This window comes from Cervus elaphus, chromosome X (genome assembly GCF_910594005.1).
Source record: "Cervus elaphus chromosome X, mCerEla1.1, whole genome shotgun sequence".
Lineage (NCBI taxonomy): Eukaryota > Metazoa > Chordata > Mammalia > Artiodactyla > Cervidae > Cervus > Cervus elaphus.
The window spans coordinates 140485286-140557374 of NC_057848.1; the positions used below are offsets into that span (position 1 = coordinate 140485286).

General features: G+C 38.0%; 1 protein-coding gene and 1 non-coding gene across 2 annotated transcripts; both read left to right on the top strand.

Moving 5' to 3' along the window:
- Positions 1-11489: 11489 nt before the first annotated feature.
- TRNAV-UAC lies at positions 11490-11562 on the top strand. Its single transcript has one exon. It is a non-coding gene; the product is annotated as a tRNA-Val (tRNA).
- Positions 11563-30325: 18763 nt separating this feature from the next.
- TMEM47 (transmembrane protein 47) lies at positions 30326-59668 on the top strand. Its single transcript, XM_043895460.1, has 3 exons — positions 30326-31092; positions 46194-46334; positions 56323-59668. Exons 1-3 carry the CDS (start codon positions 30867-30869, stop codon positions 56499-56501), a joined length of 546 nt encoding a protein of 181 aa, XP_043751395.1. The 5' UTR covers positions 30326-30866; the 3' UTR covers positions 56502-59668.
- The last annotated feature ends 12421 nt before the right edge of the window (positions 59669-72089 follow it).

Below are 72089 nucleotides of genomic sequence, written 5' to 3' on the forward strand. Positions count from 1 at the left end.
TTGTTGTGATCCATACAGTCAAAGGCTTTCGTGAAGTCAATGAAGAAGTAGATGTTTTTCTGGAATTTCTTTGCTTTCTCTATGATTCAACAAATGATGGCAATTTGATCTCTGGTTCCTCTGCCTTTTCTAAATCCAGCTTGTACATCCAGAAGTTCTCAGTTCACGTACTGCTGAAGCCTAGTTTGAAGGATTTTGAGCATAACCTTGATAACACTGAAATGAGTACAACCGGAAAGTAGTTTTAACATTTTTTGGCACTGCCCTTCTGTGGGACTGGAATGAAAAGTGACCTTTTTCAGTCCTGTGGTCACTGTTGAGTTTTCCAAATTTGCTGATATACTGAGTGCAGCACTTTAATAGTGTCATCTTCTAGGATTTGAAATAGCTCAGCAGGAATTTCATCACCTCCACTAGCTTTGTTTGTAGTAATGTTTCCTAAGGCCCACTTGACTTCACACTACAGGATGTCTCGCTCTAGGTGAGTGACCATATCACTATGGTTATCCTGTTCATTAGGACCTTATTGTATAGTTTTTCTGTGCATTCTTAATCTCTTCTACTTCTATTAGGTCCTGACTGTTTCTGTCCTTTATCATGCCCATTCTTGCATGAAATGGTCCCTTGATAACTCCAATTTTCTTGAAGAGATCTCTGGTCCTTCTCATTCTATTGTTTTCTTCTATTTCTTTGCACTGTTCATTTAAGACGGCCTTTTTATCTCCCCTTGCTATTCTCTGAAACTCTGCATTCAGTTGGGTATATCTTTCCATTTCTCCCTTGCCTTTCACTTCTCTTCTTTCCTCAGCTACTTGTAAAGCCTCCTCAGACAACCACTTTGCCTGCTTGCATTTCTTTTTCTCTGGGATGATTTACTGCCTCCTCTATGTTACAAACCTCTGTCTGCAGTTCTTCAGGCACTCTGTCTATCAGATCTAATCCCTTGAATCTATTTGTCACCTTCACTGTATAATCATATGGGATTTGATTTAGGTCATGCCTGAACCACCTAGTGGTTTTCCCTTCTTTCTTCAGTTTAGCCCTGAATTTTGCAGTAAGGAGCTCATAATCAGCTCCAGGTCTTGTTTTGTCTGACTGTATAGAATAGAGCTTGTCCATCTTTGGATGCAAAGGTGCCTATATAAATGACCAAGTATGAAAAGATGATAAACATCACTAATCATTCAGGAAATAGAAATTAAAACCACAAAGAGATCACTCCACACTTCTTTACTATCAAAAAGGTAGAAATAACATGTGTTGGAGAGGATGTGGAGAAAATGGAACCCTTGTGGATTGCTGTGGGATTGCAAAATGGTGGAATTACCGTAAAAAACAGAATGGAGGTTTCTCAAAATATTAAAAATATAACTACCATATGATCCAGAAATCTCACTTCTGGATATATAGCCAAAAGACTTGATAGCAGGGTATTAAAAAGATATTTGCACCCAAATATTCATTGCAACATGATTTACAGGAGCCCAGAGATGGAAGAAACCTAATGTTTGTTGAAAAATACATAGATAAATAAAATGTAGTATATACATACACTGGAATATTATTGAGTCTTAGAAAGAAGGAAATTCTGTCACATGCTACAACATGGATAAACTTTGAGGATACAATGCTAAGTGAATTAATCCAGTCACAAAAACATAAGTACTGTATATTTAACTTAAATGAAACATCTAAGTAGTCAAATTCATAGAAACAGAAAATAACAGTGGTTGCCAGGGGCCAGGGGAAAGCAGGAAAGGGGAGCTGCTGTTTAATGGGCATAGAGTTTGAGATTTGCAAGATGAAAAAGTTCTGGAGATCTGTTTCAAAATAAAGTGAATATACTTCATGCTAGTGAACTGTGTCTTAAAAATGGCTAGGATGGTAAATTTATGTTATGTGTTTTTTTATCACAATTAAAATAATTATAGCTAGATTAGTTCAACAAGAATATTGTCAATTTTATTTGTCCTCTTGAAAGAGAATATACAGTTGACTCAAACAACATGGGAGTGAGGGGTTCTGAGCCTTGCAGTCCAAAGTCCATGTAAACCTTTACAGTTGGCCCTCTATATTCATGGTTCTGTATCCTTGGATTCAACCAACCATGGATTATGTAGTGCTTTAGTGTGCACTTAGTGAAAAAATTCCATGTATAAGTGGAACTTGACTGTTCAAATTTGTGTAGTTCAAGGGTTAACTGTAGTTCCTACTAACATTTAACAAGTTTCTCCTACAGCACTCACCTAGCCTGTGAAATATATATTTTAGAGCACTGATCTGAGGAAGTGTACTTTCAAACGAAGACTGAATGGTTATGACCTTCAGTCTACACAGCAGAATCACAACAATACTCACAGTGATTATTTGGCTGTCAGTACCACCAAAAGTAATATTTAAGATCAAATTCCATATAATTTCAGCCATCTTAGAGAAAGAATATTGAAGTGTGGCACATCTTTGTCTTTATGAAATATACTGAAAATTTTAAAGCTGTGGAGAATGATCATTACAAATAAGGTTACTAATCTTATTCGTGTTAGGTTTGCTTTTCACATCATGACAAAAAATAAACCCCTCCTGCATACAGGACCATTTTCCTAGGTCAGAAGACTCTACCTGCCAAACTGCCAGTAAACAAAATACTATTCTCTCTGTTATTGAACTATTTCATATTTTAGCTCTTTGGCTCCAAATTAGTGTACCAGTTTCTTGGAAGAAATTAGTGTAGTTCAGGGATTCATTTCTTTTATTACAACCATAGGGATAAAATAAACTCCAGAAGCGTTTTGTTTCTGTTGTTAAATGTCTCTTAGCAACATTTTATGCAATGAAGAGTTTTCTCTTTTAAAAATACTGCTTATAAATGTGCATCTAACCTTTTACCTATGGTAGAAATGTTACAGTCATCCTTCACATTTTCCTTTTCCTTAGAAAAAAATCACCATGATTTGTTTATTTTATCAGATAATGTAAACAAATCTATTCTTTTTTTTTTTTTTTTATCAACAGCCAGTGTGGAGCTTATTAAGAATGTAAACTCTGGAACAACATAATCCTGGGTTTATGCCCAAGCTCTTCTAACTCTTACCTCTGATCTTCAACAAAGTACTTAAGCTTTCTCCATTGTACTTTCCTAAAAATGCACATAATAATAATTTCCATTCATATTTTTGTATTAAATGACTTATTACACTAAAAATTATATATTTGGCACATTTGTTATTGTTGTTTAGTTGCTAAAGTGTGTCCGACTCTTTTGCCACCCTACGGACCTGTCAGGCAAGAATACTGGGGTTGGCTGCTATTTCCTCCTCCAGGAGATCTTCCCAATGCAGGAATCGAACTTACATCTCCTGCTTGGCAGGCAGATTCTTTACCACTGCACCACCAGGCTGACAGCTAAATAATGTTAACTTTTATCAGTATTATCTCTTACCATTGTCATAGTTTCAACTCCTGTGGTCTCATCACTAGAGAGCTATAACAATCAGTGAATTGGTCCACTTCAATTCCATTCTCCAAATACCATCTAGAGTGACCAGTCTATAGTAAAAATCTGACCACATCACTTCTACACTTACAATCCATCCACAGTTTTCTACCACTGACAAGACTGAAAGACAAAAAGTCCTCATATGGCAAAGAAGAGCCTCCATGATTGGATGCCATGTTATCTCTTCAGCTTTATATGATGCCTAAAGCCTCTCACATTACACTTCCTAGGATATGTCATGTTATATTGTGCCTTCATACAAGTGAAACCATGCTGTGCCCACCTGCATTTCCTTGACTGAGAGCTTTCTCTGACCATCAAAGCCCATTTTCTCACCTGTATGTCAGGCAGAAAGTGTTGGGAAATCAACACCTCCCAGGAGAAAACTTTAATCAATGACTAATAGAAGCTGGTGCATAAAAACTCACACTCCCATCATCTCCTAGTAATCACTTAAGAATAACTCTGAAATGCAGAGTCCATACTGCCCTTCAGAATTCTCCAGCAGGATGAAACTCAGGTTACCCATAGCAACTGCTGCTGCTGCTGCTAAGTCGCTTCAGTCGTGTCCGACTCTGTGCGACCCCATAGACGGCAGCCCACCAGGCAGGCTCCCCCGTCCCTGGGATTCTCCAGGCAAGAACACTGGAGTGGGTTGCTGTTTCCTTCTCCAATGCATTAAAGTGAAAAGTGAACGTGAAGTCACTCAGTCGTGTCCAACTCTTCACGACCCCATGGACTGCAGCCCCCCAGGCTCCTCCATCCATGGGATTCTCCAGGCAAGAGTACTGGAGTGGGGTGCCATTGCCTTCTCCACCCATACCAACTACTTGAGAGCAAACTTTTTATTAAGATCTTGTCCTCACCATCTTGGGGCTTCCCTTGTAGCTCAGTCAGTAAAGAATCTGCCTGCAATGCAGAAGACCCAGGTTCGATCCCTGGGTCGGGAAGATCCCCTGGAGAAGGAAATGGCAACCTGCTCCGGCATTCTTGCTTGGAGAATCCCATGGACAGAGAATCCTGGTGGGCTTCAGTCCATGGGGTTGCCAGAGTTGGACATGACTGAGTGACTAAACCACCACCACCACCACCTCACCATCTTACTTCCTCACTGGTGTGTCCTGGTGTCACCTGCCAAATAAACCACTCATTCTCAAATCCCACTGTTGGGATCTGATTTGGTGGATCCCAAACTATGACCTTGGTAATTCACATTACCTGCAGCTAGAGCCAGATATCTTATAACTAAACACATTTTTCTTTTCACTTTTGTGGAGTCTAATGAAGACTGGTCAGCTCTTCTCCATATTGTTGCCACACCATCTGGACCATACAGGCTAGGTCAGCAGGGAAAGCAGGATGAAAGAGGCACGCCCACTCTTGACTGCCTTAGCTAAGTAGAGACTTACACTACTTTCACACATTGTCCATTTACCAGAACCTGTCATATAGCCTAACTTAATTACAAAGCAGATTATAAATTATAGATGGGCTAATCGGTGAGCTCTCACCATTTCCCCCCTACTCAATTTCCCATTGTTCTACAAAGTACATCATGGTTCAACACTTCAGTCCTCTGATATTAGACCAGAGATGTTTCCCATGTGATATCTTAATGCTTTTTATAAAAGTCTATTCATTATACCAATATAATTTATGTTTATGTTGGTTAGGCTGAACTACCACCCAGTGAGATCCTTGAATATAGAGATAATACTTTGCTTTTCTTTTATTCCAACCTCTTAATAGAAAATAAGCTTCTCTTCGTCAAGGAGCTTATCGTCAGTATTTTAAAAGTTTCCAATTTTTGATAATCAAATTCCATAAACTTTTAAGTATAAAAAGTTCCATAAGCTTTTAAGTATTCCATAGTTGTTGAAATGGAAATGAATGGCTAGGGAGAAATCAGAAAGTTCAGGATAGTGTATTCTCCATGTCTCTGTCACATTACTTGTCAATTTCCTGGTATATTCAGAGAAAGTGAGAAGAAATGTAACATTAAAACAGAATAAACTGAGTGGTTTTAACCTCTAGTTTTCAGACTACCAATTTGAAAAATGGTTGTCCACATTTTATACTAATAACTATGTTAATATTTTGCTGATTTCTAGTAGACACAGGTGAAAGCATAATTGGATATTTTCCTGTGACATACTAAAATATTGTTTATCTCTAATTTTTACTAAGAACTATCAGGTTAAACTTATTACTACAGTTACATCTTTCTTTGTAGGATATGATCTTTTGGCAGGGGATCAAAATGAAACTATATATTTCATATTTACATATGAAATACATAAAAGAGAAAAACAATATACATATAGGGAAGGAGAAAATGTGTGAAGTGACTTTTATTTGAAGCAGTATGGCAGACTCGAGACCTGGAACATTCCTTCTAAGGAAAATAAGAAAAAATAACATAGGATATAAACATCTTTTTTAAATGTGACCACTGATCTAGCAAGAAATAAAGAATAGACAAAAGACAAAAATATAAAATGAAAATAGAAATCCCAAGATGTAAGAGAAATAAAGGTAAGCTTTATCCTCAGGGCATCTGTAAACCTTGGTGACCTTGAACAGAGCATTCTCTGCTGCTATGAAAGTCACAGGGACAGAAGCAGAGCCCAAGGCTTGCCCAAGGCGGGAGTCTAACACAACTCTCAGGTTAAAGCTAGGATCCAGGAAGGACAGATGTTCCACATAATGGTAATGAGAAACAAGCCTGGCACACCAAAGGGACAACAAGTAAAGTTGCCTGTCTTGACATTCACCTTGTATGGAGGGGGGATACAATCTGCCCCGAGAATATTTAGCAAAAGCAGTCCTCACATATGTCTATAGCCCAAATTCACATAACCAGAAACTTCAAGAGAAGCCTTTAAGATAAGCTCTGGACCTCTAGATGACTGGCAGAATCAAAAAAATCCTTCTTGGGAGAAACAACTATAACCCAGTCTTCAAATATTACCCAAAACAACAATCTAAGGGACATGAGATCACAGAAAAAAAAATACAAAAGCCCCAGAAACTAGTTACCATAATTAAGAGGCAGAACCCAATGTGTGAAGAATTCCAATATTGGAATTCTTACAACCAGAATGTAAAATAACTATGGTTATATATTTCAAAATTGGGCTTCCCTGTGGCTCAGATGGTAAAGAATCTGCCTCCAATGCAAGAGACCTGAGTTAGATCCCTGGGTCAGGAAGATCCCCTAGAGAAGGGAATGGCAACCCACTCCAGTATTCTTGCCTGGAGAATTCCATGGACAGAGGAGCCTGGGAGGCTACAGTCCATATAGCAAAGAATTGGACACGACTGAGTGACTAACACTTTCATACATTTCAAAACATGAAATAGAGGTTTAAAAATTTAAATAAGAAATAAAAAAAAATTAGAATGCAGGCCTAAAATAGAATCAAGAAATTTGTAGAAATGAAAACTAAAATAATTAAAATCAAAATTTTGATGGTGAGTTAAACAACAAATTAAACAGCTTAAGAGAAAAGAAGAAATGCAAGATGGGTCCATAAGAACTCTCCTGAAAGCAGCTCAGAGAGACAAAGAGTTGGAAAATGTGAAAGAGACTAAAGTATGCATGTATAAGTAGCTAGAATAAATACCAAAAGAAATAGGGTTTTATTACTAAAATAGTGAGTGAAATTTGCTCAGTCCTGTCCGACTCTTTGCGACCCCATGGATTATACAGTCCACAGAATTCTCCAGGCCAATAATAGAGTGGGTAGCCTTTCCATTCTCCAGGGGATCTTCCCAACTCAGGGATCAAACCCAGGTCTCCCGCATTGCAAGCAGATTCTTTACCAGCTGAGCCACAGGGGAAGCCCAAGAATACTGGAGTGGGAGCCTATCCCTTCTCCAGGGGATGTTCCTGACCCAGGAATCGAACCGGGGTCTCCTGCATTGCAGGTGGATTGATATTTTAGATATTAGATATTTGTTATATCAAAATAACTTAATGGAAAATTATAATAAAAACAAGAAAAATTAACAATGGCAGTGAAACGGATAAACAGTACAAAATGAATATCTGAAGATATCAGAAATTAATTTGAATATATCATTAATCCTATAACAATGTATAACTGACTCCAAATTGGGAAAGGAGTATGTCAAGGCTGTGTATTGTCATCCTGCTTATTTAACTTATATACAGAGCACATCATGAGAAATGCCGGGCTGGATGAAGCACAGGCTGGAATCAAGATTGCCGGGAGAAATATCAATAACCTCAGATATGCAAATGACACCACCCTTATGGCAGAAAGTGAAGAGGAACTGAAGAGCCTCTTGATGAATGTGAAAGAGGAGAGTGAAAAAGCTAGCTTAAAACTCAACATTCAAAAAACAAAGATCACTGCATCCAGTCCATCACTTCACGGCAAATAGATGGGTAAACAATGGAAACAGTGACAGAATTTATTTTCTTGGGCTCCAAAATCACTGAAGATAGTGACTGCAGCCATGAAATTAAAAGACACTTGGTCCTTGGAAGAAAAGCTATGACCAATCTAGACAGCATATTAAAAAGCAGAGACATTACTTTGCCAAAAAAAGTCCACGTAATCAAAGGTATGGTTTTTCCAGTAGTCATGTATGAATGTGAGAGTTGGACTTATAAAGAAAGCTGAGTGCCAAAGAACTGATGCTTTTGAACTTTGGTGTTGGAGAAGACTCTTGAGAGTCCTCCAACCAGTCCATCCTAAAGGAAATCAGTCCTGAATATTCATTGGAAGGACTGATGCTGAAGCTGAATCTCCAATCCTTTGGCCACCTGATTTGAAATACTGAGTCGTTAGAAAAGACCCTGGTGCTGGGAAAGATTGAAGGCAGGAGGAGCAGGGGACAACAGAGGATGAGATGGCTGGATGGCATCACAGACTCAAAGGACATGACTTTGAGCAAACTCTGGAGGTGGTGATGGGCAGGGAAGCCTGGCATGCTGCAGTCCATGGGGTACGACCAAAAGGTCGGACACAACTGAGCGACTGAACTGAACTGATAACAATATAAACAGAGTAAACTCTATGTTTGAAAGACAAATTTGAGTTTCCAGACTGTATACAAAATAAAGTAAAATCTAGTCTTACATTGTTTGCATGAAGCCTACTAAATTATCAAAATTCAGAAAGATTGAATGTCAAATGATAGAAAAGACACACCAGGCAAACACTAATCAAAACAAAGGTTGTCTCAATATATTTGAAAGCAAACCAAGTAGATTTTAAAACCAATGCATTATTGAAGATAAAGAGAGCCCTACATACTGATCAAAAGTTTCAATTTTCTGGGCATACACACTGAGGAAACCAAATCTGAAAGAGACACATGCACCCCAATGTTCATCGCAGCACTGTTTATAATAGCCAGGACATGGAAGCAACCTAGATGCCCATCAGCAGATGAATGGATAAGGAAGCTGTGGTACATATACACCATGGAATATTACTCAGCCGTTAAAAAGAATTCATTTGAATCAGTCCTAATGAGATAGATGAAACTGGAGCCCCTTATACAGAGTGAAGTAAGCCAGAAAGATAAAGAACATTACAGCATACTAACACATATACATGGAATTTAGAAAGATGGTAACAATAACCCTATACGCAAAACAGAAAAAGAGACACAGAAGTACAGAACAGACTTTTGAACTCTGTGGGAGAAGGTGAGGGTGGGATGTTTCAAAAGAACAGCATGTATACTATCTATGGTGAAACAGATCACCAGCCCAGGTGGGATGCATGAGACAAGTGCTCGGGCCTGGTGCACTGGGAAGACCCAGAGGAATCGGGTGGAGAGGGAGGTGGGAGGGGGGATCGGGATGGGGAATACGTGCAAATCTATGGCTGATTCATATCAATGTATGACAAAACCCACTGAAATGTTGTGAAGTAATTAGCCTCCAACTAATAAAAAAAAGTTTCAATTTGCCAGAAGATAATGATTCTTAACTCATGGGCTTGATACTGTATAAACTGTAAGTTTATATATTTAACTATATATTTAAGCCTTAAACTATATAAAGTACAAATTGACAGAATTAAATGGAAAACTACAGAAATTCTATCACACTGGGATACTAACACATCTGTAGTAACTAATGGGTTAAGCAGATAAAAATTTAGTGAGAATACAGAAGACTTGAACATCACGATAAACAAGTTTGATCTAAAGAATGTATATGCAGCATTGTATATACAGTGACTGAAAAATGCATGTTTTCTACAAGAACTTGAGGAACATTATGAAAATTGACCATATTCTAATCTATAAAGTGAATGGCAATCCATTTTTTTTGGTCTTCTTGCTTCCCTTTGGTTTCTATTCAGTCTATTCTCAACTCTACCCCAAAGATCCTGGGAGAACCTAACCTGGATGAGTCATACTTTTGTTCAAATTTCTCCAATGAATTCACATCATGCTATAAGTGAAAGCTGAAATCCATGGTCATTACAGTAGATCACAAGGCCTACATACCTACCCTTCCAAGCTGGCTTTATTTCTCCAATCTCACCTCCTCCCCTCTTCCTCACTCACTGTGTTCCAGGTACACAGGCTGTTCCATTAATATAGTAAGACTAATTTAATCTCTAAACTGTACACTGGTTGTTTCTTCTGTAAGGTTCCTTCCTGCAGATATTTTAACACTTTCTCCATCTCCCTAAAGTCACCTTACAAATGTTACTTTTTTCACTGAGGCCTTCAACGCCCTATCCATAACTCATTCTTTAACCCTTTTCCCTACTTTATTTTTCTCTAAATCATTTCATGCCATCTAAAGCATTATTTATTTTATAATCTCTCTCATTCACTAGAATGTAAACTCCTAGAGCATGTAACTTTTACTCTGCTTTATTTATTGTCATATGGTTAGTGACTAGGGCAGTTCCTGGTGTTTTGTGACAAATAATGGTTGAATGAGTAAAGAATGAAGGAATCTGGAGATTTAAAAGTATTTTTTAATATAATCTTTAAGTCAGAAAAAAATCATAATAAAATTATAAAATATTTCAACCTATATGACAAAATCACACACATCTAATTTGTAGAATATAGCTGAAGTGGTACTTAGAGGAACTTTATAGCCTTCGGTATGTTTATTCAAAAAGATGAATCATTTAAAAATAATTAACCAGGCATCCAACCTAAGAATAAAAAAAGAATGACATAATAAACCTCCCCAAAACAGTGAGGAATACATAATAAAGATTATAAATAAATAAAATAGGAAAAGAGAGGCCAACAAATCCCCACAAAACAATTATTTGAAAAGACTAATTACTTGTACAGATCTCTGATCATATTAATAAATAAAACAAAATAGAGGAAGCAATATTAGGAGTGAAAGAGATGACACAATTAGAGATATGACAGTGATTAAAAAGATAAAACCATGTTCTGAATAATTCTGTTAACAAATTTAAAATATTAGGTGAAATGGGAAATAAATTTTTTAGAAAAATGTAACCTATCTAAACTGGTTCAATTAGACAAACAGAAACCCATGAAATACAAAATCAATAGTTTAAGTTATCCTATCAGAAAACACACTAGAACCAGATGGCTTTGCAGGGAAGTTGCAGAAAATGTGAAATAACAAAGAATTCCAATAATCAAATTTTTCAGTAGAGGAAAAGAAGGAAACCAGATCATTTGGTGATGACATAATAACCTTAATAGCAACTTTTAAATAGTGTATTAAAAAGTTATGAAACTGGGCTCTTTGGAGAAATAGCTGATTCTAGGACTGGGGTTGAAAATGTACACAATAAACCATTTAATGCCAGAAAGAAAGTGTTTGAAAAAAGAATGAAACAAAACAAAATAGTTCAATGGTTTGGGTATGCCAAAGGAACACAGAAGCCAGAATTTGAGTAGCAAAATACATAACATAGTATTGAATTATAACTCAAAATATAAAATAAGTATACACGAGTCCACAGTCATATTAATAAATAAATAATTAGTGAATTCCTTGATGGTCCAGTAGTTAGGACTTGGCACTTACAATGCTGTGGGCCCAGGTTCAATCCCTTGTTGGGGAACTAAGATCCTGCAAGCTGCAGGGCGTGGCCAAAAAAAAGTTAAGGGAGAAGAAAAAAATCTCTTGTACATAAGAATTCCAAATAATTTATGTAAGTCTTCCTCCTTTAAGGAGGGAGAGCATAAGTCTCCACTCCTTAATTGTGGGCTGTGCATAACTTCCTTCCAAAGAGAACTCTATGAAAAGTTATAGGAACAATTCATGAATGAACATGGATGTCCTACTCATCAACAAACTAACAACAATCTAAATATAGTCTTGTTAAAAAAAAAAGTCATCATTACTAAATTGGTATTAACCCAAGAGTTATTTTAATATTACTAAAAATGCTAATAAAATTTACTACATTAAGAGACTATAGGAGAGAAAAATGATCATATAAATTGATCAATAAAACACATTTGATAGACTTCAACATCCTTTCCTAATAAGAATCTTTAGAGAACTAGAAATAAAAGGAAATCTTTAACCTCTTCCCTGGTAGCTCAGTTGGTAAAGAATCTGCCTGCGGTGCAAAAGACACAGGTTCAATCCCTGGGTCAGGAAGATCCCTTGGAGAAGGAAACAGCAACCCAATCCAGCATTCTTGCCTGGAGAATTTCATGGACAGAGGAGCCTGGTGGGCTACAGTCCATGGGATCCCAAGAGTCAGACATGACTTATTAACTATGGAAGGCAGATCAGCAATTGCTAAGGCCTAGGTGACAGGGGTAGGGGTAGGGGTGGGGTTGGGGTGAGGAGGGATTGACTGCAAAAGGAACACAAAGGAACATATTGGAGTGATGGAAGTGTTTTATATCACGATAATGGTAGAGGTTACACAAATATATGCATTAGTCAAAAATCAGATCAGTGTTTTCATGTTCTTTGGATAAATACTCACAAGTGGGATAGTTGGAGATAGGTGCATGCCTATGTTCATTGCAGCATTGTTTACAAGACCCAAGATATGGAAACAACTTAAGTGTCCATCAACAGATGAATGCATAAAGAAGATATGCTGTGTATACACAATGGAATACTTCTCAGCAATAAAAAAACATGAAATATTGCCATTTGCAACAATATGAATGGACCGTGAGGGTATTATGCTATATGAAATGTCAGATGGAGAAAGATAAATAGTGTGATTTTACTCATATGTGAAATATAAAACAACAACAACAACAACAAAAAATGAACAGAGCAAATATATAGCTACAGAGAACACAGGAGTAATTACCAGAGGGGAAGAGGGAGAGTGTAAAATGGGTAAAGTGGGTCAACTTTGGTGAAGAAGGGAAACTAAATTTTTGGTGGTGAGCACACCATAGTTTATATAGAAGTAGAAATATAATGTGGTACACATGAAATATGTAATGTTATAAACCAATGTTACTTCAATAAAAACAAATTTTAAAAATCATTAAATTGCACATTTAAAATTGGTGAATTTTACTTTGTGCATATTTTACTTCAATAAAGCTGACAAACTAGAAAAGGAACTGTGAACTTGATAAATGACATCTACAAGAACAACAACTTACAAAAATTATAAATTTCTTGTGTGTTAACTCTTATTTTATCTACTGCTGCAGCAACCACTTCCATGCTGCTTCTAATGAGTTTGTCCACAGTTACTTTCAGGAGTTACCTCTCCTGGGGCTGCATCCTCTACCTGTCCCTTTCTGGAAGGGGCTGGCCAGGGTTACCTGCATGAGCCCACTTGCACTTATGCATGTGAAACGTAAAAATACAGAGTAACTAACACTAAAGTTTAGAGTTCATCTTGGCCAATAGTGCAAAAAAAAAAAAAAGAAGAAGTATCAATCAGTGCTTTCTTCCTTCTTCCCACAGCTGAACAGTTTTGATGTGTTTTTCCAAGGTTGCCTCAGAAATTTTAAGTGTTCATGAAGAGATGGAGCAGCAGAAAACATATTTCATTTTTAGTTTGCAAACGGGACCTTGTTCACAAAGGGCAAGGAGAGACTGAAGGAGCTGACCAATCCATACTGGTAGGTGGCTGCAAGATGAGCAGATCTCTGCATTCAACCACCAGAATCTTAAAAGTCTATACAGAAGCTTTAACAGGGTTTAGTCACATATACCATCCAAATGATCTCAACAACACATTACTCTCTCAAGGCTGTGGCCTTGAGACAGCTCCTAGCATGGGAACAGTGGGTGTAAGTCCAAGGACACCAGGGGTTGGTGAGGAGTCTTTCATTGAACCGGGTCCAGCTTGCAGGTCAACCAGTGATCATGTCTGGGTTTTAATGCAGATATTAATGCACTGCTGGTAGAAGTATAAATCCAATAAAAGTAAACAAGTGCATACTCAACCCACAATTCCACCCCTTAGCACATTACACTTGCACATAGGACTTAAGCAGTGCTTACAGAATGTTCTGAGCAGCACTATTCTTAAAGGCAAAACATGAATCAGTCCAAATGGTATTCCACAGGAAGAACAAATATTCATTCATTGTATAAATATGCAGTGGAATATTATGCCAGAGAAAAAAATGAAAGAATAGCAGCTGCATGTGTTGGCATTCACGCAGTTCAAAAAAAAGTCACAGAAAAAGACATGTTGTAGAATTTCATTCATATAGCACTAAATGTGATAAAGCTAAATACTAGATTATTTATGTGGTAAAAATATAAAGTAAAAGAAAGAGGATAATATAAATTTTTGGACCATGGTATTTAGGCTGAAGAAAGGAAGGGGAGATCAGTGAGGAGCATACATGGGGCTCTGAGTTGCTACTATTCAATTCTAAATATTTGTTGTTGTTGTTCATTCTCTAAGTCGTGTCCAGCTCTTTGCGACTTGATGGATGGCAGCAGGCCAGGGTTCCCTGTCCTTCACTATCTCCTGGAGTTTGCTCAGATTGATGTCCATTGAGTTGGTGATGCTATCTAACCAAGAAGAAGTCACCTTCTTCTCCTCTTTCCTTCAATCTTTCCCAGCATCAGGGTCTTTTCCAGTGAGTCAGTTCTTCCAATCAGGTGGCCAAAGTACTGGAGCTTCAGCATCAGTCCTTCCAATGAGTATTCAGGGCTGATTTCCTTTAAGATTGACTGGTTTATTTATTTACTCTAAATATGGTGTCAGGTAATTTGCTACTGGTTAAATTGATATACCTCCCTTTTGCAAATATGCTATATTTCATAATAAAAAATTTGACTATGAAGAAAAATAGTTGTACAGTTGGTACTTTGCTCAGAGGTAGACTGTAAGATGTAGACCTGCTTCTCTAGAGTAGAGGAAATAGTTTACAATATTTATGGTCATTTGGACAAAACCACTCCTAGGGACATAGTTAAACTGAGCTCCAATATCTATCCTCACCTCACCCATGCTCAGTAGTGTCTCCACAAAGTTAGAATAATGTACACAAACTCAATGGAAACTGAAAAATACGTTTTTAGCTGAGAAATAATCCATGAACTTTAGGCCATGGGAGAGCCTGTGAAAGCTCCCTCCTAAACAGTGAGTGGCCTTAGTTGGTTATCCATTTTACATATAGCAGTGTGTACATGTCAACCCCACACTCCCTAACTATCCCTTCCCCTTAACCTTCCTCCTCTGGTAACCATAAGTCCATGTTCTCAAAGTCCGTGAGTCTGTTAATGTTTTATAACTAAGTTCATGAGTATCGTTGCTTTTTAGATTCTGCATATAAGTATATAAGCGGTATCATAATATATTTGTCGCTCTCTAACTTACTTCACTCAGTATGACAATCTCTAGGTCCATCCATGTTGCTGAAAATGGCGTTCTTCCTTTCTTTTTAAAGGGAACCCTTCTACACTGTTTGTGGGAATGTAAATTGGTACAGCCACTAAGGAGAACAGTATAGGGGCTTCTTTTAAAAGAATTAAAATAGAGCTACCATATGATTCTGCAATCTCACTCCTGGGCACATATCTGGAGAAAAACATTGTCTGAAAGGATTCATAGACCCCAATATTCATTGCAGCACTGTTTACAATAGTCAACACATAGAAGCAACCCAAGTGTCCATCAATAGAGGAATGGATAAAGAAGATGTGGTACATATGTACAATGGAATTTTCCTTAGCTTAGCTTTTTAATTGCATATCCTCATTATTTTTGTGATGCAAAAAACAAGTAACCTGGATGGAACTGAGCATAAATGTTGGTCCAACTGCAATATCAGAACAATAAAGTTAATATTACAACTATAAAGAATTTTTCTAGGATATGTATCTCTTAAGCGAAATTAGGGTGAGCTGAGGTTACTCTTCACTGTGGCGTGCAGGTTTCTCATTGTGTTGGCTTTCCTTGTGGCAGAGCATGGGCACTAGGGTGGGCAGCCTTCAGTAGTTGCAGCGCATGGGCTCAGTAGTTGCATTGTGGGGTCTAGAGCATGGGCTCAGTTGCTCCATGGCAAGTGGGATCTTCCCCAACCAAATCTGTGTCTCCCACATTGGCAGGTGGATTCCTAACCACTGGACCACCAAGAAGTCTGGAATCTTCATTTTTTACATTTGCAAAAAACCAAATATTAAATAAATGCATTTCTTGTCTTGAAAAGATAGCTAAATCATTTAATACTCAACTTAACAATATCTCCTAAAATGAGGTTTAAAGTTTATGACCTTTTTCAGTGCATTGGAACATAAACAAGGTTATATCTCTTATTTTTCAAAGTGATTGCTTAAAACCTCTCATCTTTTTTACTGGCATTGTGTCCAATTTTCCCTTTTTAGGGCTTTAGCTTGCATTAATCAAGAAAAGGAGAATTTACATGGTCAATTCTTCTCCCAGAATCGACCCACACGAAGAGCTAGAGTCTGGTTCTAATACTATGGTGTTGTCGAATGGAGTCACAGTTGGATTTGGGTTTTCTGAGGTCTGATGTTTCTTCGTCCTTTACTGAGGTGACACCTTTGGTGATTTGGACCCTTTGTGGGACAAAGAAGTATCCTGGTCTAGGGTTCCAACTTTATTGTTTTGTATGTATGTATGTGTGTACACATGTATATGTATTTTCAATGTCACACTCACATTCTCAGCCCTTGTTCTTCCAAGTAAAATGGGATCTTCTCATAAGGGAGCACCTATTTACCAATCTTGTGGTATAGATCCAAGAAATTTCCTTTGAATAAGACTCCTTATTAGAAGTCTAATAACACCTTTCAAAAATATGTGATTATCTAGGTTATATTTTTGGTTTTATTTTAAGGACAAAGAGAGCTTAGACACTTAGGAGTTATCCTGGAGTTGAATTGCAGCTAGAATGTTGTTTAATTATTTTCAATTTTTTACCATTGCTTCTCCCATAGTTAATTTGACAATTACCAAAATGTGGGCAAGCACCATAAACAAGTATCATAACAAACAAATAAGTATTGGTAAACACTCATCTCTACAGCAAGTGGGGCTATAATAGAGTAAGCTAGTAGCTCTGAGTCTTGAGTATGCCCTGGGCATCAGTTGGCCTGCTTGGAGACAGTGGAATGTGTGCCTGTGTGCTCAGTCACCAAGTAGTGTCAGATTATTTTGCAACCTTATGGACTGTAGCCTGCCAGGCTTCTCTGTCCATGGGAGTCTCCAGGCAAGAATACTGGAGTGGGCTGCCATGCCCTCCTCCAGAGGATCTTCCCAACTCAGGAATCAAACCCATGTCTTTTATGTCTCCCGCATTAGCAGGCAGGTTCTTTACCACTAGCACCACCTGGGAAGCCCCAGACAGTAGAGAATGTTAGTTAATTTGATTAGTTGGTTGAATAGAAAAAGGTTTCTTACATGAGATCATTATACATTAAAATGACATACCCTGGTGGTTCAGTGATTAGGACTTGGCATTTTCACTGCCAAAGGCTCAGGTTCCATCCCTGGTCGGGGAACTAAGATCCCACAGCTGCACATGGTGTGGCCCTCCAAAAATGACATATAAAGTACAAAAGATATATGAACTAGGAGTCACTGTGACCCTATATATTATCTTTCACTTAAGATGACATCATTCATCCCTGGTAAACACAGTAATCTTACAAATTTTTGACTTGTATTGGTATTCAGATCATGCTTCGCACAAAGTGAGCTTGGTGTGTGTTTTTTATAAATACTACTTAGTCTGAAAAACTAAATCTCAAATTGGAGAAAAAGGCAACTAGAAATGCCAGAGGAAGAAAAAGGGTGAATGATTGATGGTGTGTAAGGGAGCAGGGGTGTCAGTCCTGAGCTGAAACCTACTAGCAGGAATAGAACCAAAGGCAATTAGCAGTGTTTGTCAACTTTTGTTCCTTCAGTATAATGTAACTTTAGGCCTCCTTCTAAAAAAAAAAACATTAGTTCGGGACAATGAAGTGATCTTGATGTTCTATCAATTTCAGATGATATAAGAGAAAAATTTCAGCTTTACTACTTAACTGCAAGGCCTTAGGTAAGTAACTCAAACTTCATGCAACTCAGTTATTTCAGCTAAAAAGCAGTGCTGTTGCCTTCTACTTTGTGTGATTGTATTCATTTCATAAATTTAAAAAGCATGGGTAAAACACCTAGAAATTGCTAGGAGTTGATAGGTGCTCAAAAATTATAATTAACAATAATATTAATAAAATGAAGTGTAATGAAATCTGATTTGGAGCTACCTGTATTTCTCACTTACTAGGTATTAATACTCATGTGTCACAACTTTTAAGTTTTTGACAGTCCTTGATCAGTCATCTGAGTGATGTCCACAGTACTGTCTCTCTTTCCCAACCTACTAGCCAAACTTGATAGCACATGGTAACACGGTCTTACACTGGAATTCTCCTTCCCTCAAACTTAAATGAGATACCAAATAGAAAACATATCAGCATGCCAGAGTGGGGGTGACAGAGACCCCTTCTTCCAATTACCTATTTACAAAGAATAAAGTAGAACCAAGTCCATCTCTTGAACCCCTCATCCTAATCAGCAACATAAAAATAGACATAGATGAGAAGCAGCACCTCTTTATAAGAGTAGCTTTATGCATCCAACCTGTGTGTGTGTGTGCTAAGTTGCTTTAGTCGTGTCCGACTCTTTACAACTCTATGGACTGTAGCCCGCCAGGTTCCTCTGGCCATGAGACATCCGACCTACAAAGAATTAATGCTAAATGAAGTTTGGAGTTTGATTAATACAGTGCAGCTGGGCTTTCTAATCTGAATCAAGACTCTACTTGCCACCTAAACTGACCATGTGCCGTGCTGCCCTGTGCTTACTCATTCAGTCGTGTCTGACTCTTTGTGACCCCATGGACCACAGCCCACTGGGCTCCTCTGTCCACGGGGATTCTCCAGGCAACAATACTGGAGCGGATTGTCATGCCCTCCTCCAGGGGATCTTCCTAACCCAGGGATCGAACCCAGGTCTCCCACATTGCGGGTGGATTCTTTACCAGCTGAGATACCAGAGAAGCCCCAAATTGACCACAGGACTCTCTATTACATGAAAGTGAACAGACATCCATGAACTCTGTAAGAGTTTTCAATGAAGAGTAGAGGAAGATTACCCCACACTAAAAATGTTTAAAGAGATATTTGAAGAAAAGAAAAGAAGTTGTCTTTTATTTCTTTCAATTTTTCATAGTGGTAAAATACACATAACATAAAGTTTACCATTTGAGCCATTTATATGTGTGTGGTTCAGTGGAATTAAATTCATTCATAATCATGTGCTACCATCAACACTATCAATCTCCAAAACTCTTGTAAAACTGACACTCTAAACCCAGTAAACAGTAATTCTCCATTCCTCCCTTCCTCCCAGCCCCTGCCAACCACTATCCTACTTTTGTTAGTTGTCTTTTGAATATTCTTTTTCCAAACAGACTGAATGGTGGAATCTTTCAAATATTCACTCTTTAATATCACATATCTAGGTTGTTTCTAAACAAGCTTTGTATTTTTCTTTCTATGTAATACTTTTCCAGACTTTTTTTTTCTTATGGAATTGCTGTCAAATTATTCAAAGTATAGTCAACTCTGGGCTTCCCAAGTGGTGCTAGTGGTAAAGAACCCACCTGCCAAGGTAGGAGACATAAGAGACACAGGTTTGATCCGTGGGTCAGGAAGATCCCTTGGAGGAGGGCATGGCAATGCACTCCAGTATTCTTTTTTTTTTTTTTTTGCACTCAGGTATTCTTGCCTGGAGAATCCCATGGACAGAGGAGCCAGGTGGGCTATAGTCCACGGGGTCACAAAAAGTCAGACATGACTGAAGCAACTTAACACACATGCACACATGCATAGTCATCTCTAACTTAATCTAGACAAACTTCTCTATTTCTGATCTCTTTCTATTTAAAGTACCATTAATGATTACCACCCCCTTCATGAATCAAAGCTTTTTTGTGGTGAAGGGGCTTGTGTAACTCAATGAAGCTATGAGCCATGCCATGCAGGACCACGCAAGATGGACGGGTCATAGTGAAGAGTTCTGACAAAACATGGTCTGCTGGAGGAGGGAATGGCAAAACATTCCAGGATTCTTGCTGCAAGAACCTCATGAACAGTATGAAAAGATATGACACCAGAAGATGAGCCACCCCCCTCCCCCCCGCCCCGCCAGGTGCCCAATGTGCTACTGGGGTAGAGTGGAGGGTAATTACTAATAGCTCCAGAAAGAATGAAGCAGATGGGCCAAAGCAGAAATGACACTCAGTTGTGGATGTGTTTGGTGGTGAAAGTAAAGAACAATACTGCATGGGAACCTAGAATATTAGGTCCATGAATCAAGGAAAATTGGATGTGGTCAAGCAGGAGGTGGCAAGAGTGAACACTGACATCTTAGGAATCAGTGAACTAAAATGGACAGGAATGGGTGAATTTAATTCAGATGACCATTATATCTACTACTGTGGGCAAGAATCCCTTAAAAGAAATGGAGTAGCCCTCAGAGTCAACAAGAAGAGTCCAAAATGCAGCACTTGGGTGCAACTTCAGAAACAACAGAATGATCTCGGTTTGTTTCCAACAATATCAACATCACAGTAATCCAAGTCTATGCCTCAACCACTAATACCGAAGAAGCTTAAGTCAAATGGTTCTATGAAGATGTACAAGATCTTCTAGAACTAACACCAAAAAAAGATGTCCTATTCATCATAGGGGATTGGAGTACAAAAGAAAGAAATCAAGAGATACCTGGAGTAACAGGCAAATTTGGTCTTGGAGTACAAAATGAAGTAGGGCAAAGGCTAACAGAGTTCTGCCAAGACAACACACTGGTCACAGCAAATACCCTCTTCCAACAACCCAAGAGACAACTCTACACATGGACATCACCAGATGGTCAATGCCAAAATCAGACTGATTACATTCTTTGAAGATGGAGAAGCTCTATACAGTCAGCAAAAACAAGACCTGGAGCTGTGGTTCAGATCATGAGCTCCATATTGCAAAATTCAGACTTAAATTGAAGAAAGTAGGGAAAACCACTAGGCCACTCAGGTATGACCTAAATAAAACCCCTTATGATTATACTGTGGAGGTGATGAATAAATACAAGGCATTATATCTGTAAGACAGAGTGTCTGAAGAACTATGAACAGAGGTTCATAACTGTACAACAGGTGGTGACGAAAACCATCTCAAAGAAAAAGAAATGCAAAAAGGCACAATGGTTGTCTCAGGAGGCCTTACAAATAGCTGACAAAAGAAGAGACCGGAATGACAAGGGAGAAAAGGAAAGATAAACCAAACTGAATGCAAAGTTCCAGAGAATAGCAAGGAGAGATAAGAAAGCCTTCTTAAGTGATCAATGCAAAGAAGTAGAGGAAAACAATAGGATGAGAAATATTAGAGATCTCTTCAAGAAAACTGTAGATATCAAGGCACCATTTCATGCAAGGAAGGGCACAATAAAGGTCAGAAACGGTAAGGACCTAACAGAAGTAGAAGAGATTAAGAATAGGTGGCAAGACTACACAGAATAACTGTACAAAAAAGGTCTTAATGACCCAGATAACCACGATGGTGTGGTCACGTACCTAGATCCAGGCAAAAATACTGGGGTGGGTTGCTGTGCCCTCTTCCAGGAGATATTCCCAACCCAGGGGTCAAACTTGTGTCTCATGTCTCCTGGATTGGCAGGTGAGTTCTTTACCACTAGCACCACCTGGGAAGCCAGTTTGATTCACCGCTTGCTTATTTAAAAAAAAAAAAAAAAGCAGAATGTGGATCATGTGAGAGACTATGACAACAGCAGAAAAAGAAATAAAAAGAGGTAAAGATTTTTAAAATGGGAAAAGGTAACTCATGTATACATACTTTAGAAATGCCTTTTGATTGCTTTAACCTCTCTCTGGGTCTGTTTTTCCCACTGGATTTAGGGAAAGGGAGTAAATACCACAAACTATGGGAAAACACCATGAATTTAAAAGAATATGAGAGTAGAATCAAATGAGAGTAGAATTAAAATGCATGGAGTAACAGAAGGGATTTTGCTCAAGTCTATCACAAATTAAAACCACATTCTTTAAAATAATTTCTATCTTAGTTTTGCCGACTCCAAAGAACAACTTTAATGTATTTATTTTTTCTTACATTATTCAATCCTACATTCAGAAATTTGAGCAAGGAATGAAAAGTAGATCTGGGTTTTCTCCTAAAAGAAAACCTGTTTCTAAGAAAGAAATGGACTCCAGGAAAGGCATGAGAAACAGCAGCACACACTAATTTAGTCAATGAAAAAATACATTTAAAAAGACTTAAAGACCCAAAGAACACACAACACACAAAAAATATGTGCTCTCCCTCCTGGACACACACCAAGTATTGAAATGTATGGACATAAAGAAGTGTCCAGAGACTGAAGTGAAAGTGACAGTGAATTGGTAAAATGATTCAAAACATGTTGAGAAAAACTGCAAAAGATATTGACTAGAATATATTATAAAAAATGTACTTCTCTGAATGTGTTTAGGAATCTGCTTTATCTGTCTTGTTTTATCAAAATTGGTGGTATTTTGTCAAGAAATAGTAAAGGGTTATCAGAAATCACAGCTTAGTTCACAGTAGGGTGATGATGTCAAAACATAGAATGGTGGCGTCAATCACATTAATTTTACGCCAACTATGAAAAATTGGTTCCAACAAGCATCACTAGCCTGACCTTCAGTTTTGTCAACTCTAATAATCAATATTTTTTATTTATCTTCTATTTTTTCTCCTGACCTGCTAACTATTCATATATAATTGAGCTTTATATCATTTTTAAAGGAAATTTTGTCTTTCACTTTCGTTTTCTCTTCATCATACCGAAAAATCCTGTGTCCATTCACTCTATACATCTCTACATGTCCCCTGGATAAACTTTCCCAAATGCTATCTCTAGCTTACTTTCGACTGCACAGCCAGCTTATGGTCTCAACACTGTTAACTGGTGCGCCACTTTTTGTCTGCCATTTCTTCAATTAAGACCAGTATATGTGAGTTTCCCAGATCTAATAACTGGGTTGGCTAAAGATGAGGAATTTAAAAAGAGTTTGGAGAGCAAATGTCAAAGTGGCCTGAGTTTGAAACTACAACAATCAGCTTCATCCTCTTCCTTTCCCTACAGATACCATTTCCAGGTCTATGACTCTTTGTATTTAATGGTCTTTATCAGTGGGGATTAGCTATTCTTTTCTACTTTGTTCCATGAAGCTCTTTCCGATGACTCGGACAATTGAACTTTTGCCTTTTACTTCTTGATCCCTAATAGCTTATTTATGTGGAGAAGGAAATGGCAACCCACTCCAGTATTCTTGCCTGGAGAATCCTGTGGACAGAGGAGCCTGGTGGGCTGCTGTCCATGGGGTCGCACAGAATCGGACACGACTGAAGTGACTTAGCATGCATGCATGCATTGGAGAAGGAAATGGCAACCCACTCCAGTGTTCTTTCCTGGAGAATCCCAGGGACGGGGGAGCCTGGTGGGCTGCCGTCTATGGGGTCGCACAGAGTCGGACACGACTGAAGCGACTTAGCAGCAGCAGCGGCAGCAGCTTATTTATGTAATGTGAAGTTGCAATAAATGTCTCAGTGAATTCACAAGAAGCCAGGGGTCATTCTTAGTGTACCTCACTCTTACAAGTTGGTTTTTAATGTGCAATTGAAGAAGCATCATCATTTGTATTCATCAGTTAATTAACACGTCCAACTCCTGGAATTGCACTGAGAATGACCGCTCTCAGAGGAGGGTGGAAAACAACCACCAAAAAGGTGACGAAGATCTACTGAATCAGAAATGCACTGATGACCCTTAAGGTACACAACGCTGACTAATCACAGCCAATGGGACCAAAATCAGTGGCAATCAGAGCCTGCCGTGAAGTGCACGTGAATGAAACTCCATTCTCCTGGTCACCGCACAAGGCCTTGAAGAGTAAGGAAGAAAAGGTGCATTTAAAAATAATTCTGTTAGTAGCTGCTTTTACGCAGCTACTTGCAGCAGAGGTTGAGCCCTGAGAGGCCTAGAGTAGATGGAGATCAGGTGCTTCCCAAACTTTAATTTGTACACTAATCACTATGGATCTCACTAAACTACAAATTCGGACTCAGTTGCTTTGTGGGGGGAGGGTGAGGTCAGGACCTGCATTTCCGGCAGACTCTCACGTGACTCCAATACTGCTGGTACCCATGGACCACACTTTGAAGAGTAAGGATTTAGAGCTGTAGGGATGGAACCCACTGAATGAGCAGATGGAGAGAGGAGAAAGGGACGGGACTGAACAGAGAAGAGAGGATAGATGCAGGTTCTGATGAGGTAAGCAAGACATGCAGGCTTTCCTTTTTACAGTGTAGCACCCTTTCCTCATGATGTCTCAAGCAGTCAGAAAACTTTCATAAATGCAAAACTATATAGTGCAATTGGATATGTTTTTCCTGGAAATTTGGTGAGGGCTGATATTTGCATCTAGATTGGTTAGGGGTAGAACTGAGCATTTGACTAGATGCAGAACCAGATACAGAGAAGAACAGAAGCAGTAAGGATTTAGAAAAGGATTTTGGATTTTGAAGGATCATGAAATTATAGAGTCAAACAAAGTTTACCTAAATCTCCTAGGGATCAGAAGGCTTGAAGCTGACATCTGGATTATGCTAATATAATAATTATGATTAGTGCTTACTGTATGCTAGACATTACACATTATATAAATTTCCTCATTAATCCTCACAACAACTCAGTGATGAAGGTATAACCCTATTTTATAAAGGAAGGATCTGAGGTTAATGGCATGCCCAAATCCATATAGTCAGTAGGTTCCAGAGTGATTATCTTAACCTTGGTCTGGCTGAATCAAACCAACACCTATTCTTGTTTACTGAAGACCAGAAAGCTTGAAAGGAAAGACGGGAAAGTGTGAAACATAGGTTAAGGAAAAGTTTAAAAAAATGATTCAGGGAATGACAAAAAGTTCTGATCTTCATATTGTTCTGATATTTCTACCAATATCTGTTTGGCCCTGAATGAACTGACATTTTGAATTTTGACAGACTCCTGATGAATCATGCATGCAGTACTACTCACTAACTTTACAGGCAAAATTTAAAAGGTGAAATCTAGAGGTGAGAGTTACACTGAAATACAATTCCTAAGAGGATCTTCTTTTTTTCCACTAGCCTCAATCCCCTAGCATTGCTGACATTTAAGACCACCTTTTGGAAATTCCAGAGAGAAATAGCTTAGCTGCATTCTTCTGCTTGGAAGTGTGAATATAAATTGCTCCAGGTACCCTTTCTACTTAATCCTTTTTTAATTTCAGCCTTTCCTTCAATTAACTTTGAGCCATCACTATACTTAAGATGTATGAATTGGGGTTCATTTTTTTCCCATCGTGAGTGTGAGTGCTTCAGGCCACAAAAGAGATAAGGGATCCACACTTTCTAATGAAAGAGAACTTTCTTATATAGTACCTATCAGGAGAGCATTTGGAAGAGCTTCCAGTTACAACAATTTTGAGACCATCTATGTTACACAAAATAAACACATGGGAGAGGATACAACAGTGCTAACCATCATGCATTATGAAACTGTTTTTGAGATGAGAAACTGACATTGTTGCAGTCTAATTTGGGAGGGGAGGTTCTAAGCAGGCAGTTCTTAAAATTTTTTCATCAAGTCATGGGTATCTTCATTTAAATGTCCAAGAGTAAAAGATCTCTATGAAAACTCAGCAAGAAGTGCACAAAAACGGCTTTTTTTCCTTAATTTTTCGGTCATGCTTTGTAGCATGTGGGATCTTAGTTCCCTGACCAGGGATCAAACCCACTGGACCACCAGGGAAGACCCACACGAAGATGACTTTAGACTAAAATCTAAAGTCACAGAGAATGCTTAGCTTATGAGCTCCAAAGAGAGCAATGGAAAACGTGAACAATTTCTCAGGGTGATTCCTAATGATGATGATTCCATCTCTACTTTAATTTCCTTGATTTGTGTTTAAGCCAACACCCAAGTCATGATTCAACACTAATCTCCTTCAAGCTTCACAGAGCATAATCTAAACCTGCTCATTCTACCCCAATATTTCTGAGGCTTCCACGGTTCCAATTTCAATTTAGTCCTCAAGTGTGGGGCACACCAGGAGAGAGGTAGAAATGATGTATCCTGATGACGATGGCCAAGGGTAAATGAAATGCCACCAGGATGAGAATACGTTGGTAGGCATCCATTTGCTTCAGGGTAACAAAAAGGTTCAATTTATAGTTGTAGAAACAAAGAAACCAGAAGTTTAATAATGCAGTCATATACACCAATAAAAACATTTTTTTAAAGGCAGTCCCCAAGTGGTGCTAGTGGTAAAGAACCTGCCTGCCAGCACAGGAGACGTAAGAGATGCAGGTTCGATTTCTGGGTCGGGAAGATCCCCTGGAGTAGGAAATGGCAACCCACTCCAGTATTCTCACTTGGGAAATCCTCATGGACAAAGGAGTCTGGTGGACTACAGTCCATAGGATCACAAAGAGTCGGACACAATCGAAGCAACTTCGCACAGCATGCATGAAGTACTTGAAGAGCTTATACTTGGTCATTTTTCCACAAAGCTCTGAGCAAATAGAACTAAAACATAAATAGGCAATAGGATTTGTGCCATAAGTGATTTTAAGAAAACAGAAGTTTGAAAAAGATGGAAGAGACATTTAATATTAATCCCACTAGGAATATTCTAATTTTCCCTGTATTTTTACTTTCCAGGCATCTGACACACTTCTTTCATTACAATAAACGTATCAATATCTGCTTTAAAACTTATCATCCTTCATTTCCAGTGGCTTCTTGTGTTTTCCTTTTCATGATTTATTTCCTTTCTTTGTGGGCAAGTAAATTATTATGGTCATAGGTACTATTATGAAATAAGAAGTAGCTTGAAGTTAAAATATTCACATATTGCTGCCTGTTTTTCTGACTTGACTGTTTCAAGCCTGAGTCTGATCTCTTCCTTTACTTCAGAGTCTGGGAATGACTCCTTCCTGCCTTTCCCTGGCTACATAACTCAGGCAAAGTTACGTGTCAGTTCTGACTCCAATTTTCATGGAACTCCTAGACTGTGGAATAGAATTTGGGCCCTTAGCTTTTGCCCCCCTGAGGTCCAGGAATAGGGGTGACCGTGATGACACGATGCCCAAGCTAGATTCAGATGAAAGAGGGGGTCTCTGGCGTCTGTGTAGCATCATAATGAAGGTCCAACAGAGTCATCACTTCTAACAGTTCTCTTGAAAATTTGCCTAAGCAAGGGACTCTTTCTTCACAGTTCAACGTAGTCCCATTTCATTTCTCACTATGGGTCTTTTCAACTTTTGTTTATACTCCACACACACACACACACACACACACACACACACACACACATCTTTGGTTGTCACCTCCCACCTCACTTCCAGCCAGATATCTTTTTTTTTGGTAGGTTTTCATTCAGTGTTTACTAATTGATAGAATCCCTGCTTCACTATTTCCATTTTTAGAGTAAATGAAGTCCACCAAATACTATAAAACCTTTGGGGCCAGCTGTGTTGAGGAACTCAGCCTTTTTCATATCATTGAATGATACTGTGGCTCATATGCTGTAAATTAGACAATACCCAACAGGGTTTGTGGCTCCATATTTATTCACACTAAGTGGAATAAACCAAAACCATAAATAGCCTCACATCAGCTTGTATTTTTTTTTTAACCAAATGAATTTGCTACAAACTTATGAAAAAAAACCAAAAACCCAACCTTCTGTCTTGAGAGCTTTTTGTATTATGAAAATGAAGATTTAGGATTGTTGAGCTGTATTATGCCCTGTAAACTTGACATAATTAAAAGAGAACGGGGTATTCTAGGAGAATTTGGTTATTTGTTGTTTAAAATGCCTTCTTTTTTGAACTTTTGAGAGTACAAAGACAAATTCATAGGTGGTGTAATGAAGGATGGAGTCACTCAAGTAAGCAGTTGAGACCAAAACAGAAAGAAAACGAAGCAGAAGGAGCATGGGGCTTAGGGGGCTGAGGCGGGTAGAGAAAGAAGAAAGCCCAAATTAGATGGAACAAAGACAAAGAAAAATATTGGCTGACTGGGATAATGAGAAAGTGATAGAACTTGGAGGAAAAAAGGTAACTTTGACGGCATAGTCAAGAAATATTCTTAAATATTATTCTCTTTTTTAAAAAATATTATTTTCAAATGTACACTTTAAACCTGCGAACATATATTCAGGTAATAGAAAAATATCCCAGGTCTGGTCATCCCTATTAGTCGTCATTGTTTTTAATTTTTCAGTGTTGCATTAGGAACTATTTTCAAGGATAAGCATGTAAGATTATTTCTCCTTGGAAAGCTACGAGGCCAAAAAGCCTGTTGGAAGTTAGAAGTTAAGGGGTTCAGAGCGCTCTAGCACTGTTCGTTAAGGGCAGTAAATATCATGATGGAAAGGTAGGGGGAAGTTGCCAGTTCTCTAATTTCCAAATATAAGAAAACCATGGATTTTTATTTCACATTGGATTGGTTCTTATTCTCAAGCCATTCGATACTAACTCAACTGTTTCTTACATTCAAATTGTTGCTTCAGTCAAAATGTAGTCAGCTCTATGGAAAAATGTGATTAAAAGAAAAGAAACTGTCAGGGCTTGCCTGGTTTCCCTGGTGATCCAGCAGTTAAGACTCCCGAGTTTCCATTACAGGGTACATGGGTTTAACCCCTGGTCAGGGAACTAAGAGACCATATGCCTCCCAGTGTGGCCAATAAATAAATCAATAAAACAAAAGCAGCAAACAACAAAAACCCAGTTACCTATAAAAAGTAACTCCTGCAGTGGGAAAGGATGATGTTTCATTAAAAGAGAGAAAGCATTTTTTCCATTTTTCCATTCTTCCTAATTAAAACAAAAATTTATTGATTTTAATTGGAGGCTAATTACTTTACAGTATTGTGGTGGTTTTTGCCATACACTGACATGAATCAGCCACGTGTGTCCTTGTGTCCCTCCATCCTGAAACCCCCCTCACCTCCCTCCCCTCCCCATCCCCCTGGGTTGTCCCAGAGCACTGGCTTTGAGTGCCTTGCTTGAAGCAGGGAACTTGCACTGGTCATCTATTTCACAAATGGTAATATGCATCTTTCAATGCCATTCTCTCAAATCATCCCACCCTTGCCTTCTCCCACATAGTTCAAAAGTCTGTTCTTTACATCTGTGTCTCTTTCGCTCTTTGTCTTTCTAAATTCCATCTATATGCGTTAACATACTGTATTGGCGTTTCTCTGACTTACCTCACTCCGTATATCCAGTCTTCCTTTCTAAACCAGTATTTTTGGGTTTCTCCCCAACTTTCCCAGATAGTGAAAAATCCGGGAACATCCCTACCCCAACGAACTATTCAATAAATTGTTTCTTTTATAGGAAAAAGGGAAAGTAGTTAAAGAGATAAAAAGAGACAGATAACCTACCATTACAAGCTGAACCAATCACAGAATTGCAAATTCAATTTCAAGGTGAGTCTATTCCTCGGGGGGGTGGGGGCGTCTCCTTAAAAACAGAAAGCGTCTCCTTAAAAATCCAGTCGAATCGGATTGAATCCTTAGCCCCAAGCACACAGTAAGCGCGGATAGATTGTTTACTTTAAAATATCCCACTTTTCCTATGCCAGGCCCTGGGCCAGGTCTTCCGGGCACAGGAAAATGTTAATGCCATTTACAGATTCAGATCCGACTTGGCATAATGTAAAGCCCAATGAATAAAGGTTTTAGACAACGCGCGAAGAACACAGCAGCCGGTGAGCAAGTAAGGTTTACATCACATTTTATGGAAGCTCTCCTTCCCATTTTAGCTCCTGCGTTCGTTCCCTGAGCAAGCGCCCTTCCTAGGGGGCGCGAAAATAGGCGAGCTCAGAGAATAGAAGCGCCGGTAAGCTGGCGGGGAAAGTTAGGAAATAGGGACAACTGGGGGATGGGGGGGAGATGACTTACTCCAAGACTAGGTCCATCCTGAGTTTGAAAAGAGAGTACTTTTGTTACTTTTCTCTGTGTTCCAAATCCCCGGGATGAGAAATTGGCGGGGCGGGAGGGGGCGTGTTACATCACTGAGAGAACCTCCCTAGGATCCAGTGGCCACATCCCAGGAAACCCAGGAATCTACAGCTGACGCCTTCTAGAAAAGGACCCACCCCAGCTCCCTAAGAAAAGGAAGCCCACGTGACGGGCGGGGGCGGGGGCGGGAAGCAGGCGACCCCGGAGCCAGCGCGGCCAGGGGCGGGGCCGGGGGCCCCACTGCTTCGAGGAATCGCCCGGCGCAGCGGTTCGGGGGCGGAGGGATCGCGCTGGGCTCTGGGCGCGCAGCGGTCGAGGACGGAGGACTCGCTGAGCGCGCGCCGCGCACGCGGGGCCGAGAGAGAGGGGATCCGCTCCACGCTCACCGGGCACGGGCGGGGCGGACGCGAGCCTCGCGCGGGGAGCCGGAGCCGGAGCCGGAGCCTGACGCCGCCTGGGTGCTGACCGCTGCCCCTCCCCGCTCGGCGCCGCCTCCCGCAGCCGGGGAGGGGCCGGGGCGGAGCGAACGAGCCGGGCAGCGCCGGGGCGGAGCGGACGCGGGCAGAACGCGGCGCGGGGCCGGCTGCGAGGGTCCGCGGCGGGATCGGCATCGCTGCGGCTGCCTACGACCCGCTCCCCGGCCGCCCGCCCCGCAGACCCACCTTCGCGGCGCGGCGGAAAGCGCGCGGAGCTCCGAGGGAGCGAGTCCCCGCGCGCGCGCGCGCGGCGGCTCGGCTGCTTCCCTCCGTGGGAGGTCAGGCTCCCGGCTCTCCGGACCCGCCTGGCGTCCTCGTCTCCCGCGGGGCGGGCCGGCTGCGGCGCCCGGGGCATGGCTTCGGCGGGCAGCGGCATGGAGGAGGTGCGCGTGTCGGTGTTGACCCCGCTGAAGCTGGTCGGGCTGGTGTGCATCTTCCTGGCGCTGTGTCTGGATCTGGGGGCCGTGCTGAGCCCGGCCTGGGTCACGGCCGACCACCAGTACTACCTGTCCCTGTGGGAGTCCTGCCGGAAGCCCGCCAGCTTGGACATCTGGCACTGCGAGTCCACACTCAGCAGCGGTGAGGACCCCTGTCTCCCGCCTCGGACCGCCCCGCGCCCCGCTGCCTGGACGGCTACCTCCTCTCCCTCCCACCCCCCGTTCTGTGTCCCCCGACCCTCGTCCGCCCCCTTCATGCTGGCCCTTCGCGGATCCTCGGGCTCCAGCCACCTCCCCGATCCCCACCCCTCCCCTCTCCCCAGTCCGGGTCGCCGAACCCAGTGCGATGCCCCACGCCCTCTTCTCCGTGGCCATTCCTCGGGCTCTGGAGTAACACGTATGCCATTCTGGGTAGTTGTTAGCATTTAAGGCGAGAACCGTGTGGTTGTGTTGAAAATGCAACGCCTTCCACACCCCCGTTTAAAAAAAAAAAAAAAGCGAAAGCGCCCCAACTCCACCGGGATGCTGTGGGCTCTCTGCCTTCCCCACTTTCCTCTCTCTAGGAGAAATTTGCCTGAGTTTACCTCTTGGTGCCCGCGTTTCTGTCTGTTGTCCTCCACTTTATCTGGCTTGTCCCCGATGAGTTTCGGTTTGGATTTTAGTTCCTTAAATTTTTGAGGGATGTGGAAAGTTGGGAGACGGACAGGCTTTAATTTCCTTTCCTTTTTTGGTGACACGGTCCTTGGTTAAGAGTTGCTCTTCCGTCTTTCCCACTCCAAATGCCTTCTCTGTCCTCCAGATCTTTCTCTTCTGCGTGAGGGACTCACAAGATGCCTGGAAAGTTGTGGATTATTCAGGCATTATTCACTTGTGGAAGCTGCAAAGGGATGGGGTGGAGAAAGGAGAAGGTAGTCCCCGGGGGAGGGGGCGGCTTTGCTGCTTTACTGCCTTGAGCCCCGGTTGCCTTCCTCTGCACTCCAGTTACGCCCTTAGCAGAAATCTGCCAAACTTCGGATTGCCTCCTGCAAACCGCTCTTCCTTGCTAATCTTGATTCTTCAGCTGCTGGTGTCAGTGCAGAGAAAGGGGAATGAAAGAGGACCTGGCTGTGATTTTACACAGCTACACGTGCACCCCTGAGAAACTCATTAAATTCCTTCGTGACAGTTTCATGTCTTCTCGGGGACTCTTTATAAAGCTTTACTGAAAATGTGTCAAGTTCTAGGCAAGTTAAAATAGGGAAAAAAGCCACAAAAATCAGATTTACTTTCGTCTTTCTTTTCTTGTTATAAGGGAAATTAGTTCACTTGCTTTAGTTTCTTCCATGAATTTGATGGTGTTTACAAAAGGCTTTTTTCTTTGATATTACCTCAAAATTTCCATTGAAGGATTTTGTCTTTGTTGCTTAATTCACTGTGGAGGGGACTGGTTGGCAGCGGGAGGTCAACATTTAGGTCTTTTAATTCTTTCAGGGTTGGTTGTTTACAACTAAAGATAAAATAAATCGGTAAAATGCCTTTCTTCAGTAACCAGGAGATCCAAATAAACTTTGGAGAGAATATCTTTTCTTTTTCTACTCCAGTAGAAATGGAAATTTATGTAGGAATGCCAGCTTCAGCACGTCTCCTTAGCAACGTGAATCTTTTGCCCCTTTCTCACTGTCTCCTGAAATAATAGCCCCCTGATTGCATAAAGACTTTTCAGATAGGTTAGAGAAACGAGCTTCAACTCTCATTTTCTTTTCAGGCCCATATCCTTTTCTCTCGACCAGAAATGTGGGGAATGGGGAGAAGACAGCTCGAGTTTGTTGAGCGTCTGCAGTGTTTGCTAATGTCCTTAATTGCTCCATACCCATTTATCTCTGTTTTTTCCTCTCTAAGCTAGGAAATAGGGAGACACAAGCTTAATGCAAATATGGTGATAATAGGACTCTGCAAGGTAAAAATCAGAGACTGGTACAGTTTTTTATATTTTTCCCTCTGAGCCCGTTATTCTATCCTCTTGCAGAAACTCCAGCATTTATTTCTTTTTTCGTTCCTGAAAATAGTTTTCATCCTAGAGAAAAAAGGATACCTCAGAAGCGAACGGGGGTGGTGGAGAGGGTTTGGTTGGAGGCTATCTGGAACAAGTTCTTGACTTGCTTTCTGTAGTAGCAGTTCGGTTTTCCTCCCCATGGTGGTGGGTGGGGAGGGTGCAGGAGGAGAGGAAACACATTCTGGAAAATTGCTCCATCTCCCCACTTGACAAAGTCTGTTTTCTTAGAGTGTTTGGTGGACTTGAAGCTTCTGTTCACCAGTATTCTGAAACAAGGGGGGAAGCTGGAAGTGAAACGAGCAGTTCTTTTCTTGCCCGTTCCAAAGGGCAGGCAGCTTTTCTCAGTCTGTTTGCTGTGTTGAATAGCAGAAAGCAGGGAGGGCACTGTCTTCTCTGAAGATTTTAAGAGATCCACTTCATTGTGTCTCGAAATGAATTACCTCAGGAGGAACCACCAAGGACAGTTTTACTGAAGGCCCTTTAGCAGCATCTTCAGGGCTTAATTAAAAACCTTTGTCTTAATTAGAATTAAAACTGCCGTGAAGAGGCAAGCTTGTAAATACAGAAGGGAAATTTCAGGAATGTTTCTACTGATGACAGTATGTCCTGCTTAGGCCCAGTTTTTACACAAACTTTCCTCTCAGCCCTTATTTTTACAGGTGCGTTTTTAATTTTGGTACCAAATATGCGTCGTTTACTGCTGATAACCTGTTTTATGGTTTTAAGCAAAAGCAGAACCATGCCTTTTTTGTCCTGGTGTATTGAAGGTTGCGTCAGCACTTCTAGTATGAACCAGTGGGTGTCGGTCAACCGTAATGCTTTTCTCTGGTGTCCCAATTCTGTTTATGGGGGCCTGCCCAGGCATTCATCTTTAAGCTATAAATTTCCCAAAAAGACCAATGAGAAAATGGCTAATAGACTGGCATTCACAGTGAAAACACGAAAAGAAAAAAGATAAAGTATGCTTGTTAGGAAGTTTAGAATAGGTAGTCCTCACATGGCTGTCGGCCACAGAATTTCTAACGATGGTTTTCCCCACTTCTGATTTTGGCAATCTTTTAATACATCTTAAATATTTATTTTAAATGATAGTAATGTTTTAGACATTTGCTTAGTCACTTTTAGTTTCGATAACTTTTTTTCTAGAATATAATTTTTAGAGTTTCACAGCCATAGCAATTACAAGAGAAATCCTTAGTGCAAGTAAAATTACTCAGTGTATACAGAATGCTGATACCCTAAACTTCAAACATACTGTATAACCTCTTCGGGTGATTTTATGTTTCTTCTATAAAATTTATAAATACATAGCTATTTCATATAAATTAGATTGCTTTTTTGATGTCTGTGTTACTTATTGACTAAGCAAAATGCAAGTATGTGCAGATGGCCAAATGAACACAATTTACTGAGAGTAATTTTGGAATATAACAAGTGGCAATTATCTATCTTTCTATCCACAAAATACTTGATCAGACAGTTAGTGCCTTTTTCATACAATATTGTTAACATCATCCGTGCACTGTCCTAAAAATAGCTGTATTTGTAACATGAGTCACTGGCAGTTTTGAAATGGCAGTGCACTGTATGCTAATAACAGGTGAATATTATTATTTTCAGTTGACAGGGGTTCTTTTGAGAGTGCTTTGTATGTAGCTCATTTTTTAAAAACTGATATAAAAATCCACTTTAAAAGGCATTATAAGAAAACCTGTCTAAACACCTGCAAATCTTAGAAAACTTGAGGTACAGTGATTCTGAGTTCACATGTGTATCATGTATGCATATTTTAAATCCATACCTTAATTGGGAAACTGAATTTCCTTGGAAAACTTCACAATATGATTTACTCCAGGGAAGGTTCAGCTTGTTGCTTGAAATGAGTTGATATTGACGCATGTTTACAAATAGCTCAGCAAGCCGGGAAGGTCACGATAGTTACACTCTATTCTGGCTTCCTAAAAAAGAACTAGAACAAAAGAATTTTATTTAACCTATACAGCATAGACTGATGGAAAATTGTTCAAAGAGCAGCACTTAGCACTGAAACTTTCTTGTTTAATAATCCAGAGAAAACAAAGTATAACATTTCAAGATCCTCCTGGTGATTTTCTTTTAAGGTCTCCTAAGATTCTGAAGTTCCCCAGACTGACTTTTACAAAGGACATTTTAATTTGTGGGCAGATATAATTCCTCTTTTGCTCACAATCATAGAATGATTGTAATCCCCAGGGGGCCATTTAGATCAATCTTTGTCAGCTAAGGGATTTGATGAGTATGTGAGAAGCCTGGCCTTTCATAAAACATTTCAAAACCAAACCAAAACAAACAAAAGCATATTTCAAGCAATAGATTTTGCCTGCTGTCAGGAAGAAATTTGAAGAATCACTTTCAAGTTTAATAGTGAGTAAGCCAGGGAACCCTGGCGGACTGTAGTCCATGGGGTCACAAAGAGTCGGACACAACTTAGTGATTAAACATCAGCCACAAAAGCAGTCCTTTTCACAGTATGTCTAGCAGTACACCGCCATTTCACCAAGTGGCCTTGGTGGTGGTGTTCAGTTGCTAGGTCATGTCCGACTCTCTGAGACCCTGTGGACTACTGTTCCCAAATAAGTCCCTGGATTACATAACCTGAATATCACAGCAACATTTGTATGAACTATCCTAAATTATAGCATAATCCTGAAAGAGGGCAGAGTAGTTTTGTGAAGAATACATGAGGGAGGCTTTGGATTCAAACTGCCCTGAACTTGGCCACTTCCCAGTCATATGACCTCATAAAACTTAACATCTTCACATGGTTTGCCATGAAGATTAAACATAATAGATACCCGCTCATTAGGATTGCATTTCTTCCTTATCATATATTCAGAGAAGCAAACCCAAAATGATATATTCTTTTTCATTAATTGAGGACTTTTTCTTCCTTAGATGGTAAACTTTTTTTTTCTGCACCGGATGATTAAGTATGTTGTGCATCTCAAATTTAAATTTTGAAAGGTAGTACCCAGCATTTAGTCTTCCTGCAATGGAAGGCTGGCTTCCTGGTGGCTCAGAAGTTAAAGCGTCTGCCTGCAATGCAGGAGACCTGGGTTCAACCCCTGATCGGGAAGATCCCCTGGAGAAGGAAATGGCAACCCACTCCAGTATTCTTGCCTGGAGAATCCCATGGAGGGAGGAGCCTGGTAGGCTACAGTCCATGGGGTCGAAAAGAGTCAGACACGACTGAGCACTTTCACTTCACCCAGCATTTAACAGTGCTCTTGGTTGATCCTAATCACAAAATGATTACCTACTATCTACCTTTTATTCAGTACTATTCCAGGCTAGACATCTCACTTATTCCCAGTGTTGAATAAATTTGAAATGTAGGTAATGCTACCCCATATATTATTGTGAAAGTGAAAAGGCTCAATCGTGTCCGACTCTTTGTGACCCCACAGACTGTAGCCTACCAGGCTCCTCCGTCCATAGAAGTTTCCAGGCATTTTTGTACATTTACCAAGTCCTCAATCAGTGGTAGAGACAGTTTTTTTCCAAGAGTGTTCCAGTTATTAAAGCTGGAAAACAAACCACCTCCAAAGTTGGTGGTGTCAGATAACATTTATTTTATAACGTCCATGACTTTGGTGGGTCAGGAATTAAGATAGGGTGTGATGAGGATGGCTGGTCTCCACTCTTGGATGTCTGGAGCTGGGGGCCAGGGTGATTTGAGTGGCTGGAAACTAGAACATGCAAAACTGCAGGATCCTCTTCCAAATAGTTTCACGACGTTTGACACATTGGTGGGAATGGCTGGGAGGCTGGACTCCGTTGGGACTGGCCTGTCTAGCATGGTGGTCTTGGGATAGTTGACTTCTTACAGGATGAGTCGTTTTCCTGAGAACAAGTGTTGGAAAAGAACCAGTCTCCTGTCAGAACCAGCCTGGGAATTCACAGGAGTCATATGTACAGCCCAGATTCCAGGGAAGAGAACTGGGTTCTATTTCTTGATGGAGCAGTGGCAAGGTCACATTGTAGAAAAGCATGTAGGAGAGGAAATGCTCTTGGGCCACGTTTGCTAGGCTGACACTAGAGTCTAACTACAAATCTGCCTTCTTTGTTTATTGCCTCTGAAGAACAAAGACAACTACATAGCTCCTTTCTTTGAGAACTTTGAATCAATTATATAAATAATGTTTGGCTGGGGTGAAAGCTGCCCTCAACCAACACATGGCTTTAATGATTAGTCACTTGTATGGGATCACTCTGATTTTGGAAGGTAATGAACTCAAGATCCTAACCTGCCTACAAACAGACAATGCTTTTCTCTGTCTATATATAAACACCTTAAGTCACTTTTGGTTTATAGTCTCAAAAGGATCAAACTGATTGAGGATGCATGTGTGCATGGTCAGTTGTGTCCGATTCTTTGTGACACCGTGGACTGTAGCCCACCAGGCTCCTCTGTCCACAGAATTCTCTAGGCAAGAAAACTGGAATGGGTTGCCATTCCCTTCTCCAGTGGATCGTCCCCACCCAGGGATCAAACTCCCGTCTCCTGCATTGCAGGTTAATTCTTTACCACTGAGCCACCTGGGAAGCCCCCATCTGGCTTCTTAATGTGATACTTTATGTTGCATGATAAAATTTTTGCCATTTTAGAAAGTTTTGTATGAGTCTGATGAAATGGTTTGTTCATGAACACTACAATGCTGAAAAGTTAAAAATTCGAGACAGTAGTTAAATTTTATAGTGCTAGAAAGGTATGAGAGTTGCAGAGGCTTTTTGTTTGCTTGTTTTTTTTACTATTTTAGTAACATGATTCTTCTGATAATTGCCCATATGTTGAATCACAGAATCATAGCACATTTGGACTAGAAAAGATCTTTTAAAATAATCTTGCCCAATTGAATTTATTGCATAGATTGGAAAAATGAGGTGAGACAAAATATTAAAGACTGAATAGAGAGATTGTAGTTAGCCGGAGTATTTTTGCAGGATGGGTTTTTAGAATTTCCAGTGATGTTGAGGATAGCTATCTCTAGGTGTGTGAAGGATTGTTGACTACTGTCGTGTATGGAAGGGCTTCCCAGGTGGTGGCAGTGATAAAGAACCCTTCTGCCAACGCAGGAGACATAAGAGATGCGGGTTTGATCCCTGGGTCAGGAAGATCCGCTGGAGGTGGAAATGACAACCCAGTCCAGTATTCTTGCCTGGAGAATCCCATGGACAGAGGAGCCTGGGGGGCTACAGACCATGGGGTCGCAAAGGGTCGAACATGACTGAATCGACTTAGCACACACAGCACATCATGTATGGAGCTTTGGAGGAAGAAGTTAAGGACTACTGTGAAATAGGTATCTACTTTTTAGAAGATTATTTATCATCCAAGATTTCATTTTCCTATAGAATATAAAGAGTTTTCAAATAAACTCATATATGTTAAGTCCGTTAGGTCTTAGATGTTTAGTAACATCAAATTTTACAGTTGCTGTGGCTAGTCCTTAAAAATCAACAAAAAATTCTTTTTCTTTAAATTTCTCCACGATCGTCTACTTTAAAACAACTGCTTAATTTTAAGTTGAAAACCACTTCCAAAAGCCTTTGGAAGCCAGCCATGCAAGTTTCTTAAATTGACTATATGCAAATAAATTTTACTAGATCAACTTATTACTGCATTCTAGTTTTGTTTTTTAAAAGATACACTTATTTATCAAGTGACAGATTTTTCCTTAAGCAGAATTTCATCCTCACGTGTCAAAGGTCATGGACAGTTAAATCTTAACAGTCTTTTCAAAGTATTGGATCATCTCCCTTGAAAATTAGACAAGGACACCTTCTTTACCCTTTTTTTGCTGCTATATTTGTTTGGGATTTTTGAGACATTAGTAGACCATCAATTTTCTGTTCTATTGTAGTGTTGCTTTTGGCACCAAAGACTCTCATTAATAAAACAATAACCCCAACAAAAATGAAGCATCCATGGTTCCCAGAAAACAGGGAAAAAAATCTAGATTATTTTGTCTCTAACAGCTTATTAACCGTTGTGAGATTTAAAATGATAGTTTAATGAGCCATATTTTCAAGATAATGTCACATATCTTGATTCTATCTTTATAAAATATATGTTAGGCAAAACGATGATACAAAATAGAAGTTAGGACCCCAAGTCAAATAGTCTCTATACATGAAAAAGCACACCCACGAAAGAACTCATATTTCCATCGAAGGATTTTTCTGTCATGTTTTATGGTCCTTAAACCAAATGTTCATTGTCATGCATAGCACTTTGTGAATGCAACCTGGAGTCTATTCCTAGCACTAAGAGGTGACTTAAAGAGAGAAATGTCCAGGGAGGGTCTTTCCTATCTCCTCTTATGTATCCAAGGAGTTAACTTCCTTGAAACAGATTCACTGATTTCCTAGCAGGGAGTGGGCTTTGTCCTGGTACAAAGTCAGCCAGTCTTTCTGGTGGTGAGAGCAAGGTGATTAATGAAACAAACGGCTTCTTTTAAACAAGTTAATGAAATAATATAAATGTACGAAGTAGTATAAAGGAGAAAATGTAAATTCACCTTTTTCAGGGGGACAAAGAAGGGCCCTCATCTAAAGAAGCTTGTTAACAGGAAACTGGTGGGAGCACTAGCTTGCCAAACTTGTTCCTCCATATTTACTAGGGGTGTCTTAATACTGATCGTGGGTGACTGGCTGGCTGACTTCCATCTGCTCTTTGATTATTATTAGCTACGCTAAACCCATCACAAAAGCTTTTTAGTTGCTTAGAGGCATGTCACCAACTCCTAGTCTTGGCATGGATTTTCTTGTTTTTCCAAATGACCAAGTTATTCAAATTGTAACTTTCTTAGCTTTTTTCCAAAGAATGGAGAAGAAACGATCTTTGATGTAACAAACACATCACAAGTTTATATGTTATGATTAGTAATTACTGTTGAGAAATACCAGAACCCACTAGTTAATATTAGTTACCATCGAATGCAGATGTAAGCTTTTTGATATAATACTTGGTAAGAAACAGCACTCATTAGCAGTAACGGTGTCTTTCTTTTTTGTCTAAATACTGAAACATACTCTAATAGTAGGGCTTTTGCTAAGCACTGTATACAATGGTTTTATTTGGGGGAAGAAACACCATATGTTCCGGTATTTAGATGATAAATCATATTTCCGCCAAATTCTGTGACGCAGCTGAAGTGCCCCTTTATGAAGAAAAAAGAATGTGTGTTCACCAAGCATCAACACAAAACAACTCAAAAGTCTTGAATGTAACTGTCACAGATTGAAAATTGATAGCCTGTTTGACACTCTTAGACCACCAGAATTACCACCAAAATGTTAGTAAAATTGACCTGTACTTTGGTCATTAGAATTGTTGTATTATATATTTTGATGGTTACTTGGGGTCATTTATGTGTTTAAAATCAGGTTGGTACTGTACTTTTGACCCATTTTTTCTAATCCATAAATGGGCCTAAAGAGTAAGACTTAAATCGTATTGTTGCCAACTTGATTAACATGAGTTTTAAAGTCGGTGCTTCTTTCTGACATTCCACTTAACATTCTGCAACCCTCTGCACACAGTGTCTAAACTCTGTCATTTTATGAAAGACACATAGTTATTGGCCGTAAATATTTGTTTGCACGTGAAGAATGTTAGTTTTGATATTAGTTGCTTGAGAAAAGAGATGGTCATTTTAATTTTTGAAGTTAGAATCCAGACTCTTCTTTTGCTGCCTTTGTTTGTGTCTGTATCTCATGGAACAGTGGAAAATTAATGCAATGCTGACGGATTTAGGTCAGGATACAACTTAGCCAAGAAAACAAAGTTTAAAGTCCCTCAATAGTGGTTCTGGTTTTCCACTTCATCTGCCAAATGCAAACTAAACTTCAGGGAGAACTTCTGGATGACTTGTGAAGCAGTGTCAAGATCATAGGAGAGAATTCTCTTCTAGGCTGAAGACAATGGTTTTTATTGCAGTTGTAGATACCATTTTGGTTAATATTCTTTTGCAGAATTCAAAGATAAATATATAAGTGCCTGTCTGGCAAGTTTGAATATAATTATAAAAGTTATTAAAGTCAGTATTTTACTTTGCGATGAGAATTATAGAAATAGTGAGAATCGTGCATTAAAACATCAGAATACACTTGGGGAAGTACTACCCAGTCCAGCTGTGGGAGTTGAATTTATAAGGGTAAAAATCTGTTTCTTCATTACTTTTTAATTATATCTAATTTGCTAAAGAAGTGACAATTGTGTACTCAGGGATTTACATATGTAGAACTCATCTTAGTGTGTAAACAATACCTACAGAATTAAATGAATTAGCCAGTGTTTGATGAGGTAAGGGTTTTGAAATGAGACAGGTGGAGGAAAGTTTTAGGCACTGGTGTGGTACACTGACCTTGGCTCAAAGAAGTGTGGAAAACATATCCTCATTTAGATTTTGCCTTTCCCGAAAATCGGAAGTAAATTTTGACCATGAATTCCCCAAGGGAATGTGAAGTCTCCAATTTGGCAGCTGTAATGTGGCCCATAGAATTTTCATAATGCAGTAGCAATTTCAGGCCAGTCTCATGTATTAGACTGTTAAGTAAGGCAGCACAATTCTGCAGAATACTAAAGCATTTATAGACATTGGAGGCTCTGGCACCAGCTAATAAAAATACCTTGAAAGAGGATTTGAATTTAATTCCTGAGTTGCATATTAATGTTGGACTTGATGTTATGATATAAGGACCGCCCAATTTTTATTCTCTTACTACAAGGGAAATTACAGCATTGTGTGTGTATATTTATTTATTATTTTTTCCTTTTCCTTTTTTTTTTTTTCCTGTTAGAGAAAGCTCTCCCAGGGAAGTGCATACTTATCTTAAGCCTTGACTTTTGTAGGTTCAGTGCCAATGCCTCCAGAGTGTCAGTTTTGCCAAAACACTCTTAGGTGGAAGTTCAACCTGAAATGGCAGCCTCATTTCAGGTTGTATTTCCATTTCCAAAGCATCCCTTCCAGCCGGTTTGAGATCTACCAGTTTATGGACCAAGGCTGTACATTATTTCCTCAAAACCGATGATCACTTGTTCTCTCAGGTCTTAGAAACCAGACTCCGATTTCAAATCAGCTGGCCTGACATTGAACAGTGACCAGTTTTAATTGTACAGAGCACTGCAGTTTGTGAAACAGTACTATGGCCACTGATGTTCTGCAGAGCTGGTTTATATTCACTGCTCCACTACAGTGTCAGTTTATCATTTATAGAAATGTATAAAACTAATGCAGAGTAATAAATCTCTAAGGACTCTTAACACTTCATCTGATTAAATACTGTGGGGGCTATAAAATTGGGGAACTAAGATTGATACAGAAATTAACCAATTATGAGAACTTAAAATAGATGATTTTTTTTGAAGAAATGGAGCTGAAAATTGAGAATTTTACGATATTTTAGTTTTTTTTTGCAGATACTGAATGTGGGATAGCAAGTATTTGTAGTGTGCAAACCTAATGGAAAAAGCAATTCGCATAGAGATTTTTGGTCATTTATTATGCTATTAATGTAAAATTGCCCAAGTCCTATAACATATAACAAAACATTTTATATGTATATATTCTTATTAAGTCTACATTTGCTAGGTAAGTAAATATATATCTTTGTAAACAGGAATCCCAACCTATTAATCAATGGCCGTTAGTAGTTATCTGTAGAAGTATTTTTGATTTGCTTTATTCCCCATTTCCTAGTTATTGTTCAGTAAGAAAGAGGAAAATGGTATCAGACCAATCTACATAGTCCCTGACTTTATCTATGAGGCAGGTCCTAATTATTTGGACAGTGGATTCTGTTGCTATTTACTGAAAGCGACGCTAGTGCTAGACCTTGAAAACTGCCCTGAGCCTTCTTACCTATGGTGGCCATATCAAACCACTTTTTCAACCTATTGATTGATACTCAGCTGGTCAGTGAGTTAAAGCTTTGGTCCTGGGCAACCTGCCTGAGTGATTCATTCCGAATGGTTATAATGACAACAATCCCCAAACTTGGCACCGTCCACCAGGGATACAGCCTCAATGCTTCAGTCTCAGCCTCAGCTTCTGGCCAGGACAGTGGCAGACATGTGTGGCCCAATTCTAGTCTCTCTCGGAAAATAAAAATGACTTTTCTGCCTGAGCAGGCCTAACTATGGTTGTGGCCCAAAGGGAAGGGTAGCAGTATCACAACAGTGGAGATGCTGGTGAATGGTGCTCTTTTTTCACTATGTCTGAAGTGACTTTCTCATTAGCTACAACCTCAATACTTGGAGTGAATATAGGACATACAGAAGAAAATCAGAACTGGTTGTATTCATCTGCTTTTTAAAACTATTTCCTGTGCTGTAAGAGGTTCTCTTCCTAATTAGGTTCTAGTCCTTTTTAATACTTCTTATTCTCCTTATAGCTTCTATTGCATTTTATTGGCTTTCCATATGAAATAAAGTATTACTGTGTTAAGGAAATTGAACATTATATGAGACTAGGATTTTTTTGCAGGAATCTGTTGCTATGCTGGATAAGCACCACTTCGTACTCCTGTACTAGTCTATTTATCAGATTGACTTCATTTTGAAATTATTATGTTTGAGAGCCCTAGAAGAAAGTTTAGCATTTTAAAATGATACACAGGCATAGACCAGAGGTCAGTAAACTCTAGTCTGAGGGTCAGAACCAGCCTCCCACTTGTTTTTGTAGATAGAGCTTTCTTGGCACAGCCATGCTCATTTATTTACATACAGTCTTGAGCTGTTTTCACACAGCATGGTAGAGTTGAGTAGTTAGAACAGAGGCCATGACCTGCAAAGCCGAAAATATTTAATATCTGGCCCTTTATAGGGGAAAGTTTGCCAGTTTTTTTCCTTAGTCTTGTTTTTTTACAAAATGCAAATAAATAACATATTTTAACTATTTAAGGATATTTAAAGTAGAGAAAAGTGATCAAAATTCCTCTTTTATTTTGGATTGAAAATTAGAAGTAGTCAAATGTATGGCAATTTATGCCTTTGGGGCTATTTGAAAGAGCTTATCAGAAAAAGGCAGTCTGTTGTGCTTATATTGTTAAGATATTTTTAAAGTGAGTAAATATTTAATTGTATCTTGATTTAAACAAAATTGATACTTTCAAAATTCTTATTTATTTAAAATAAATTGGAGACAGTTACTAAAAGCAATAATCATTTTATGAAAATAATATTCCAGCAACAAAATGTTCAGCATTGGCTCTTAAAGTCCCCAGGGATTTGATTGATGTCTGGGTAGATTGATGTTATTATTTTCTTTGTACCTCAAACCCTTGGATAATCATGAAAATTTGATTTATTATTCAGAAATTTCAACTTTCAACTTTTCAGAAGGAATTCTGTTATGTTAAAGTACAATAAAATAATGCTATGAATAAACTTTTTGAAAGAAATTTAGAGACTTCCAAATGTAAGAACTATTATTTTTTTTTTTATTCAAAGCTACATGATGCTTTTATGGAACAACAGCAACAAAAAAAAAACACCGTAGTATGGCTATCCTTTTAAACTTGAATTGAAAGCCAGATAAACTTTTGTTTGAAGTTATATTGCTTTGTTACAAATAGATGGCATAAAAAATGCTCTCCACTTTCTGGTGATTCGTCTTTATATTTTAAGGAGTGTGGATTTGTTCTGTTTTCCCCTTGTTTGTTTGTTTCTTGAACGCTGTGCAAGTTCTAGTTCAGTGCCAGCTATATATCCAGAATTTATTAGGAGGAGAGGATATGGAAGAGGATGCTTGAGGCAGGGTTATGTAAGTGTAAATAAAAGAAGTAAATCTTAGGGCATTGTAGGTTTCTCTACTTGCCCCTTATCCTGCAATGGCAAAGGTTGCACTTTGTAAGCTTTCTGGAGGGATAATTTCAAAGTGCAGCATCAAAATATCATGAGTTCTTGACTTTACATTGACTGTATTGCAATTTAACCATGGATTAAAGTCTATTTTTCTTTCTTGCACATACATTAAGGTGAGAGTCAGAAGAGGAACTTCCAAACAAATCCCACAGAAGAGTGTTCACTGTATTATTTTCTATGATGCTTCCTAAGCTGAGTGGTGCTTTTGTATATTCACTCTACTTCTTAGAGAACATTCTGCCCTTACAAAATGGAAAATGGGCCAGTTTTCTGTCATACTCGTTCTAAATCTCTAAGAAGTGACAAATACATTTCAGCGAGGTTTATGTTTCATTCAGGGCATGGTAGACTCTTTAAGTATCTGTGTACAGAGGCGTGCATGTAGTAAGTGGTCAGTATATGCTTACTGTTAATATGTGTGAATGAAGAAAGGAGCCATTTAGAGTCCATTCTGCCACCTTGGGAATACTTATTTTCAGAAACCATCCCTATGGTGGTAAATATAACAGTAAGGTTAGAATGAAAGGAAAGAGAGGAGGAAAAAACAAACAACAAATCTTCCTGATGCTAATTTGCTGGGGGAGTTGTTTTCATGAGGGAGGAGAGAAAGGCAAATAAAAAGTTGGGAGTTGGGGGTTTAGTGCAAAAGAAGGATTTCTAAAAGAACAGCAAAAAAAAAGTACTACAACCACTGCAACAACGTGGATGAGAATCAGAGACATAAAAGCCAGACCCAAAATAAATATCACAGAGTTAAAAGCTAGACATAAAAGAGTTGACAGTATTTACATACAGTTTAAGAACAATCAAATTGAATACACAGATAATGTTGGTTTGTCGCCCAGGTGGGAGGGTGATTATTGACTGTGGAGGGGCACAAAAGAACCTTCTGGATGATAGAAATGTTTTATATCTTAATCTGGATGGTGTTTACATGAGTGTAGACATAAAATTCATCAAGTTCCCTACTTTCTGTACTTAATGATTTGTGCACGTTATAGCTCAATAGAAAATTTAATAATAACGAAAATAGGTTGGAGAAGGGGCATCCAATTTAGTCTGAATGCTTAATAGAATCCTTGGAAGAAAATCATGGCAAACCCATGGTCTAAAAACTGCTTTGCTTAACATAGGAGACTTCTGAATAAGGACATTTATAGTAATATTTGTTGCAAAACATTTCAAATCCCAGAGGATGTTTAGTATGCAGTCAAATCACATCTATTTAGCTGTAGCAAGGTGACTGCTGCTGAGCATAGTTTACTGCTTTAAAAAAGCAATGCTTTTCTTTTTTTCTTTGCAGACTGGCAGATTGCTACTCTGGCTTTACTCTTGGGTGGTGCTGCCATCATTCTCATTGCCTTCCTGGTGGGTTTGATTTCCATCTGCGTGGGATCTCGAAGGCGCTTCTATAGACCTGTTGCTGTCATGCTTTTTGCAGCAGGTAAATATATTCATTACTTTCAAACCAGTATTAAAGTTTCATGAACCTTTCTACCACCCTCCCCTCTCATGAAGAAGCAATATGTGGTTGCTATATTTATCTACCGGTTGAGAGGCATTTGTTATATTTTAGGGTAAATTGGCTAAAGCTTATCATAGTATCAGTTTTCAGTGTACTAAAGCATTTCACCTAACACAGTGGCAATTTCTAAAAATCTAACTAAAACATGAATAAATAGTGTCTCTTGCTAGGGCTCTTACCTTAGGAATTGCAGCAGGTGTATTTACCAATAGTCTTTCTTCACATCTAATAGTTTTTTCTTCCTTTTACTGCCCCCATTGATGATCTTAAGGCAGTGTTATTTTTTTTCCTGACATAAAGCTGCAAAAGAGAAATCCAATATGTGTCCCCTTAAAGGTATACATCTGTTCTGAAATAAACACAGTTATACTGAAAAATCATGATATATAACATGAACCGTCAGGCAATTCAGTTGTGTGAGGTCAATGGCATATTCATTTAGCAACCATCTTTCTATGAAGCACAGCTTGGATCAACCCAGGTAAAATGAAAGTTTTACTAAAAGTCAGGGGGCTGTTTAGAAAAGGGGCTTATAAGGCTAAAAGCCCAGCACATTATTTGATATGGGTTTAATTTTCATTTATAAGAATCTTCTTAAATATTCTTAAAAATGACTCCAGCTGAAATATTCTTGTGGTACCTTCAATTTACCCTGTCAGTCATATCTGATTTGAAGACTGCAAAATAAGCCTCTGTGACTCTCAATAATGAAGACACTGACAGAACCATCTAGCCTGTTAGATGGATTTTTTAAAGCTGTTTAAAGATGGGGATAGCTGAAATTTCTCAGGATTTGAAGGGTCATTGGATCTAGAAGTATAAACTCAGTAGTGTTCTGCTGCCCCCTGCTGTTTGTGTTCATCTTCTTACACCCATGAGGACTTGTCAAAATGCCAAGGTCATAAAAACAAACCTCCACAGGACTGAAAGAATGTAGAAAAAGATCTAGTTAAAATCTCTTAAGTGACTTGCTCAAAATCATATAGTAGTTACTGGTGGACCTGGGGTTAGGAGGCTGCTGAATCTTAAATTGGTGGTTCATTCACTACTGAATCCCTCATTCATTCATTCACTCTTCATTTGGTGCCTGTTATGGACTGTTCATTGTACTGTGACACCCATAAAACTGGCTGAACAGCTTGGCAGATACTGTCTAATAGAGTAGAAAACACTATTACAAAAAATATTTTGAATTCTTAGGCAGATACCACAGTATCGTTATTTTGTTGATCTCATGTGTAATAAAGTGCTCTATTGTGAACACCATGAAGATTCTCCCTAGGATTCTACCACTCTTCTCCACTTTATTTCTCAGTTCGTGGATTTACCAAGACTCTTTTCTTATTATTAGAATGAAATAAAGTAGATCTTTTTTTTTTTTAAAGTAGATCTTTTGATTGTAGTATAAGTTTATCTTTGCAGCTAGGATTTATTAACATAGTGATTAGAGAGTCGATCATAATAGAATTATTTGATTGTTCTGAAATGATATGATTCTTTAAAATGAATTATGTTTTGAACGATTTTTAAAATACTCATATATTTCTAATTTATGAAGATTTTAGAGGAATGGTAGACATTCTCTTGTAAATATCCAGTATTATTGTGCTACTTAGTTACCATCCCCTTAGCCTTTAACTTACCCCATAATGGCATATGCAGAAACTATAAAGAAGTCTGTTGTTTAATGTACCTATTATAAACATCCTTACAGAAATAACTAGAAATTCCAGTTTTTTTCTCAGAAGTTCTATATTTTTTTCCACATATAGCAAAATTTATGAAAATGTGAAAGTACTGGTTGTAGCAGAAAACATTGTAAATGAATATAAGTTAAAGGGAATGGATTTGGTCAAAAAGTTTTTGCTTTAGCTCTCACTGCCACAAATATTAGTAAATTATAAAATATTAAGACAAAGTCCTACACCAGTATTCATATGTTATTCTACCTGCTGAGACCTAAAATGATCATTGTACTGCTACATTTTGAAAATGTACATGTGCTGAAATTTAATTTTACTCATTCTCCTTTGAGACTGTGCTTATAGAAGCTTTCTTTGAAATACCCATTAGTTTAGTGTTCACTTTGCATATAAGCAAAGTAAAACTTACTGGTTATTTGAAACATGTCATGGAAAGGTTTCTCTCTCCCATCTGCAAAAGCTGTAAGAGTTGCCTGTCTTTTCTGGAAAAGATATTTAATACACATAATAATGCATTTATGATTTGGGTGTTAAGATTAACAAAGTTGGAAAATCTGCCTGTTTGAAACAATGCTAGCTAAAATCACAGTTGTTTATCTTGCTTGCTTCTTATGAAACATACTTAACTCTAGTGGTTGGCTTGTCCCACGAGTTTAGTGATTCTTTGTAAATGTGTATCTGGGGCTATTTTCCCTTTTTACTCATTATGGTCTGCTTGAAAATGGTTTGTGTTTCTCTGCTTTTCTCACAATGTTTTCTTCTGCAAATAATATTAAGCCTTATCTTGGTATTCACACACATAGGAAATGATATTTACCTCAACAAAGAAGTAATTCTTTTTTTTTCTTTTTTGCTTCTGCTAAGACATGCAGTACATAAAGTCAAAACAGACATAGCACTACCACTTGGAAACATCTCTACACAGAACTGTATCATTAATTCAGTACCACATGCAGTGCCTGGTACTCTGGGGCACTCAGTAAATAGTTGAATAAATGATGGAAAGACGATTGGGGTGTGTGGCTTATAATCTGATAGGAAAAGACAGGCATGAAAACAACTAGCTAACTATAAATCACTGTTTCTTAATCCATTGCTCTCTTGGGAATTTATGAAACAGCAAGTTTCCTGTGACCACAAATTTAAGACCAAGACAGCTCAGAAAAGTAATAGTTTGGAAATTATTTTTCATATATTCATTTTTCATTCATTTATTTGACAAATATCTGGTGGGTGCCTATAGCATGCAACTACACTATCCTGGCCTTAGATAATATACTCTTAAAGGATTTTACTAAAAGCTGGTGATTAAGTCTTATAAACACAGGCAAACAAATTGTAAAGGCTTTCATCCTCTCTTTTTCTCTGAGGTCCTTGGTTTAGGGTGGGCTTGTACCTGCTTGAATAATGGCTAGAAGAGCTAAGAGCTAGCCGTTGCTGCAGCCCATCTAAAACATCTGTGTTCTACAGCACTTCCACTTTTTGGTCCTACAAATTTAGAGTTCAGAAAAATATATTATTTGTAATAATAATGTTGATAATGATAATTAACTGGGCACCTGCCTTGTGTCATACTGCTAGACCCATGGCACATTCCTGTCTGTGCTATAACAGTCTTAAGATTAGGTGTTTATTTTCTCCATATTATCAGTGAAGAAGTAGGATCAGAAGGGTTAAGTAACTCTCTGGAGATGTCCAACTAGTAAGTCACAGAGCCAGGGTTTCAATTCAGGGTGTCACTCTGACTTGAGAGCCCAAGTGAAGTTTCACAAGTCATCTGTTTTGGGGTATGTGTAACACATAGAAAAACAAGAGCTGAATCAGCCTTGAATTTTTCAATTCAGCTGTCAACTGTGTACTGTAGTTGGAGTCCATCTTATAACTCGAGTTACTCCATCTTCTTGGGAGCAACACCTGAAGGACCGCAGCAACTCAGAGTGTGCTAAAGATCACAGACTAATCAGTCCAGCATGACTGAACCCTGGTACATCATGAGACTGTGCACGTGTCCTGTACAGTTGACTTGCAGGATGTTTATTTTTTGTGTAATTGACAGTGACAGATAATGCATGATGAGATTCTGATCCCTGACATCTAGTTCTCACTAAAAACCTAGTGAAATTAGAAGGGTTGCCTTTTTCTGGCCCCTTTTTTATTGCCTGGTTTTGTGAATCTTTTTAGGCCCTGCCCCACTAGGAGTTAGGATGAGTCTTTCCTTCCCCCCCTCCACCATGGCCTTAAAGAAAACTTGTCTTAAAGATAAGTTGCAGAAAATTGTGAGTTGTTCATAATCCAGATTTTAAATAACAGAATCCCCACTCATTGTATTGTTAAGATGTTTCCTTTCTGGTTTTGCTGCAGAAAGCCTCCTGTAAATGATTGTTTATGCAGGATGGGGGTATTTTTTTGGGGGATCTGCACCTGCTTTCCATCTCTGACTAAAGGCTTGTGTTTTGCAGCCCTTCACGCTATCCTATCAGGAGCAGTGAGATGGCTGGAGGTATCTCAAGTCTAGATTTTGACAGACAAATCGGTGTCCAGCTTATATTTCAAACTAAAAAGGAGTTCTTCCATTCACAGATCTTTATCCATATCAAACTACCCTTTGGTTAGAACAATTTACAGTATCACCACCAATAATTCATTTCATATATACTGCTTACCCTGAAGTAGTAACAGATTAAATTAAAAGGGAAGGAAATTGATAGCTTCATGTTAACCTTTCCTGTGTAAATGCTTTTTCTTTTCCAAATGATTGTTTCCCTTATGTAAATTTGATAGAAGACTTGGCTGGATAGTCCAATCAGTTCTGCGTTTAAATTATCTTCTAAATCTGTAGCTTTTCTTTATACACCACCATTACTGCCGTAGTTGAGAGGATATCTCTTCCTCAAGTGGAACGTCTCAGTTCCCAAATTTGAATCTCCCCGTAATTTGTTTTCTTTTTCTGTTTACTTAAAACTGTGTATGTGAGTCCTTCCTTTCCCTTTCCTAGAATCCAGTTACTCAGTTTTTCTTTTATAGTCTTTCTTTTGCTGACCTTTTCCACTGACATTACTTAATCATCACTTTGCACAGGTATCCATGCCCAGACTCACCTCCTAGGGACCTGTTCTTCTCCAGTTTCCTCCCCATTTCGTCTGTCTTGCACACAAACACATGAGGTATAGTTCTGAAATACAAATCTGGTCTTATCATTTGCTCTTTTGGTTTCCCCATAGGCAGAATCTAAGGCACGAATCAAGTGCAAGTACTTAATCTGGGAGGTAAAGGAGCAGATATGAAGAATGAGACAGGGAAGAGGAGGCAGCCGATAAACAGTACATTATCAAACCAGTTGCCACTGTAAGCACCTGGAGCTTCATCTTCCCGGAAAAATTTTGGAAACCTGTGTAGAACATGCCCTTCAGAGTTATCTCACTGGAAGGACTAGGGAATTGGAGTATTCATAAACCAAATTTTGATAGTCATTGGTAAGGGGTGTTGATGATGATGATGGGGCAGCAGTAGTGTTAATTTCCCAGAACACTGTGTCTGCCCCACAGTCAGACAAAGTAGCTTTAGTGGCCAGGGGACAAGTCGGGCAAAGAAGTGTAGGTGCTGACAGTTGGAAGTCAGGCTGACATGTACCGGAATGATGAGAATGAGAGTGTATGGATAGGGTACCAACAGCATCTATAGTTCAAATAACCTCTGAGATGTCTCCCTATAGAAACCAGTCTTATTATTTTTATGACACAGTAAACCTTTTATAGTCTAAACCAAACATCTCTGTGTGACTGTACCCTTCATTCTATCCATGTGAGTTTTCTATAGGCACACTGTCTTATATCTAAGCTTTATGCAAGCTGCCTTTTCTTCCTAGAGGTCTTTTCATCTTTCTCTTCAAGAACAAGTTCAAATAGTACTTCGTCTCTGAAGTCCTCCCTTCTTTCTCCAGGCAGAAGTGGTACTTGGAGTATCATTAGAGCTCAATAAATGTGATGAATGGATTATAGAATGGATTATAAGTGAGCATGCCTCTACTACTACTGTTGAACGCATTTGTTTGTATCTGTGTGTCTGTGTCCACGATAGGGTGTGAAATATCAAAGGACAAGGGTCGTGTCTTATCTATCTTATCCCTTTCACCTAGAATACAGTGGGCATCCAATAAATATTTGTTGAAATATTGAAATATCCCCATGTTAGAGAATATTGACTTTCAATATTGAGTGTTTTGAATATTTCAGTATTGAAAACATTGAAAAATATCCCCTTAAAGAAAACTAGAAATAACATAAGAACCTCTGAGTTCTTGTCTTGTTTCTGTCTGCACAATTTCATGGCTGGTAGTTTTGTTGCTGCTTTTCCAAAAAGTAGGGTGAGGGGATAAAATGAACCTCAAATTGCCTTCAAATTCTAAAATGCTACACAACTTTACTTTATGCCTCTGAGATAGAGCATAGAAAATACCACACAACCAGCATCTGTTATGTTTCATTGGTTGGTGGTAGAGTATGGTGGTTATTTTCTTGAGTTCTGGACTCGAGATTTGTTTGCAGCTCACCAAAAGGCAAGGAGACATTTTAACCTGCATCTGTATATTGTATTAAATGAAGAAAATCGTTTACAAATGCAGGCTTATATTTTTTTCTCAATTTTGCATTACACACATTTTTCTTGGTGATTCCAAAGAGAATAAAAATAATTAAGAAGCATAAAGCATTTTAGGGTCATTTTCATCTGGCAAACAACACAATAAAATTCTGTCTCTAAGAAAGCTGCTCAGAAGAGTGGAAGAGGCCAGTGAAGCCTAATGGAGTTGTATTTCTATTTTTCCCATTAGAGGAAACCATATCTTTGTATTATACCATGGAGGCCAAATATTTGCTAAATAAAACACATTGAAATGAATATTAAAAGCAGGCTAGGTAAACACCTCACTCCAGGGACTGACCGATTGACAAAGAAGCAGTATAATCCTTTGAAAACATAATTCAGATCAGTTATTACTTCTCTGCCCACACTCCTCTTGGAGCTGCTCATCACATTTAGAACAAAATCCAGACCCCTGACCATGGTTCACAAGACCACTCCTGAATGGTCTCCTGGCTGTCTTTTCCATCTCATCTCACGCTGTTCCCTTCCTTGCCCTCTGTACTGCTATACTATATCTGAGCATCCTTACTGATATTCCACTATCCATAATGTGCTCCTTCATTTGTTATCTGCCTGTGCCCTCTCCCCAGGATCACTCACCTCCTACCGTATTGACCCACACCCGTCACTTCATTCAGGTCTGTGTTCTTATGACTCCTCCCCAGAGGGACCTTCTTCAGGTCTCACCTAAAAGAGCAGCCTGCAGCTCTCTCTGTTGGGTTCTTGCTTTCTTGTATCATCACGTCTCTTAGCAACACCTGCCATATTTGTATTTCTTTACTAATAATGGACTGCCTAACCATGAGGGTAGCAACTTGTGTTACCAGTGCCTTAAACTGCATCACTTTAGAAACATTTGAATATTTGTTGAATGAGTAAATGAATTTTACTATTCCTAATGCACATTCATATTTCAATCATATCCTGGCAGGATCAGTCATGATTTGATTGGTGACCAGAGTATAGAAACCAAAGGAGAAAAGTGCTGTTTTTTTTCTTTTCAACTTAATAATTTTGAAATATTTTTTTCTGTATTTCACAGTTGATACTAATTGACTTCTTGTTAATTTTAAGACAATTGAAACATGAAAGCACCCTTTTCCTCACAAAGGCACAGACCTAGCTGAATGTTTTTAAATTAATACACATTTAGCACTTACTGGCTGGAAATAGAAGTGTAGATTATATAATATGCTGTTAGCTGTTCTAACAATGACTTAAAACTTTTTCTGAGATTTTTAAACTATAAACAAAGTGCGATTTCTATTTTGAATGTTGAGAGATTCTCCTTTTATATGGACCTATTTATCTATCTACTCTCAGTAGTAAGAACTTCCCAGGTGGCTCAGTGGTAAAGAATCTGCCTGCTAAGCAGGAGACACAGGTTCAATCCCTAGGTCAGGATCAAATTAAATATTAAATATGTAGTAAATTTAGTATATTTACTCATTCAACAAATACTTGCATGTTTCTAAAGTGATGCAGTTTAAGGCATTGGTAACACAAATTGCTATGCTCATGGTTAGGCAGTCCATTATTAGTAAAGAAATACAAAATATGGCAGCTGTTGCTAAGAGATGTGATAATACAAGAAAGAAGAACACAAGAAGGAAGGAAATGGCAACCAGCTCCAGTATTCTTGCCTGGAAAATCTCATGGACAGGAGAGCCTGGCGGGCTCCAGCCCATGGGGTTGCAAAAGAGTCGGACACAACTTACTGACTAAATAGCAGACAACACTTCAGTAGTAATGTGGAAGTATGGTAGGCCAGTGCTGGCCCAGAGGAGTGTTGAGCTACATAGCAAAAATGTTTGGAATTCTTCTATCTGGTTTCAGAAAGGTCACGCCACTCCAAGTCTGAGCCTTATCGAAAGTAATGATTTTGAGGAATCATGCCCTCATGAGTTTTCTGTATTTCATCAGTTTTATGCCAGAGACAGATGACTGTTACGTAGACTTTCTAGGAACATTAATCATATTGGTAATAATGATATTTTACAGGTACTGAGAATAGATGAGAGTAGATTTTAAAGCATGAAATTCCAGTTTAATTAAACACACTATCCATCCTGCTGCTCTTTTTTAAAAAATGTAATAAACTGTATCATTTTTTACTTTTTCAAAGTTTATTCTTGCCTCGTACACATTATTCACATTTTTGTTGTTGCATTTTTGGAATTTATGGTATTTTGAAGATGAGTTAAATAAGAATCATTTTAACCCAGAATTTATGTTATATATTAGGGGTGGGCAAACTTTTTTTATATAGGGCCAGACAATAAATACTTCTAGCTTTGTGGGCCACATGGTTTCTGTTGCATCCACTCTACTCTGCCATGGTGGTATGGACAGTACATAAATGAATGAGCCTGTGTTCCAGCACAAGTTTTTTCAAAAATAAATAGCAGACCAGATTTGGTAGTTTGCCAACCCATTTCACATACTACTGTATCTCAGAGTTTTCAGGGAGAAGATTGTCTCTTTCTTGAGAGTGGGAGCCATCATATAGTAGAGATGGATCTATAAGGCAGATGCATCCCATAAATTCTCGTTAAATTGATTGAAATAAAAGAGAAATTATGTAGCAGTTGCAATGTTACATATAATAGATGGTTATGACTTTGACTGGAAGATATTATCTCTTGTGTAATCTAGTGTCTCATATAAATATTTTACTAAGTATGACTCATCACATTTCCCTGTTAGCCCTGACTCAGAACTAAGATTTAACTAAGAAGTAAGAGCTAAGTTTTGTGTCCTATTGTGATAGACATCATTAGCTTAGGTTTTCTAGTCTGATTATGTTCCGTGCCTTCAGAGACTTTATTCTTTTTTGAAAATGAGTGAGGTATAAATATATAAATGTCATCTGTTATATCTAATAGGGTATGAGTCGGTGTGGCTTCTTGACAAAGATTAGTTTTGAACCCATTTTAAAAGATGAAAGTTATAAACTAGATGAGAAGAAAATAATAAAAATAGTGATATAAGTAAGGACATCAAGGTAGGATTTTCTCGAGCATTGGGCTGAGTTAGATGATACTGTGGAGTGACAACAACAGAAGTACACCTTGAACCACAAGTACACCAGTTTAATCAGTACAGATGAATTCAGATTCCCCAGCTTCCCAAGAGTATAAATAAATAACAAAGGTTTTCAGCTGGTATTTGGGGTCACTATTCTTGGGAAGCTATTTACAAGTTTTATATAGTAAAACAGTTTACCTAAACTAGTACTACTTGCTGTAATAGTGATAATTATATGTGTTTGTAAACTGAGAATCACTACTTTGTATGTTCATATAAATTAGTATATTACACTAATTTCATCAAATACTATTATAGTAATTTGCTAATTATTACTAGAGTAATGCTTACTGTACTGTGAAATAGTGTTAAACAGAAAAAGTCAGTATTTTAAAGTATACCATCTAGAATAAGCAATGCTTCAAATTTTTTGACTTTTTTGTTTAAGTGTAATTCTCATACATATGTATATTTGTATATCATTATATTTCCTGTAAATAACATTTTCCTAATTTTCATTTTTTTTCTTCTTTCAGTTGTTTTACAGGTTTGCAGCCTGGTTCTTTACCCAATCAAGTTCATTGAAACTGTGAGCTTGAAAATTTACCATGAGTTCAACTGGGGTTATGGCCTGGCCTGGGGTGCAACTATATTTTCATTTGGGGGTGCCATCCTTTATTGCCTGAACCCTAAGAACTACGAAGACTATTACTAGAACCAGTAGTCTCAAATTTAAAAAAAAATCAACCATCCAACAAAAGGATTACGTCTGCATTTTTTCTAATTCATCATTTTCTAAAACACTTGTGGAGCATCAAACAATTTGCTCAGTTGATTTAATATCTTTTGCCTTTTGGCTGTCAACATCATAACCAGCTTTTACATCCATTTTAGGGACCTGCACAAATTAAGAGAGCTGATTAGACATAGGCAAATGCTGCAAACTTCCAATATATTCATGTCACTTTTCTTGACAAGCAAAGGGTCTATATGACAGAAACCATTGTGAGAAACTAGTTGGAATGAGAAATGCCTGAATCTCCTCTTGCCTGCAGGGGAACAGCTGGCATAAGCAACATTTAGAAGTTCCTTTGTGCTGACAAGGATTCCACTGTTAGAGTCCTTATTGCCTGCTTATCCCATCCAATGACTACATTGGTTATTTGCTTGAGTGAACTCTTGAAAAGTAAACTTCCCTTCAGCATCTAATGGGGGTTCTGAATGTAACTGGGTTAATGATACATATTCCACCTACGTTTTAATGGGAGGTTATGCTTTGGCAATCAGCATCTCGCTGGGAAGGTAGTCAAGATTTGGAGACGTGCATTTCATTATGTGGTTAGAAATTGTGCCTCAGCCATATCTAGAATGAGGAAAAATTGAGAATCTCTATTTTCCCTGGGGCAACTAGAAAGAAATATGCATGATTGCTTTTGTCCTAAGTACCCTTTAAATCACTTACCAAACATTACAGCAAACAATTGTGCATATGTAACAAGCTTAAGTATTTTTATAGAAGGTGAGCCATTAGTATAAATGGTAATAAGTTGTTCCCTAACCCTACACCTGCATTTGCCTATTGCACATAAAATTAATATTTGCTCTAGTGAAGTGATTTGAACACTAACCTTGTACACGTTGTTAAGAGGCTTAGATCGGTATTCACACTTATTTACTGTACAAAAGTGCATATACCTTAAAGCTTTTGCTCTATGTTCTTATTGGAAAGTGTTAAATAGAATTGTATAAGAAGAAAAATCGAAATGGTGTTAATCTGAAAATTAATGATTCTTTTGTAAGCACTGTAGTTCAAAAGAGTGTAGCAATTAGGATGGTCATTTTGTTTAAAAGTCATTAAAATAGAAGGCTTCTTTTTTTCCAAGTATTTTAAATGTCTTCATTAAAAAAGGAATAGTGATAGATTTATATAATTGTCAGTAGAGGAGTAGAATTCATCTGGTTTTCATCTGGTTATCACCTGGTCCTCTGAAGTTAACTAATGGGCTAACTGATTTGTGCACACAATTACGATGGATTTATGGTAAGGGAATCATTTATTGATTGTTCAAATGGAATAATAATAAGGAATAAGTTTGCAGCAAATCTTACACTGCAAACTTGTGTTAATCCTATTTAATATACAAATTTGGATAGTTTAATTATAAACATATTTTTATAGCAAATATACAGTTCTAATATAAAAGTTATAAATAATTATTTTTGTTAACAAGGACACTATTTGGCCCTCTTGCAGAAAGAAGCATTGGAGAAACCATTTAAAAAATGCCTATGTTCTGTTGTATTGCAAAATCCATTAAGAACAGGACTACATCAATAATGTTTAATAATTTGCTTTACCTCCCAAAGCAGAGTTCTGCTTTCAGCTTGTCTTAAGAACTGTTGCCAAAAACAACAGGAAAAAACCCACTATTTTATTATTCAAATGCTTAAAATAAAACCTCTTATCTTGTGACTTTTCTATGGAATCATGAAGTAAATTTGAAGAACCAGGCTTATTTTAGCAATGACAGACAAAACTAATTAAATGCATTCTAGAGAGAAACCTTTATAAAAGTATATAATCCTGTATAGACTCGTAAGAAACTATGAGTGGACATTTTCCAGAAAGATATGACTATTATAGAATCTTTTGAAGCAATTTTCTTGAGAAATAGTAAAATCTGGGCCAGACTGTCTTGTAGTTAATTGCATATTATCAGAGCAGCATGGGAAATACGATATTTGTTGGATAGGGATTTCGGCTACTAAACACTCTCTGTTGTGAGAGAATCTTTTTATTCCTGAATAATGGAAGAACAGTACTTTGATGCTGACATCAATGGGGCACTTTTCTTAGTCCTAGTAGAGGATGCAGTGTGCTGTTAGACCAATATCACGTCTCAAGTCTTGATCAAGTTTTCATTCTCTGTCAATTTGAAAAACCTGGAAGTGACAGAATATGGTATAGGCTAAGGCACACATATTTGCAGTTTAATGAAAAGTAGATTTCTTATATTACTTTTTACCCCTTTCCAGTGAAGAGCCCTTTGCTATATTTCTACCATCACTAATAGTTGAAAGTGTTTCATTACTAACAAGTTCAGTACAACATGAAAGTTATCATGGCTCATTCAAACTACTGTTTTGTCTATCAGAATAAACACAAGTGAATTTTTCACCTACAATAATATTATGTCTTTGCAGCTTTAGGTTTGTTTATTGTTTTCTTACTAGCCAAACTATTAACTCTGATCCCATTGTTTGTCAGGGAGAGAGAGATACACATACCTACATACAGCATAAAGTACTCAGCAGGGCTAGTTATTTGGATTTCTTGCACAGCAATTTAGCTTTTGTAAGTTCAACATGTAAATTTTAAAGACATAAATATAGAGAGACCTATGTGTTTGAAATATAAATGATATATATGGATTAGCATGTAACTGTATATTATTAAACATGCAATGAGCTGACTGGTAAGTGACGTCTAATTGTATGGCTAGCAATGTAATTTATTCAGACTGTATTTTTGTACAGAGCAGCACACACTAACCTATGCCTCTGTGTCCTCTTTAATGCCTAAAACTGTGCCTAGAAATTTCATCTGTCTTAAAAATAAAATATACTCCATGCTGTTTATGCTATTAGTTTCTCTACTGCTGTTCTATATTTATTATTTTAAAATATATGACATGTTTACTACTTAAATATGAATTCATGGTATTCTGGTTATTTTTTTAACAATCCTTTGGGGAGATCCTGTTTATCACTCCAGTGGTTTTTGAGTTTGCAGTTTCACAATCAGTTCTTCATTTCATGATTTTTGTAGCTGACATGAAATTATCTATGTGGAAAAAATAAAAATAAAAGTGGCTTCCCTGATGTGGTTTGACTTTGTGTCTTTTCTGCTGTGTGGACTCTTTTTAACAGGTTTCTAAATTACATGTCTTCACTTCATTTTCTCTTTTGTAAAATATATCTTATTTAGAAAACATAGCTTGATATATGACATGTTCATTTTGTGTAAAACTTTTTTAAACTTTTTTTTGTTTCAGTTATCTCCCCAAATCCTTTCTGTCCTCTGCAGCTGAGTTAAATGTGAGCAATAAAATAAAGGATATTAAATGTCTTTTTTAAAACTTTCATTTTAAAAGGCACAGAGAGGAGATAGAGTGTAGGTTATCCTTTTTCCTACTCTCTTATCGCACAATTAGGAGTAGTGAAGGACTTGATCCTCTATTTTGGTTTTTGTTCAGTTTTCAATAGTTGCAGTGTACATGAAAGCAGACTTTCCTGCATTATTTCTGTTTTTTAATTAGACACTTAAAATTTTCTATGCATGTATGTGTATGTGAAGAAGTTCATAAATTTTAAGTCCAAATTTCCTATCACCCTTTGTGCTAAATAAATGTGAGTATACTTGGAAGGGAATTTATATTAGAGCAAAAAATTTACTTGTATGATTGTCAGAAAATTTTCTGGAAGATAGAAATAGAAGCATATATAATTGAGCAAACTTTCTGTGTTGATAAAATCAGTTTAAATAAAAATACATATTTTTGTCATGAAGACATCCTTTTATGTCTCATATGAACCCTCAAATCTTGACAGGTTCACAGTATACTTTTCTGCTGAAAAATTATAAATCATTAGTAAATCTATGAGATATTTACTATCAGATACTCAAAAGTATGCATGTTTAAGTTATATTGGGTTGGCCAAAAAGTTTGTTCAAGTTTTTCTGTAAGATGTTAACAAAAAACCTGAATGAACTATTTGGCCAATCCAAATAAATTCTAACACTTTCACAAATTTTCTACCATTGTAGAAATTTTCCATTTCAATGACCTTATTCTACTTTGATGGAGTAGCATCATTCATTTGATGTATTATATTTTCAGTATAAAGAACTTTCATTTTCATACAGAATTCTCATGTCCAAAACACCTTTACAAACATCTCTAGCCTGGTAATTATCCATGACCCAGTTTCTATGAATTTGGAAGATATGGAGACATAACTTCACTAGGATTTGACAAGGGAAAATTCACTGCCTTCAGAGATTTCACTGTGAACATGAAATAGGAAAACAGTTTTAATTTGCTTTGCCATAATGGCCATATAGTCAATTTGTGGTTTGTTTTTTTGTCAGGCCCATGGTTTGTCAACAAAATGTTCCATTTTGGTAGTCTTTTAAGTCATTTTGGTTAGAAAATGAACTGATAATGAAATTATTTTGTATTCTGTAGAATAATCCACTGAATACCTAGATTTTTAATTTATTGATCAAATTTTCATGTTATGACCTTCTGTTAATAGCTTTTTAGAAGTGCAGTCTTAAATGAGATAAGATTAAAGGAGCAAATAAAAATGAAAATTAAGCTCTTAGTATTTTCACAGGAAGCACTAATTTATTTGAATAATTTAACTTGAATGACTTCTGTGTCAAGTATTGGGGACACAATGTCATAGGTACTTAATGTCAAAGTTAAAATTAGACTAAGTAACAAAACTCCATGTAATAAATGCCAGCAACTTTTCTGATTAAATGCAGGTTTGCAGACTGTTCAGGAAGTCCTCACATTTTTAACAACTACTAGATGTTGCTATGAGCAGAGGATCCATATATCCATACTTGGAAAATCTGTTTTCAAAGAGTCACCAGCTAGGTGACTCACATTGATATTCCAGCCGTAAGTCTAATGGTTCCAAAGTGTAACCAAGAGAACAGGAGCTGAGCTGTTCAAGTGGAAGGATAATATGTGGTGTTTCAAAGCCAAGATTAACAGCACACAAAGAATGGTGTTCTTTGTAAAACTAAAACTGTGTTGAGTGGTTCACCAGAGAAACTCAGTTTTGGCAAGCAATTATTTTCAAGTTGAATGACTTCATAGAAATAGTGATTATAAAAGAAGCTTGGAACAAGTACTGGAAAATGTCATCAAACCAGCAAAAACCTTGAACAGTTCAGTTTCTGCATGTGACATGAATCAATGAAGAAAATAGTATCTACACTATATATGTATAGTATATATATATATACTATGTATATAGTGTATATATATATATATAGCTTATATGTTTATATAAGTATATAAAGTTTATATACCAATTTTGACTTGAGTGAGGCTGTTATGTGGGTGACCTGAAGGCATTTCTTATACTACAAGAGAGAGACAGGCATAGAGTTAAAACATTTTACATATATGTGATGATGGTATTAAGACTGCCCCTTGGTTGCTTTGAATTTATCATCATAAAGGTAAAACAATATCATACAACCTATTTCATTTTTTGGTAAAAATATAGTTCACAATGAAGAGTTCAAAGAAATTGTTTTAAACCAGAAGAGAAGACATTTCTCTTAAAATTATTATGAATGGAGAATTATATTGTCAAAGGTTAAATGGAGGAGAAACACTGCTTCACTCGACTTTGATAATGTGTTTTAACAGAAGATAACAAATAATGCTATCATGCTCTCTCTCCCTGAAAAACTTGTGGATCAAACCATTTTTGGAGAGTAACTTCCCCCTTGTGGTCATATCACTACTCTGGTAATAATGGCAATTCTTGACATCAAGAACAAGTTTTCCAATTTTTAACTTTAAGGTGATTGTTCTTACACATTATCCAGCCATTATGTCTATGTTAATTATTTGAGTCATGGCGTGTATGAAAGCAGAATGAGATGTTGGACTAGCCCGCCAAGCTCCTCTGCCCATGAAATTTTCCATGCAAGAATACTGGAGTGGATTGTCATTTCTTACTCCAGTGTCTCTTCCCTACCCAGGAATCAAACCTGCATCTTTTGTGTCTCCTGCATTGACAGGTGGGTTCTTTACCATGGCACCACTGGGGAAGCCCATGTAGTTGATTTGCAATGTGTTAATTTCTACTGTACAGTGATTCAGATATATATTTTTTCATATTCTTTTCCATTATCATTTATCACAGGATTTTGAATATAGTTCTGTGTGCTATACAGTAGGAATGAAAAGTATGCTTCTCATTCAACTCCAAGTTATGGGTGCTATTCACTATGGGAACACATTTTGCATAAATTTGATATAGAAATCCTTATAGAGGCATAATGTTTTATATAAAATTTCCAGTTATATTTTTCATATAAAATTTTCAGTTGTTTTTAAATGCTTCTTAATGAAGCAGAATTTTGGAAAATCCATTCTCAGAATATTTCTTTGCAAACCTCAATATTTAGCACATCTTTCTAGCCAACTTGAAAGACATGGAATATTCTGAGTTTCTTTTCCACATTTTTTTTCAGGCATGGGTATAATTATTTTTTCCCTATTTGTATCAGAAAGTCAATAAATATTAGTGTGTATTGGGGCAGGTATTTAAGCTTTAGGAAGTTCAAGTATGATCCTAAACAGGGCAACCTCCTCCTGCTGCTTCTGATTGCATGACATCCTTGAACCAGAAATGCTCTAAAAGTTGAGTCAACAATTAAGACTTCTTACGTCCATTCAGGTCAAAAGCACTATTTGATTTCAGTTAGGCTTGTTTGGCTACTGCACTGTTTGGATGGCGAAAATACATGCACACATGCAACATGCTGTTTTCCTAAAGTTAGGCTCGTTTCGATTTACGAGCATAAATACAAATTTGTGCGTTTTTATATTTAGAATGTTTTGCACATATCTTTTTTATTTTGAAATCAGAGCATTCTTAGAATTATTTACAATCTAAGAAAATATACAAAGTGAGCATAAGAATTGGAAAAAATTACACACAGGAATAGGAGATCTAACAGATCTTCTGGTTTTTACTATTTAGTCAGAACTGTGTGGTATAAGACTATGCAGTTTTATGAGGGTAGAAATCTGAAAGGCTGATACAGCTGATTAGCTTTGGAGTCTAGGCTCCGCCCATGATGATTTTTCTGAGAACAGAGGGCTTGGCAGGCAGCCATATTTGCACCACATGACCCTGTACCCCTGGTCAGAGGTGATTACATACATCAGAGATGGTTCCTGCCTTAAGCTAGCCCCCTCTGTTTCTCTTGCCCATTAATTTGGAATTGTTCTCTGCATGTGACTAGTAATAAAACGCATAAACTACAGAGTTCGGGGGTATGTGCAGGGATGCAAACACAAACTGCAGAGAATAAAGGAATGCAATAGATATGAACAGAGAAGCAGTCAAGAGGGACCCTATACGATGCAGAGAGAAGAGTGAGTGGCCCTAGTTCTTAGTAAGGTCAAGCTGCCTTGTGTTCCGTGTTCTTTCAATAATTTTCTGCTTTGATTAAACTAGTTTTAGTTGGACCAATAGAACCTTTTGTTAGACAAAGCACCCTTTGTTACAGGATTCAACATTCCGGTTGTGCTAAATCTCAAAAAGAAGACTTGGAAAGTACATGAAGATTTCTTGACACACTTCCCATCCCACCCCAGGGTGCCTTAACACTCTTACTTCCCCGTTGAAATTGCTCCCAGTTGTCTCGTCACAGTAAAATTTAATGAAGTGAAAATATTTTAGTGTAAATACTCCCTTCTGTGTGCATATTTTCCCCAGGATCAAAGTCATATGCTAAGGGGGAAAGATCAGTAATTATTAGATGACATGAAAACTGTCCTGGAATCTCTAAAGCCACTCATGGTAATTTTTCCCTCTTATATCTCAAATGCAGTGGCAATCCACCTCAGTCCATAAGAACTGTCATGCTGCACAACTCTGCAGAACACCATTCACATGTATTTTCCAAAAATGCTAGTCCTGCTGACTTTGCCTGTTTCTTTACACTTAATTGATTCCTTTGAGGATTTCAGTGTAATACCTCACACTCACAATATGATCACCCAAGGTTTCAATTGCCTCCACTCTGGTTCTGCTTTGCATGCGTGCGTGCTAAGTCGTTTCAGTCTTGTCCGACTCTTTGTGATCCTGTGGACTGTAGTCTGCCACGGTCCTCTGTCCATGGGATTCTCCGGGCAAGAATACTGGAGTGGGTTGCCATGACCTCCTTCAGGGGATCTTCCCACTTTGGCTTAGGCAAATCAAGACCAATTAGGATCAAGCATGCTGAAGTGAACGTGTTAATTGTATTTGGTAAAAGAGTCTACTCCTCCAGCTTTTCTGGAGACTTGATCTATATGGCTGCTTAAGTTAACCTAACAGTTTCAATTATTCTTGGATCATCCTTTGGCTAAAATAGTGGTTTCACATATGAAAAAAGCAGTTATACACAAACAACGACAACTGAGCCTAAGGGCAAGGACTTAATCTCCCCCACATTTGTGTTCCCAACTCAACTTGGGGTTAAATGAGATGGGAAGTAACCCTCCCTCCTGCTTCTTGCTATTGTATCCTCCCAAAGGCACATGTGTGTGTGTTTTAAGAAAAGACCATTACTTGTTCTTGAAAATTCACTGATATATTATGTGTTTCAATATCAGATGCACTATGACATAGAAAAATACCTTCAAAAAGAGAGTTTTTCTTTCTTGCAATGAGTCCAAAAATATTTAGGTGTTTAAATAATATGCTAGCGTGATTTCTTTTTTTAGTTCTTAGAGCAAAGTATTGAAGGCAGTCAAATTACCTGTCATCTACACAGCTTTCATCTTGGGACTAAGTCATCTAAGTCATTCACTTTCAGAAGGTTTTTTTTTTTCCTTTTTAATTTCAAAACAGTTTTATTGATTGATGTGGATTTTAGCTTTCACATTTTTCTGTGATTCTGTATGACAGCAGATGGCCTCGAGCCCTTAAGAAAAACTGATTCATCACCAGAAGCATCTACTGGTATAACACAGGATCCTCACTCTTTGTGAACAATACCTTCATATTGTCCAAAGAAGTCACATGCACAGAGAACATAAAACAAAAAACTAGTTCTGACAACTGGTACTACTGAAAGAAAGGTCACTTAAGACTTAATGAGTAGAACACTCCAGAGATATGGTGTGATTTCTGGGTCATTTGAGTTGTTTTAGTATTTGACATCACTAAATATTCTGCATCATCATTTTCCCACTTGTTAAATTTTTCAGGCCTTTAAAGACCCTTAAACACATTTAACACCAGGTCCAATCCTTTAACACATTCTTTTTTCCTGTGGCCTGAGCAACAAAAGCAATTTGTTTTTGAAATACCAGGCAACTGTCACATATCCTGGGTTAAGGTAAAACGCATGCCTTGTTTTCTATTCTTATTTGGATCTAACAATTTAAGGCAAAATAATCTGGCATTCCTCATTCCTTCATCAGGAAAATGACATAAGAATCCTCAGGACAAACATAGCATGAGGCATTTAGGAGTGCTGTATTTTACACACTATATTTAAATGCTACAGAAATAAGAATAGAGTCTTAAAAATACATCCGGTCAGGACCCACTTCCTTCTTTCTCCATTCTTTAAATGCAAACACATGCATATTGACAGCTCTTAGAAAAATAACCCTAATGAGAATTTCTCCCTTTCCCAAGGGGTGCCCTCTGCCAAGATCTATTTATGGAATAGTAGCGGGCTCCCTACTTCATTCTCACATTGTACGCTTAAAAGAGCAATTTCCACTTTTGAAGTATTGCTAAAAGGAACGAAGTCATCTTTTATCACAGTCAGGAAAGGTCAGCAAGTCAGTAATCCTCCATTCACTTACTGACAGAAATATCCTCTTTCCTTCCACAGCAGACCAGAAAAGTGATTTATTTGAGATTGGCATTAATACATAAAGTGACCAATGCACCTAGCTATGTCTGGGCAATCCCTTACATGGTCCAGAGGCTTCTTTTATTACCTGCTAAGGCTGTGAATTGAATCTGTTGGAGCAAGTATTGTAGATAGGATTCCCAATCCCCTCCCAAGCACTTTTCCATAATATCTAATCTTGGCAAAGTTGAAATATTTTCATAATGAAGACCAACAAGCAAGCTTTCTTTGATTCTGTGCCCAGATGTTGACTTTTACTTTGCATTCAGGTGTACACAGACACACACAGAGACACATACACACACGGGCACGGACACACAGACAAACACACAGCCTATTTATGAAAGTTGTGTTTGTTTCTCGCAAACCTCGTGTTGTTTTTCAGCCCTCCAAACTAAGTTTTATTGTCTTTAATATGGTCTCAATAACGTGCAAGGCAGTGAGACGTTAATAAAGGTATAATCTGAGACTTCCTTGGTTGGGTCTTATAATTCAAGTAGGAAACACAAAATGTGCACATAGAAACAATAATTCTGCCTCACATGGCGATATGATTTGCAGTTCTCAAAGTAAGTTCACTAATTTTAATTGCAACCTAATATTTTATTAACAATACAGAGTATGTAGCAAGATTTTGACCAAAATTAAAATGGTTAAACAGATACACAGAAGAATCAGTCTGGGTTTTTTTGTGCACTCGTAGGCTAAATATTTTCTTTTGGAAAAAAGAAAAAAGCAAATCTCTACCTGTATAATCTAAGATATCAGGGATTGCAAGAATTCATGTACCAACAAGAAAGGAAAAAACACACCAAGATTGGGTGGAGACATGGTGTAACAGGAGTTGTTTGGATAAAACTGGGTCACCAAAAGCTGTATTAGTTTCAGTTTAAAACTAAGCAACTCAATAGAGTGGCCACAGAGAAAAGAACAGCAAGGGAACCTTAATATCTCAAACTTGGCATTGGGTAGAGAATTTGAACGACTAGTTGGTACTCATGCAAGTTTGAGGTCTGAATTCACAATTCCAGTGTAGTCCAAAAAGCTTCAAGCAGAGAATTTAATTTAAAATGGTCTCAGATGGGTAGTGCCTGAAGTTGGCTGGCAAAAGTAAGTGAAAATTCTCTCTGGAAGACCTTGATTTAAGCTGACAAAGATTGAGGATGCAGTTGATTATAAGATGGATCCTGATTTCATAGATGTGAGAAAATAAGTTTTAGGATTAATGAAATATGGCTATTACTTATTTGTAAGTGAAGGAAATGGCAACCCACTCCAGTGTTCTTGCCTGGAGAATTCTATGGACAGACAAGCCTGGCAGGCTTGGGGTCCATGGGGTCGCATGAGTCCGACACGACTTAGCAACTAAACCACCACCACCACCAGAAGATTTTCACTTCAGAATTAGCTCTTAGTTATGATTTAAATATTTGAGTTTTATGAGGACTTAATTGTCATATATCAGTCACTATTTTTTCATTTCTTTAATTTGGGGAGACTCATCTGTACATATTCTGAAAAATGTTTCCAGCCTAGCAATTCCAGGCTAATACATCATTTATTTACAAAATAATAATGGTGACAAATATTAGAGAAGACCTTAAGTAATTTATTTGAAAGATTTGCTCCATAAAAAAGCACTCATTAAAAAAGTATGATGCTTAATAGAAACTTAGGCTAAAATGGAGATGAACCAGAAGATCTTATAGAGATGCTTCCAAACATGACATTCCAATTATAATTACTTGTTTGTTTGTTTAATCTTTTTCTATTATGAAATAAAATGCACACAAAAATGTACAAATATATAGACTGCAGTCATTTATCATGGAGCAAACAACCATATAATTATAGCCAAGATAAAAAAAACAGAAATTGCCAGCATTTCAGAGATCTTTCACTCTCCACTCATCACTGTTCCCTGAGTTCCTCCACCGTAGAGATAATCATTTCCTTGTGCCCTTTTTAAAAGTAGCTTGAGCATCTAGCTACTCATTGCTATCCATTAGTTTCATTTAGTCTGATTTTTAAACTCAGGAAAGTGAACTCATGGAGTATTTGTTTTGTTTCTGTCTTATTTTGCTCAACATTATGTTCTTGATATTTGTTCAAATTGTTACATGTAAGTCATTCTTTGTTCATCTCATAACTGTATAACATTCCATTATATGAAGATAGCACTATTTATCCATTATACTAAAGCTGGACATATAGTTTTCTTTCAGTTTGGACTATTACAAATATTTTAGTATAATTATTCTTGTACAGGCCTCTTGATAAAACTGTGCACATAATTCTGTTGTATATTTAGAACATAATTGATGGGTTGTAGTGAATTCACATGTTCAACTTAATAAGTATTTCCAAGCAGTTTTCCAGGGCAGTGGTATCAATTTGCATGCCCAGGTGCCATGTAATAAATACAGTGCCAATTTTTTTTTTCAGATTGTTTTTAGTCATCTGGTCTGTAGAGAACTTTTTCAATGATTTTTAAGAATACATAAAAATTTGCAAATAACATTATAGGATTATGCTGTCAGGGTTAAGAACTATTGACAGGCTAGGACAATGAAGCAGTGACAATAAGGTAAAATTCAGCAGGGGACTATAGAAAACTACATCTTCTGAGCAAGTACAGTATAAGAAGTCTAAGTATCACAGAACTGCACATGGAAAAGATAGTGGGATTTTATGAAGGTGTGATTTGGTGGTTTAGTCGCTCAGTAGTGTCCGACTGTTTGTGACCCTATGGACTGCAGCCCACCAGGCTCCTCTGCCCATGGGATTCTCCAGGCAAGAATACTGGAGTGGGTTGCCATTTCCTTCTCCATATGAAGGTGTAGTTGTCAGGAGAAAATAAGTGTTATCCAAATGTACATCACGTGGTGCAATCGGCTTTCTCTCAGCAGGACTTGTGTTTGCCCTAACAAGGAGTTATCATTTTTCTCCCTAGATGTTTGTTGGTGAATGAATAAGTGAATGAATGAAAGAATGAATGGTTTGTTTTCAAAGCAGAATACTAGAAAACGTGACAGTTAAGAATAAAACTCGAGTATTCTCTCTCTTTTCCCTCTAAATTTCCTTTTTATTCAAAGAAAGACCAAGAAAATTAGATGACAATCATCAAAGGAGAAGCAAATGATTAAAATAAGAGCCAGTTAAATCAAACCTAGGATTTGCAGGAGATCTTAACGAAACAACAGATTTTGTATAAATCATGTAAATCTTGGTTATGCTTTCCAAAACAGAACTGTTTTCCTATTCTGTTTAATGCATTTCTTTGGAGCTTCTTTTTCCTTTTTTTTTTTTTCTCTTTTCTTCTGTTAAGTTCATTTTTTAAATTTCTACTTATTTAAAAGTCATCTCTCTGCTTTATAAAAAGAGGACTCCTGCAGACAAAAACCTTCCAAATCAAGAAGTCCCTCTTCTGGCTATGCCTGGCTCCACTTCAGTGCACACTTCCACGCAGAGTCCTGTTTGCCTTCAGTTCTCCCCATTATTCATTCCACCCAGTGCAGCATTCTAGTTCTATTTTATTTTTCAAGAAAATAATAATTTGGGGGGTTCAGTATATGTAAAAATGAAAAATTCAATGGAATTTTAAATATTCATGCCTGTAGAAAATAGTCCATGTAAATAAAGTCACACCTCATGAACTTAATGCCTATTAGCGTCACCAGACTTTTCTTTTTTATGTTTATTCCAATTTCCAGGCATAATCAGCTTCTTGTTTTGCACCATTTGTACTTGCATGCCTCCTCGAAGCTGAGGAATAAATGCCCTGTTTCATTGCTATTTCCTTAGGTTATTTTGGTTCAGTGGTCTGATGTGTATAACGCTTCATAAAATTAAGAACTATCTTATTAATGCTTTCATTTCCCTGTCAGTTTTTTTTGTCTGTATGATCTATTCTACAGATTACATTTACTGTAAACTTAATCTATTATTAATGACACTTGCCAAGAAAACGGTGGCTTTATTTTTTCTGTTTACTTGGTAGTTGCCTAGCAAATAGCAGCAGTCTATCACCGATTCAGAGGAAGGTGGCACGTTAAATTTCTCCATTTATCAGTTTTCCCTGTGTAACTGGCATATCAAAGAACAGTGCATTTTTAAATCATCTAGTGCTTGCCTGGGGTTTTAATTTTTTTTTTTTTTTATGAGTTGAAGGAAAACTTAGCTGGAATTTTACAGCATCTTTGAAAAGGAGTTGCAGCTTCATAATAATGACATATTTTTTGGTGTGCTTTAACATTGACAAAGCACTTTCAAAAAATAACCTCACAAAAAATAATCTCATTTCCTCTTTATAAGAACAAAGCCATTCTGTGTACTGGTTAGAATATGGCCTCTGGACTGAGGTTCCCTAATTTCAGACCCTTCTTTTGTCATTTACATCTGTTAATATGACCCAGGACAGTTTGCTGGACTCTTTTCTGGGTTACAGTGTCTTCTTTTGTTCAGTGAGATGATAATAGTGCCTATGGATTTGTTGTGTGAATGAGATGAGATCATCCTCTGTATCTGTTAGTTATGTGCACTGATACACATCCTTAGTGGTATACGAGTGTAAGTTGATAGCTGGAGTTTGGCTAGAGTTTGATTATACTAATCACACCTGGTCTCCTGAGCAAGTCTGGGAATTGGCTCTGTGTCAGATAGTCTAGGCTGGAATGGACTGGGTGTCCTTGACTCTGTTCTAGATGTGTCTCATTCTCCAGCAGTCTGTCCTGGACATGTTCTCTCGGCACAAGAAGGAGGCCCTGTTGCTAAAGTTAATCGCAAGCTTTTTTCTGCTTACCCATGCTGATACTCCACCAGCAAAATAAGTAAAGTCATTGGGTCCAGACTCCAGAGATAGGGAAGGTCAGCCCACTCTTGATGAGAAGACCCTAAAGATGTATATTGCAAAGCACATAAATACAGGGATGGGTAAAAAATCGAAGCCATCATTATAATCTACTATAACATGTAAAGCATAGCAAAGTGCATATAAGAGAGAGGATTCAGTAAATGTGAAGCTATTACTAGTAGGCTTATCTAAATGCAACTGTCATTTTTGTAGATAAAAATGATCAAATATCAGCAATTTTATATGATTCAACCCCAAATTACTATTAAAACATCCTGTAAAAGGGAATTATCATCTATAATTTTCAGTGGAAGAAACTGAAGCCTAATTAATTTTCAAAGTTAATCAGCTAGTAAATTTTAGCTTTTTATTTCAATGTAGTCTTCTGACTCTAAATTCAGCTGTCTTCTTTTATATTATAGCTGCATTTTGAGATGCTTGGTGATAGATAAATAATTCTAACTATAACACAGCTTTATATATAACACAGAAACATAATTTCCCAACTCTTTATCCTCATAAAACTCATGCACTGCCAATGAGTACTGATATCTGAAAAGCCTGGTCTTCTGCCAACAATAACCCCCATAGCATTCCATCTCTTGGTTACTAGCTTCTAGAAATAGAAATGAAGCTGGTAGTAGCTAAATGCTATATCAGTACTCTCAGAAAAGCCATCTCAAAAGCACTTGAGAATTTGTGAGTTATAGCAAAATACATTATTTCATGCTCATCTTGCTTGTATTTCCCTAACCACAGTGGCTGTGGTGTTT

Excerpts from the sequence above, each read along its gene's own strand:
- TMEM47 (XM_043895460.1), top strand. The coding sequence starts at position 30,867 with ATGGCTTCGGCGGGCAGCGGCATGGAGGAGGTGCGCGTGTCGGTGTTG. Across the intron at positions 31,093-46,193 it reads CGAGTCCACACTCAGCAGCG|ACTGGCAGATTGCTACTCTG; the intron begins GTGAGGACCCCT and ends TTTTCTTTGCAG. Across the intron at positions 46,335-56,322 it reads TGTCATGCTTTTTGCAGCAG|TTGTTTTACAGGTTTGCAGC; the intron begins GTAAATATATTC and ends TTCTTCTTTCAG.